This window comes from Manis pentadactyla, chromosome 1 (genome assembly GCF_030020395.1).
Source record: "Manis pentadactyla isolate mManPen7 chromosome 1, mManPen7.hap1, whole genome shotgun sequence".
In the NCBI taxonomy this organism is placed as follows: domain Eukaryota; kingdom Metazoa; phylum Chordata; class Mammalia; order Pholidota; family Manidae; genus Manis; species Manis pentadactyla.
The window spans coordinates 233,979,049-234,045,291 of NC_080019.1; the positions used below are offsets into that span (position 1 = coordinate 233,979,049).

Here is a 66,243-nt window from a genome sequence, read left to right on the forward strand (position 1 = left end):
GCCCTCCCTGCTAGCCCTCCCGCTTCCTCAGGCCGCTCGGCACAGGCAGCTGGGCCTGGGGGTGGACAGAGGGCACCGTGGGAGGGCGCCTGGGCTGGGGGGCAGGTCTGGAGGTGGGCAGCAGGTGCAGGATAATGGGGCCACCAGCGGAGGCCCAGGGAGCAGGTGCTGCCATGGAGGGGGTGAGGTTGTCATTGTACACTGTCCCTAGTGGGCCCAGAACAGGGAGGGGGTTCCTAGGAACCCCTGGACCACCCTAGCTCACGCGCAGAGGTTGTCCGGTGTCTGGGCTCAGGCTCACAGCCAAGGCCCTCCCCTGGGCCTCAGCAACACTTCATGTTGCCATGACAACCAGCACTTTCATCCCTGTCCTTTTGTCTGGTCATGGTCCAGCTTTTGTAATCAGTAGTAATTGGGGGGTCGGGAGATGGGGGGCCTTGCCTCAGGACGTACTCAGCTGGGGTAGAGCTGTGAACCTGAGGTGGGGGGTGGGGTGCTGGATGGCAGCCCCCTTTTACAGAAGAGGTGGCCAAAAAGGCCAGGATTTGCTTGCCACTGACCCCTGCAGCCTCCTGTCCAGGCTGCGACGACACCCTCAGAGCTAGCTCTACAGGCCTGGGACGTGGGCACCAGGCTCTCCTGTCCCCAGCCTGCACCTCTTCTTCCAGCTGTATGTGGAGCTGTTCACTCCTCTCCCCAGTGTACTGTGGCTCTGGGAGGCAAAGGAGCGTGGGTCAAACTAGTTTGCTGACTCCCCTGTACAACTGGGGAAACAGAGGCACATGGCAAAGCAGGGCCTGGGCCTGGATCATGGCCCAGCAAGGTCACTGGACAGCTTCGGCAACAAGGCTGCAGCACCAGCCATCTGCCTGTCCTTCCTGGGCTGGCTGCTAGGAGCCATGAGCCCCTGCCCAGGCTCACCACCCAGCTCCTGATGGGAGGCTGGATACCCAACAATGACCTGCACATATGGAGGGGCTCACCCTGCCAGAATTTGGAGTGAGCTTCTGTAGGGTCTGTTCCCTGCCCAGTATCTGGGCTCTGCAGGCACGTTAGGATCAGGACAGGGCCCCCCCACCCAGGGCAGCCCCGCTGACAGGACAAGATGCGGTGACATGCCCCAGGGATGCCTATAGGCAGACACCTCAGTCAGGGTGGGTCTGCATCCTCCGTTCTCAGCCACCACCAGTTCCCCTGAATGAGAGACTCGAGGAACTGGGGCTACAGAGAAGGGGCTGAGGCTCTGAGGAGACACAGCTGGACTGAATACCGAGCAGAGAACCAACTCAAACTAGCAGGGTAGGCCCCACATCTCAGCACAGCACAGCTGTCTGAGGAGACGGTTACTCCCTCTGCCCTGTAAACATCTTCCTCTGGGATTAGCTCTGCATTTGCAACAGATGTGGGGGGACACGCAGCAGGGCCTGCACCCTGAGGCCAACAGGTGGGGGCCGGGCCTGCGGCTGCACGCTGGGCCTCAGGAGAACAGCACCCACCCGACAGTGATCTGTGGCTGTTACTGAGGAATTAACATGTCATGAGGCTTACGCACATTGTGTCATTTAATCCTCACACCAGCCCTAGAAGGTACTGGGTATTATTATTGTTCCCCCTTACAGGTGGGTCACAGAAGCTCAGAGAGGTTAGGCTGTCTTGAGAAAGGGGATCAGCAGACCCCCTGATGGAAGGGAAGCGCAGGAGGCAGAGCTGAGGCCACTGCAGGTCACACACAGTGCAAGGCAGATTTGGGCTCAGGGTAAACCACTGTTTTTAATGGCCTGAGGCGAGGACCTGGACTTCCCAGGTAGCAGGGAGCTCCCTGTCATAGGAGGCACACAGGAGGAGGCTGGGTGTCATTCCTGCTTCAGAATGGAAAGGGAGTGGCTGTCCAGAACATGTAAGACCCAAAGGTATGAATCCCAGCCCCAGCCCCAGCCCAGCCCTGGAGGGTACAGAGAAGGCAGCACCTCCCAGTAGGAGTTGAAGAATGGAGGGTTGCCCTGCCAGAATTATCCCCATGGCCCCATCTCCAGGGGTGGCTTCTACTTTCTGAGATATGTTTCTTACAGAAAATTCCAGACCAGGGAAGGGTACATGTGGATAAAATGAGAGTTCCTGTGGCCAGGATTCTCACCTGGCCCTGGCTGACTAGCTCCCTGCACACCTGTGGGCAATACATGGCTGTTGACTCTATATAAAGAGCTCCACCCAGTGCTCTGGGCGCAACACGGTGGCAGGGCTGCAAGGCTGCAGGAGAGCAGAGCAGAGGACAGAGGCCCAGAGGACGGCTGTGCGGGACGACTGTGCAGAGAGGCCCAGAGGCAGAGACCGGCTTGCTGCATGCAGACTCGCTCTGAGTGAATGGGATTCTAGTGACTGACCTGCCACCTGGAAATAATGTTGGGTATAACCCTTTCACCCCAAGAACATCCCACTTTCATTTCTTTGGTCACACTGAATCCATAGTGAACTTGCCCAGGGCTGAAACCCATTGGCAAGACAGTACAACACAAGGCTAGGAGTGAGTACCCCAAATCTGACATCCTAGGCACTTGCTCCACTTAGTCCCAGGCCTGTGGGATGGCTCAGAGCCCACGGCCCCTCCCAAGGCCCCTCCCTGGGGGGCTGACAACTCTTCCTTCCCTGCATCTGACAGCCAACCTCTGCACCAAGCCCCACACTGCTTCTCCTAAACATTCTTCACAGCTATCCCCTCCTCTCTGGACCCTCTGTGGTGGACTGGCCACCTCCCCCAGCTGGCACTAATCAGCTCCTTTCCACCCAGCAGCCCCCTCGGTCCACTGATCTGGCCCTCAGACTCCTCATGTGCCATCTTGTGCTGCCCCCATCCAGAGGGAAGCCCTTCCCGTTCCCAGCACGTACCAGGTGCTGGCCTTCCTCACCTGGTCACAGTCACTGCAGCTCACGTGCCCTTCCCCTCTGCTAAGCACCCCTGTGCTCCTACAGCCATGACAAAACAGTGTGGCCAGGGTCACTGGCGTGTCTGCCTCTTCAGAGAGGCCACAAGTGCCACAGGGCAGGGTCCAACCTGTCTTGCCCAGCCTGTCCCCAGCCCCAGCCCTGCTGCCCGGTGCAGAGGAGATGGTCAGTGAGCCAAGTCCGTGAGTGAGTGAATGGGACCAAGATGGGAAGGGCTGTTCCGCAAAGCAAGCCTGTCAAGGTCAGCTGGGGGGGGAGCTGCGGCAGGACTTGGTTTGGGGGGGATACCTGGGGCAGGAGACTGATGGGCCAGCAGGCCCCCTGCAGGGGCCCCAGACCCGTGTGGCCTCACTCCTGCCCTGAACCAGAGAGGGAGCATCTCTGAGCCATATACCAACCAGAAAGGGACAGCAAGTGGGGCTTCCAGCCAGATGCAAAAGGTGGTACAGGTGGATTCCCAGAGATCTCACCCACTGCCTCTCTCCCTCCCAAGCTGTGGGGAAAGCTGGGGCACCTCTGGCCAGGATCCTCACCAGACCCTAAACTCCTTGATGATGTAACTGGCCTGCTGCTAGGCCACTGCTCCCACACCCCAGGCAATAAGCTGCTACTGACTGAGTCACTGTACAAAGAGCTCCGCCCAGTGCTCTGGGCAGAGGCAGAGACTAAGGAGGAGTACAGACCTGCGGACTGCTGGATGCAGATATGATTCTAGTGCTTGACCTACTGCCCAGAAGAGCAAGCTGAGTAACAAACCCTTTCACCCAAAGAACATCCATTGTCATTCCTCAGTCTCACTGAAACTGTTGTGAACGTGCCTGGGGCCGAAACCCATTGGCAAGACACACACATTCCCTTTCCACAAAGCCACTTTAGTCCTCTTCCCGGGCTCTGCCAGGGAGCGAGGGGACCCAAAGACCCAGCCACGGCTCACCATCCTCAGCTGGAAGGGAGGGTGCCACCCTCACCCCATACCTCTAACCAGTGTGAGAGTTGCAGGTTTCCCTGGGACTGGCTGACCCTGAACCTCCAGCCACCTCTCTGAGCGGCCGGCAGCGGCCTGCTCACTGCTTCGTTCCTGCCCAGCTCTGGGAAGCCTCCTGAACTCCCTGGAGGGCTACCAGGCCTCTGGGGAAGCCACTGCTTCTGCCCCCACTGTCAGCACTGCCTCCTCTGCTGCTGCGAAAATGCAGTTACAGCAAACAGCCGCAGCTGCACTCCTCACCATCCACACCTGCAACTCATTAACTTAATTAGGCCTTAATGAGCTACGTGGTCGGAAGGCCTTTTCTTACTTAATCATCCCCTACTGTGCTTGGCACTGGAGGAGCGCAGGACATGGAGGACGGCTTTGGCGGGGCAGCCAGCTCCTCCCCCTACAGAAGGGACATGCAGGAGTGATGCCTAAGTGCCAGAAGCAGGGCCTCAAAGGGTTGCGTCTGGGAGTGGGGGGCATGGGCCACACTGTGGGGTCGGCGTTCCTCCCAGCCCTGTCACTCTGACTGCCCTGGCTCAGGGGGGCTGAAGCCACACTGGGTTTGGCTGAGGGCATGACAGGCATGAGCAGGCTGGCTTTCACATTCCCAGATCTCAGATGGGGGGCGCCAGGTGCTCAGAGACTTACTCCCCCACTGCCTCCAATGGGGAGGCTGAAGCCCAGAGAAGTGAGGGGCTTGCCTGGGGGACACAAAGCTAACTTGTGATGGAGATGAGCCTCTGAAGGAGCACTTTATGCCATGATGGGGTCCTGTGAGAGTGAAGACAAGCCCTGCCCACCTGGGCCCGGTGAGGGTGGGCAGAGGGTCACCTGGACAGGTGGCACCCAGGATCTCCACAGCAACCCCTTCCAACCCCAGGTGGGCCTTGGCTCAGAACAGCCAGATCTGTCTGATCCACTTACTTCCGCTATGGGGCCAGGTGAGGTAGTCTGGGCTCACTGGGCAGATATGAAGCAGGCATCGAAAGCTGAGTCCTCGCTGGCTGGCTCTGCCTTGGCCCTTCTGGGGCCTCCAGACACTGGGCACATGTGATTCTCTGGGCTCCTGGGGCTGGAGGGCGACCTTAGCTCTTCTGTCCATGCTAACAATGGATCAACTCTCTCCCTGGAACTCCAGACCTAAATCTGACAACTGAGCCCCTGGTGCCTCCAGCCCTCAACTTCCCTCTCAGTAGCCAGCTCTTCCTATCATCCCCCTGTTCTGGAAGCGGCCACCCATTCACCCATGTGCCCGGAAACTGCAGAGCCGCCCCAGACAGCCCTGCTCACACCCCACAGCCAACCAGCAGGAGTCCTGTTGGTCCTGCTTCCCAGCAACATCCCCACCCCCTCCTAGCAAGCAACCCATTCATGGCCACTATCGTCTCCCTCTGGGCAGCCCTGCCCTGATCTTCAGGCCTCCACACAGGTGCCAGTGATTTAAAAAAAAATCACTCCCCAGCACTAAACCCTCCAGTGACTTCCCATCACACACAGAACAAAACCCATGGGCCTCAGCCAGCCTCTAAGTGCCTGCCTGCCTCTCAGGCCTCATCCACCTCCATTTTCATCTTCTCACCCCTGCCATGTGGGCTGCCTTTCAGTGCTGCCAAAGGCCTCAGGGCCTTTGCACTTGCTGCTCCTTCTGCCTGGAATGCTCTGCCCCCTGACCTCTGGATCCCTTAGATCTTGGCTCAAATGCCACTGCAGCCTTCCCTGGCCTCACAGCCTAGTCTCCAGACCCTAGCATTACCTCCATCAGGATCCACATCTGTGACACCATTCTCCTCCTGCCCCCACCCATGACTGGAGTAGAGGCTCTGAGAGGGTGGGGAGTTTCTCTATCTTGGTCCCCACAGAATCCCCAGCCTACATCATCGCATACCTTGCACAGAGCAGGGACTTGTTGAACGGATGTTGAGAGGATGTCTTGATGTGGATAAAACAAGAGTTCCTGTGGCCAGGATTCTCACCTGGCTGTGGCTGACTAGCTCACTGCACACCTGAGGGCACTACATGGCTGCTGACTCTATAAAAAGAGCTCCACTCAGTGCTCTGAGTGTGACACGGTGGCAGGGCTACAAGGCTGCAGGAGAGCAGAGCAGAGGCTGGAGTGGTGGCAGTGCCGAGGACAGAGGCCCAGAGGACGGCTGTGCAGGATGACTGTGCAGAGAGGCCCGGAGGATGGCTGTGCGGGATGACTGTGCAGAGAGGCCCGGAGGACGACTGTGTGGGACGACTGTGCAGACAGAGGGGCCCAGAGGCAGAGACTGGCTTGCTGCGTGCAGACTCGCTCTGAGTGAATGGGATTCTAGTGGCTGACCTGCCACCTGGGAATAAAGTTGGGTATAACCCTTTCACCCCGAGAACATCTTGCTGTCAATTTCTTTGGTCACACTGAATCCATAGTGAATTTGCCCGGGGCCGAAACCCATTGGCAAGACACTTGACCTTCACACAGAGTCCCCAGCCATTTCCTCAGGCTCCTAAAAGCTTAGCCAGACACCTCGCACCTGAGGATGGCAGCCCCACGTGTCCCTCCAGCCTCTGCTCACACTGTTTCCACCCACTGAAGCACGTCCTCTATGGACTGAAACCCTTGCCTTGCTCAGGCCCTACAGAAGGTGCTGCTTGTCCTGCCCAGTGCGGGACAGGGTCAAGACCTCTACATGCTTGAACTTGGAATGGACCTTGTTCTTAGCTCTCCCTGGCACTTCTCTCTGCCCTCCCTTTGCAGGACAATCCTTGGGCCTGGGTCTGTTTGAACTCTGAAGCCACGAGCCCATGGAGGTGGTAACCCTCACCTTTGCCTGCCCATCACTCCCCCTCCCTGTCTCAGTAGCTGGGCCCAAGGTGGTTGGCCCGTAGTAACAATTAGCCAGTAAGTTGGCTCCACCCTGACCACAGGCTCTAGACCTAGGGAAGGGCTTGGATGAGAGCAGGGCCCAGCCAGCTAGGTCTACTGCCTGTAAGAGGGGGCACCGCTGAGAGGAGAGGCCTGGGGTGGCCCCCAGCACCTGCCTCCCAGTTCAGAAGGGCAGGGCCCAGCCTGGGGCAGATGGAACTGCCAACCAGAACTAACTCCTCAGGGCCCTGACCCCAGGCAGGGCATAAGTGGGACCTAAATGGGAGGGACAGCCATGACAATAGAATCTTGAGGGAGGTAAGATGGATAGCAAGTTCCTTGGGTCCCACCTCCCAGGAGGCTCCAGATAGTCCCAGGATGTCTGAGACTATAAATTATAGACTCTCTCCAATCACCCAGGGAAACAGACTTGAGGGAGAGGATCAGCTCACATGCCCAGCCAGGCAGGGAGCAAGGTTGCTAAGGCCTGATTTTGGTTCTAACAGCACCTTTCAGAGGTCCTGGGGTCTCTGTTTCCCCATCTGCACGGTGGTGCCACTGATTTCATCATCCTTCCCTGCGCCCCCCTGCCCAGGAAAACTGAGGCTGAGAGGCCAGGGGTGGCCTCCGAACAGTCAGCCCTACCTCCTGGCCTGTGGGAGGCGAGGGTGGGGACGGGGATGTGGAAGGGGGCTGAGGGAGGAGAAGTATGGGGACCCCGCCCTACCCAGTGATTCTGCCCCTTCTAGGGAAAGGAGCCCATAGGCAGGTGCCTTCTAAAGCTGAAAGTCAGCCTGGGCTTGAGGTGTCTCAGGCCGCATCGGGCTGCCTCTTAGCATCAGCACTACCACGACTGGTTCTACTGCCTCCCTTGCCCCGAGCCTCAGTTTCCCCACTAGTCCGATGAGGATAATAGTAGTTATTCTAGTTCTTCCAATCTGTGGCCTCACAGGGCCACTGTGGGGGCCAACAGGCCAGGGGGCATGACACTTGTGAGCAGCAAAACCCTAAAGAGAGAAGAGAAGCTTGCTAATGGTGGCATTTCAGGCAGAGAACCTGGGGGCAGAGGGGCCTAGACTGCTGAGGCCCCCTGGTCTCAGCTGCCCAGCCAGGGCCCCTGCCCTGCCCATGTGCAGCTGGGCAGAGGCGCATGTGGCAACACCCTTCTGTGATGGCAGAGACCTGCTCAGGGACTCCATCAGCCTGGAAACTGCCTTTCTGCCCCTCTGGCTCGTGTCCTAGGCTGTATGTTGACTGCCTGCAGTCACCACACACACACAGAGGCTGCCACCCGCCTGCCTTCCCGCCTGCCTCCCTCCGGAGCAGAAGCAGCTGCTACAGCCTCCACGCTGGAGCCAAAACTGAACGAGCGTTTCCACAATGTCGCCTCCCGCTGATGGCTCCTAATTGCACGTTGAAGCCATGCGATGGAGCCCAAGTTACACTAATTATGTCATTACCCTAATTAAGTAAATACTGAGTGCTAACTGGCTGAGGTCTCTTCGGGGGATGGGCAGAGGGAGAGGAGGCCCGGGTCTCCTGGACTTCTAGGTAGATGGCTGGGAACTGGTGCAGGGCTGAGGGCATCCCCCTTAGTTCAGCGGGTGCTACTGCCACCCCGGAGGGGTTCAGGGAGGACCCTCGGCCACCACCCCGGACAGGCCTGCCCGTGCTCAAAGGCAGGAAGCGCCGGTGGTGAGCAGGTGGTCAGAGACCCAAGCTGGAGGCCTGCCTGTACCGACAGGCTGGTGGTCTCGAGCAAGCCATTTCCTCTCTCCAGGGGGCCTCCCTGTCCACCCCCACCTCAGCCAGGCCAGAGCCTGCAGACTCTCAGACACACTGGGCACAGGCAGGGGCACCAGAGGGACTCGACGTCCAGGCAGGACTAAGCAAGCCACTGTCACCTACCCACGGAGCATCAGTTATAGTCCAGCCGGGGGTAGCAGGAGGGAAGAATGCTGATAGCGAGCAAAGCCCTAGGCCCTGGGCACAGCACCGGTGTGACCCAGCGAAGGAGTAAACAGGGCTGGCATTCCCCAAAGCCAGGTGAAGTGGGACAATCTGAGGAAGTCTAGGGGGCTTCCGGAAGGAGGAGACCTTCACCTACAAGAGAGGAAATCTGGGCTTCAGAGCTCAGATCATCTTTCAAGGTTTGATTTTTAAATGTCCAACTCTTAGCCATAATCTCTGAGTGGAGGTTGGGAGGGATAAGGGAGCGGCCATCTGAAGGACAGTCTCCAGATGGGATTTCCGCATTTAGGGGTACCAGGGGACCCAGAAAGAATGCCAGCCCTGTGTCAGGGACCATTGCATAAGGCCCAGTGTGACCAGAACCGCCACCCTATGGTAAGCCCAACAGTATGGACCAGTTGTCAAGGGGGGCCCCCATCCCTGACCTAAACCTCATGGGCCTGTGGGGAGGGTCCCAAAGGCAAGACTCTGAGGTCTTGGCACAGGGGCTGGGGCCTCCAGCAGCCAGGTTTTCTCAAGCCGACTCAGTGTCAGGCAGCGTCCAGGGCCCACTGTGTGGGTCTTCCTGCTCCCCCAGCTGCACCCCACCTGCCACTCTGTAGGCATAAGCAGCAGCCCCATGGCCTGTGGACACCACCCTCTTTTTCTTAATGGGCAACAGCGCCTTACCTCCCCAGCTGGAGGAGAGGCAAACAGGAGAGAGACAAGAGAGGTGTGGGCCCAGCCTTGCACTAGCCCAACTCCCAAGGTGGCCTTGGCCTAAACTCTCTAGTCTCCAGGCCTAGGTTTCCCCAGAGGTGGCGTCCCTCCGTTCCTTGCCTGCCCCAGGCCTTCATTCAGTCTGTGTGGTCTGGGCCCCCCAGGCTGGCTCCAGGAGACGGGGACGAGAAACTGCCCTTTGAGCTGCAGTACCTTCAACTTACTCTCAGGAGACTGTATGGCCACCTGCACGTACAGAGCAAATACACAGAAAGGCTACGTGGATGTCTTAGACTACTCTCATTCCAACACCTTTCTTAGGTTTGGGATTATTTCTAAGTAAAAACTAAAGGGGATGAGGGAGGCAGGAAGGAAGGTGCTTTTCTTTTGCCAGGTTCTAGGCTACTAGAGGAGGCTGCAGGCTTGACATGGTCTTGCCTGGTGGGGGCAGGCAGGCTTCCATGAGGAGGTGAGAGAGACAGCAGGGCTAGGCAGAGCCTAAGGGTGACTTCTTACCTTCCCTACAGGGTAGGGCTCTGCCCCGTCCAGCAAGCCCACAACTCCCTCCTCTTCTGCTCTCCAGAGAGTTGGCACTCGGGAATCTCTCTGAGGCATCTCCAGGGGGACTAGGGCTCCCCTTGGCCTGGAGGCTAAGACCTCCTGCGCGCTCCTCTCAGCCTGGGGGGGTCTGGGCAGGAATGGGCTGGCCCTGGCAGGCCACCCCGCCTCCCCTGCCCTGCAGCCCCGGCTGACTCCCCCAAGGCCCTAGCCTGTCACGGCAGCAAAGTGCCTTACTATCCCATCCTTCATTGGGTCTGCATCAGGCAGCCCAGGGGCTGAAGGGTGTGGAAAGGGAGGCCCCCACTTGGGGGGCCGCACTCTGGATCCACCCCCTGCAGCCTCCCTCCAACCTCACCCCCTCCCTACCGCAGCTCACACGCCCTCCGTCCTCACTCCCCCCCTTCCCCACTGGGCCCACTGCCCCTCCTTCCCGGGGCCCCAGATGCTCTTCCCTGGAAGGGGACTTGTACCCAGTTCTCAGCACAGCTTTGGACCCCAGCAACCATCCCCTCCCCCAAGACACGGTGACACCAGCATCCTGATGTGTGATCCGAGCTCTCCCGGAAGGGGCCCCTGCCCACTCTCATAGCCCATCCCCTCTCCCCTTGACCTCAGGCTGCCACTTCAGAGGCAGGACCGCCCCAGATGGACCTGCCCTCCATTCAGGAGACTCCAGACTGCGGCACCCAGAGGTCAGCAGGGGCCGTCACTCTGTCTGCACACCTTTGTTCTTCTCCCGCCTTTGTCCCTGGCCTCTGGCCTCCCAGCCAGCCCACCAGCCCCTTGCCCTACTCCTCCCCTCCCCTCCCTTTCCCTTCGTAGCCTTTTGCCCATTCAAGTACTAGCGCCTGTCCGGGATGGGGTGGGGCCCCTGCAGCCCTGCCTTGAACGGCATCCCCTGCAGACACACCGCCCCCCGCACTTGCCCCGCGAGCGCCCCTCTAACACTCTCCCTTTCTCTCTCTGGCCCCTCACATCCTCCGCCCCTTCCCACCCCCTCTCCCCTCTCTTCTGGCCCTTCAGTGCCCGGGGAATCAGGCTTCACCCCTCGGCGTGCCCCCTCCCCTCCTCTCCTGTCCTCCCCCTTTCCCCTCCAGCCTCCACTCTTTCCCGCTCACTCACCCTCTCCCTCTCCCGCTGCCCCCCCTTTCTCCCCCACCTCTTTGTTTCAGCTGAGAACTGGCTCCTCGGGACAGTTCCCACACTGCAGTGCCTCTGGTGCGGAGACAGCGCCACTGAGGTGAGCGGGGAGCCCGGACGCCAGGCAGCGGCCAGAGCTTGGGGGGCGGGCAGGTGGGGAGGGCGGGCCGGTGGGCCGCCGCAGCTGCTCGGCCCAGGGCGGTGGGAGCAGCAGTCAGAGCGCCGGCTTCGGCTGCCCCAGCGGGCAGCAGGAACACAGGACAAAGCTGGCCAGGAGCTGGCGGGCTCTGTGTCTGCCTGGTGCCTGGCTTTTGCAGGGGACCCTGGGCTGAGGAGATCCTCAGGGGGACCTGCCTGGGTGGGCTGCGGCCAGATGCTGAACGGCCACCCAAAGGTGTGAGTGTGCCTAGTCCTCGAGTCCAGGGCTCTGAGCCCCTGGGTTGTGGCTGCGAGGCTGCTGGTGGCAGCAGGGACACTGTCCACAGGCTGCAACCCCTACAAGTGCCTGTCCCTCATGGGCTTTTGGCTGCCAGTCAGAGATGAGCCGGGCTGCTCTGCTGCCCAGGTGGGGGAGTGGGCAGAGGAGAGAGCTCTGCACCCTCCCACAGGCTGGCCGTTCTCATTCCAAGCTACTGACCACCAGACCCAGAGAGCCACGTGGGGGGAGGGGCACTTCTCTCTACCCGAGGGGTCTCTGACCAGCTCCCCACAGATAGGGTCCCCACAACCGCTTTACCTAGAGTTGCAAAAAGGGATTCAGGCCAGAGCCCAGATGTTCCTGCCATCAGCTTCCTGGGGTGAACTAGGGAGCTGGCTAGGGAGGCAGGCGGTGCTGGGGGCGCAGGACAGGTGGAGACAGAGCCCAGCCCTTGAGAGCCGCAGGTGTGACCATGGACATGACTCGGGGGCTACGAGGAGACCCTGCAGCTGGGCGAGCAGGTGGGAGGGGACGGCAGGGGCAGAAGCCAGTGCCTGGGGCCTGCCCCTGCTCAGCCAGAGCTGCCTGTGGAGGGGCAGGGCTGCATGGGGGCAGAGCGTGCTGCTCACACTTCCCCAGAGAGCCAAGCAGGAGGGGCAGGATGTGTGGGGAGCCCAGCAGACCTTCCCAAGGGGGTGCATCCTGGGGGGCCGGCCCTGGCTATCCAGCCCAGGCAGGGCCAAGTCCTGCAGCTCCCTGAACCTGCGAGGAACCCACAGCAGACAAGATCATAGTGGGTCATGATCCCACGAAGCAGAGCTGCTAAGGGCATCTGTTCCCCCCAGCACTGGCAGATGAGGCACCAGTCCCCTAAGGCGAACTCCCCCTCACCCTCTCCACTAGCCAGAGCCTCCTCATCTGAGCCGCCAACAGCCCCTCCCAGACGGAGCTACGTGGACAGAGTCAGTCAGAGCTGCAGGCCTTGCGTCTCAGGACAGAGGTGGCCCACCCCGTCCAGTGTAGCCTCTCCAGGCCCCAGGGCAGCCTGAGCCAGGGGAAGTGGGAGAGCAAAGCCTCAGGACTGGCCCCAGTGGTCATGTGGAAAGGGGCTGGCAGCCAGACTTCCCTGCCTCGGGGAAAAAGGCCACCTGTCCCTGCCTGGGCGTAGCCCACCACAGTTCTGTGGCCCCCCCTCATGCGGCAGCCTGCCTAGGCTGCCAGCTTCCCACCACTCAGGGAGTATCAGTGTCTGCCACACCCTCCCAGCCACTCTCCCCAGCACACCCACACCCTCGAGGGAGTCAGTCCCGGCCTGGGGTCAAGCCAGTCCCCCCCCCCACCCGCCGCTCTGCCTCAGTAGTCCCGGTCTCACCACGTCCCTCGTGTGTGACCCAGACCTGGAGGGATCGGGGTACCCTGCCCTTATCTCTCTGAGCTGTGGGGCTCTCTCCCAGCTCACCCTAGCTCCTGCTGACCCCCCACTGGCTCTGTCAGCTCCCAGGGCACTGTGCACCCCAGCAGCCATTAAAGACTCAGTGTCACCCCTGCTAGTGCCAGGCCAGTGCCAGAGGGCAACAGTCACTTGCTCAGCCTGTCAGTGAGCACTACAGCTCCACTGGCTCTGGCCCTGGCCCTGCCTGGAGGCGGGCGGCCTCCCTGAGCTTCTCCTTGAAAGAGGCCAGCCTGTCTGCCCTTTCTGTTCCTCCCTGAGCCCACAGCTTCCAGAGCTTTCCCACCCAGAGCTGTCTGCTGCTGAGAGTCCTTAGAGGAGGCAAGGATGTGGCCTCCGTGAGACAGAGGAGAAAACCAAGGCCTGGAGAAAGGAAGGGGCAAGGCAGGACCTGCACCAAGGAGCCGACTCCCACTGCGGGGCGCCTCCAGGTCAGGGCCCACAAGAGGGTGGGTGCCCGTGTTCACCAAAGCACCCACCAGCTGCCAGCCTCTGTCCCCCGAGAGGCATTCTGAGGGACAGAGAGGTTAGGTTGCTCCCGGGGTGTCTGAGCAGGGGCTTCCAGCCTTGAGCTAAAGCGCTGCCTGGGCTGGACGGAGGCTTCTGGGCTCAGGCTGCAGGGCACAGGCAGAGGGGAGCTGGTAGGGGCTCCTCCCCCGTGACCCCTCCTGCCTCTCCTTGCGTGCCCCACTCCTACTCCTGCAGTAAGGAAGGCTCAGCATCAAAGTGCTCAAATAGTCTCCCCGTATCACTCCTTGCCAAAAATCCTCACAAGGATTGCCACCATTGCCAATGGAAGGCCTGACCCCTTGGCCAGGGACATGAAGCTCTTTGCCAACTGGCCGGTGCCAGCCTTTGTGGCCTCTCTGCCCATTGCTTCCCCATATCCCCAACATGCTAACCACACCAAACTGTGTTCCCACTCTGGGGAGGAGCAGAGCACAGCTCAGAGGCCCACTCGGTGACTGGCTGCAGGTTGAACCGGACACGCCCACACATACACTACACAAACGTGTGGAGGTGGATGCACGCCTTTGGGTAGAAGCCCACCACCCAGCTGCATGCGGATTTCTGTCAAATCACACACACAACGGAGCTGTGAAATCTGAGCCAAGAAGGGACAGACAAATCTCTTTTATGGATCCCTAGAGGCCAAGTGTGGTCATGCCACCATCCCCAAGCCCTTGAGGGGCAGTGGGGAGGCAGGAGTGGATCCCCTTCCTGGGCTCTCTGGCCTCTGAGCCCCAGAGGGGAGGCAAAGGATGGTCAGACAGGTGCCAACCAGGTTCTCATCTGGCTCTGTGGCAGCCGCACTGTGCAGCCCCAGACAAACCACCTTCCCTGTTTCTCCAGCTATAGAACAAAGGGACTTGGATTCGGTGACACCACAGGGCTGTCTAGGCCTGCCCATCTGCTCTCAGTTCATGCCAGGTGCAGAGAACACAGGGCTTGTGAGGATGGCAGCAGTCAGGGCGCCAGGCACCCTACACAGCAAAAGCCTCCAGCTGGGCCAGAGGTTTCAGGGGATGGCTGTGAGGTCAGTGCAGGGGCAGTGAGACCCTGAGACTGGAGAGAGAAGCCAAGAGCTTCGGGATGGGCACAATTCTTACCACCTATAACTGACGTTTACGCAACAACGATAAGTCTCACTGAACACTCACCACACAAGGTTTATCACAGATTTTCACCTAGATTGTGGCCAAACACAGCCTTTCTCCTCTGTGGAGCACCAAATGAGCAAATCTAATAGGTTAGGACCAGTCCAGCCCCTGGCCTCCCAGCCCCCACAAACAGGCTTGGGGCAGGAGCCTGGTGGCACAGGGGGAGCTGCCAGTAAGACCCCACCAAGCCCACCCCCTTAGCAGGTGTGCCATGAGTGCAAGACAGCGCATCCCCTGGCTGAGGGTCTGTGTGCACACACAGATCAGCCCCCTCTCAGTATGCCAATGCCGACATTCATGTGATCCCGTGTCACTCACTGCACACCTGTGCACACTGGGGACGTGGAGCCAGATCCTCCTCACAGCCCCAGTGTGCCCAGTGACTGGTACTCCAGCTCCCAGGGACAAGGACCAAAGCAGGGCCAAGGCGACCAGAAGGTTGTCGGAAGGCACTGCCATACAGGGAAAAAGACAATGTCCCCTAAGACCATGACCCCTCGCTGGCAGGCATTCTCTGCCAGGAAGGAGGCAGTGCTAACTCTGCACTGGGCATGAGAGGGGCATGGACTCCCCTGTTCCCCAAACCTCCCTTGCCCCCAGAGCCTGGCCCCCCATGCTCTCCTCCCTCCCAAGCCCCAGCCTGCATGATGTGAGCCACATTCCCAGATCACAGACAGTCTGCAGGCTGGGCTGTCCACAGCCCATCTGGGGAAGGGGTGCTCTTCCCAGGGGTAGGGCATGCCAGCCCTGGCCCAGAGCCCCTCCCACCCTCAGAGAGGAAGGGACGGCTGGGTTAGGGGAGGCACCAGCAGGAGCAGCCCCACGCCTCGCTGTTCTCTATGGCTTTTTATTCCTATGTGATTCTACTGCTCACTCATATAGGGATTGGAGCCGTGGCGCACGGCGGGGGCAGCCAGCAGAGGGCTGGGACGCTGAGCAAGGGGGCCCAAGGAGAGCTAGGACGGCAGCTCCTCCCTCCCCAAGCACGGGCTGCTAGCCCAGCCAAGGAAGCCCCTGTTCTGCTGCCCTCGTCCTCACTGGCCTCTTCCCTGGCCGGCCCTACCAGGGGAGAGACAGACAGCTGCTGGACCCCATCATTTCTAAGACCCACCAAATGCCATCACTCAAGACCCCCACTGCAAGGCTGGTACTAGCAGCCAGACTGTGTCCCCAGAGAAGCAGCTGAAGGAACTGAGGGTGTTCAGCCTGGGAAAATGGGCCTGGTACATGGAAACAAGGTCCAGCACCCTGTGTGGCTGGGGTAGCCCGATAAAGAGGGCAGCTCCACCAAAGGTGGTGTGTGTGGCTGAGGGCTGTCCAAAGACAAGGGAGGGATGTCTTTGCAGGTAGTAAGCACGCACCCAGTGAGGCCACAGCAGAGGCCAGAGAGACCACAGCAGGTATGCCACAGGGGAGTCACAGCTGCCCGGGTGGCCAGTCCCTCCCAGGCCCCACAGACTAGTCCTTAGGCCCATCCTCCCTGGTCTCTGCTTGTCTGCATTGAGCACGTCAGGAGCATGAGGCTCACCCCTCCCAGGCTCCTGTTTAGGGGGAACAGTGCTGAGTGCCCTACAGAGAAGTGTGGGAACTCCCACAGGTCCTGGCACTGGGGCTGCAGCCCAACCCCACTCACCGTCCCAGTGGCTCCCCAGGCATCTCTGCTGTGAGGAAGATGCATCAAGAACCCACACCGTGATCCTTTTATTTTCAGTCCACAGAAAAGCAAGCTCAGGAGCTTGGCAGAGGGGCTCCTGAACTGGCCAAGGGGCTCAGCCTGATCCTCAGGGGTACCTGCTGCCATGGCAGAGGGTAAGGGGGGAGGAGAGCCCCCAGCTGCCAGTCTGATTGCGGGAATGGACATGGGACAGAAGGCCTGGGTAGGAGGTAGGAGGGCCAAGCAAGCAGCCAGCACCAAGGAGAGGAGGGGCCCTAAGGCCTGGTGAGGCCTGGGGACCAACCCTCGTCTACCCAGGACACTGCCCTGTGGCCTACCTCTGGACTCCTAAAACCTGTGCCATCACCGTGGCCGCAAGAACAGGAGGTGGATGTCCATTACATTGGTGCCAGTCAGCCCCGTGCACAGCAAGTGTGCCCCGCCACGGAAGCAGCGGAAGAAGGTATGTGAGTCATTGTGGGCCAAGAAGGTGGCTACATCCAGGCCCTCAGCAGTGGCCTGGCCAGCAAGGTCAGACATGACCCAGGCCCCAGCCGCCTCTGTGGGCCCATCCTGCCCATCGGTGCCACCACTCAGAAACAGCACATCAACAGGCCCCAGAGGCCGTCGTCCCAGCTCTGCTCCAACACGCAGGGCCAGTTCCTGGTTCCGGCCCCCCATGCCTGAGCCCTGCAACTGCACTGTGGGCTCGCCCCCTGCCAGCAGGCAGACAGGGCCCTCCGCCCCCACCACGGCTTCCAGGGCCTCCCTCAGCTGCAGGTCTGGGAGCTGGAGCTCAGCCATCAGCTCATGGAATTGTTCATCCTCCTCCTCCACAGAGGCCCCTGCCCCAGGCAGGGTGAGGTGGGCCCCAGCCACTTGGGCCAGCAGCCCATAGAGCTGGGCCACACTTCTTACGTCACCCTGCATGGCTGCACTCAGCACCACGGCCCGGTACCCCAGCGCCTCAGCCTGCCGCTGGGCCTCGGCCAGTGCCAGTGCATTGGAACCAATGACCACGTTGAGGACGTGACCACAGGTGTGTGGCCCATGGGGGTCTGAGTCGGCCCGAGCCAGCACGGTCTTCACAGAACGTGGCAAGGCGGCACGCAGGCCATAGCGATTGAGGATGTGCAGGCAGTCTTGCACGCTGTGGATGCTGGCCACAGTGGGGCCACTGGCAATTACCTCCACTGGGTCCCCCACCACATCTGACAGAATCAGGCTCACCACCTGGGGAAGGGTCACAGAAGCACGGCTCAGTCCCACCTGTTCCCCACCCCAGAGCCCATGAGGACAAACTGCTCCCCGCTCACTGCATATCCACAGGCCCTCACGTGGCCCAGTGCACTTCCCCACCCATTTCTAACCTCTCTCAAGTGGGTCTGCACAACACCTGGCCATGTGGACCACTCCTCAGCCCTCTCTGCAGCCCCTCTCTGCCAACCCTGTGGACTGCCACAGCAGGCCCTTCCAATCTGTATGTTGTTCTGGGGTTTCATCTCCCTAGCACACATGGGCCTGGCTCTTCCAGCCCAGGGCTGCCTGGGGAAAAAGTAACCCACACACCTGGGCTGGGTAGGCAGCCTGAGCCAGGCCCCCTCCCTTGAGCTGCGACAGAGCCTTCCGGATGGTGTTCAGCTCCTGGATGGTGGCTCCACGGGCTGCCAGCAGCTTGGTGAGTGTCTGCTTCTCCTCCAGGGTGACAGGTGGAATGGGGGCAGGCAGCAGAGCAGAGCCACCACCTGCAGAGACAGCAGAAACTCCGGGCAGAGGGGATGGACAGCAAAGGGACTTCCCTGGCCAGGGAAGCAGACGGAAGGGCCCCCATAGGAAGGACGGCTGGAGGAGGTGGTGAGGGTGCCCCCCCTGCGGACATGGGGTAAAGGAGCAGCCACCACAGCCTGGCACCTGAAGCTGTGCCCTGCCCTGGAGTAGTCCTGGTCCCAGCAGGCATGGGAAAAACTGCTCCAAGAGAGCCTGGAATAAGGGGCAAACCAGGAGGAGGGTGCAGAGAGCCACACACGGGGCTCTGTGGGTGACACTAGTGCAGACAGCAATAGCAGTGACTCTTTCCTTGCAAAGCCCTGAGTTACAAGGTCAATGAAGGGGAGGATCCCACGGCTCAGGGGAGGCCAACAACCTGCTCAGTGTCCCCCAAGAGCCAACTGTCCAGGCTCCTTACTGCCTCCCTTGTTCTGTGACCCTGGGGCTCAGATGAACAGTATCTTGTAGACGTGATATTTGGTACCCCCAAACCGCCCTGAGCCATTATCACACCCACACCTGAGATGAGCACAAGCAGCAGGTCATCAGCTGTGAGACCTTCAGCCAGCTGCCGGATGGCCAGTGCAGCCCGCAGAGCATCACGGTCTGGCAGGTTGTCCTCCGCACCCTCAAATACCTGGACACGACTGTGTGGCTTCAGCAGCATCTCCCTGAGGAAAGAGAGAACAGAGAGCATGAGGTGGGTGGGCTCCTCTCCTCCCACCTGACGTCCCAGCTGTGCAGGGGAAGGGGGCATGGACAAGGGTGCCCACTGAAGCCCATCACAAACAAGTCAGATCCAGACTGAGCCTGGGCCCAAGTTCCCCTCCAGACGGACAGTGGGGAACAGCCCCCCAAGGCTCCTTACTGCTTGCCGGCATGCTCCATGGCAGCGCTGATGCCCCTGGGAACGCTGACCACACCCTGCACGAGATGCTGGCCCAGAAGCTCCTCAGCTGCAGCTGCCATCCCCAGCACAGCCTTGCCGAAGCCCACCAGGTAGAGGTTCTGCCTCAGCTGAAAGCTCCGGCCTCGCACCTTCAGCTGTCTGCCGCCAGGGTCCAAAGACAGTGTCCGGTGCAGCATGGGACCCGGCAGTACGGCACCCACAGCGCTCTCAAACAGCTGCCGTGCCTGCTCAGCCAGGGCCATGCCACTGGCCAGCCGGGCCATTGGGCTCCCCAAGAGGAGTGGGCGCAAGGGCGCTCGGGCCAAGCGGGCCAGGACTTGCAGGCCTGCAGCCATACCCCACTGCTCTCAACACCACCTGGCACCCATGGCTGCCTAGAAACAAAGCACTAGTGAGGCTGTTTCAAGGCCACAGGCAGGAGGCCCCCGCACAGGCAGCCCACCGAGGGCTCAGGGCTGGTGGACCCCACAGCTGCTGCTGCAAGAATGGGTCAACCACCAGCCCAAGGAGACCTCGTGAGGTCCACAGCTGCCTGCTCTCACTTCAATCCTTGGAGCCCAGGCCTGCAACCCAGCCATGTCCTCCTCGTCCACAGGCCACATGCTGGCCGTCTGGACACTGCCCCATGTCCAAAGGTTCTGTTAGCTGAGCCCTCCTCCTAGGTCACCCCCTTTGACTGAGAGTTAATCATCCACAGAGCAATTCCCGTTAGTGGACTGGCACCCACCCCTTCCTCACCCCCTGCACTTGCGAGCCCTCACCATAGCACCCTTCCTGGCTCTCCTTCCTGCCTCTTTGCCACTTCTGTTGCCAGAATTCTGACGATTGTCCCACCAACTGACCCTGAGCCCAGTGACCTCTGTCTGCTCTACTTCATTAGCTCATAGGTCTGAGCTGGGGAGCCTGGGCAGGTTAGGTCTGTGTCAGGGGGCTGTAGGCTCACCAGAGCACGACTGGCAAGCCCAGAGCACATCCTCTGGGCACACAGCCTGAGGAATCCCAGTTCAGCAAGAGGCTCAGGTTTAAATCAGGGTGGTGACAAGTGTGGCTCATGGTGGACTCTTAGAGAAATTCCTAGACACCACATGGGGCCATGTACCATGGGGCCTAATCTGCAGGATAGAAAAAGCTGCCCTTCTACCTACATGTCCAGGCCCACTCCTGCCAAGAACATGCCTTTTGGCTCTGACATAACAAGTACTAGGTCATGCTACCCACAAAGGTGAAAACCAAGTGGCTGTGGCAGGCAAAGGCCAGGCTCCCACAGCTGAAGCCGAATAGTCACTTTCCCCACTGGGCAGGGTAAAGGCTAAAGAAGTCTTCAGGTGAAGGTCAAGAGGCTGTGGAGAAGTTTGGGGATAATAAAACCCCAAAGAGCTCATCTCTAAAAGGGCAACTAATAAATGTCCACCATAAATGCTGCCAGCTGACTGCTGTGGACAGAGCAGGGGAAGGAGGCTGGGGTTCAGGCCCCAGGTCTACCACAAGGACAGCTGCTTGTCATGTGCTTGATGTGCAAAACGGCGAGTAGGATGAGATGAAGACTAATGCTCTCCCCTTGACATCTTGGGGCTCTATGAAACTGTCCCCTGTTAACATAGAAAACTTGGACGCCAAACACCACTTTATCCCATACTCAAACAACCTGGCAACATGTAGCTCTCAGCCACTTAGCCTGCATGGTTCTCAGCTTTCCCATAAGAGACCAACCCTGCCTGACCCCAGCTGTGGGGGCGCTGCCATAAGAACTCCGAAAAGGGGCCCAGCTTATGCCAGGGGACCCCTGGAGCTGGCCCATTAGAAATGGAGCTAAAAGCGGCTTAGCATCTAGCAACTGCTGATATCGACAGCCCCGGTGAATTCTGTACCTGTTTCCCAGATGGACAACAGGCCTGGAGGCTCCCAGCCTGGCTACTGGATACCAGAGCCCAAGGCAGCAGGGCGCTCAAGGCTAAGGCTGCCAGACAAAACACAGGACACGCAGTAAATCTGAGCTGCAGGTAAACGAGGAATTTTTTAAATGTTAAGTATATTCCCTATGATATTAGGGATATATTCTCACTAAAAAATTTGTTGCGTAGCTGAAGCTCACTTTTAACTAGACGTCCTGTATGTTTATTTGCTAAACTAAGCACCTCTCCTCAGGTCACCGTGTCTCAGGTCGCCTGGCGCTCCCGCACGGCCCGCAAGGACCCCGAAGACCGCCTGACTCCTCTCCGCCGCCGCCAGGTGGGGCTGGAGCTATTGCCGACCTCCCCCAGCCCGCCCGCGCCCCGGAAGTGACGTCCGCCTCAGGCCTACGCGAGGGACATGGCTGATGAGAAACGTCCGCTAGTGACCCGAGAAACAAAGACCCGCCGCCGACTGGGCCTGCAGTTCCCCGGCCCAACATTGCTTCCCCCAGCCCTCACAGCTCGAACTTACTGCCTCACAGCCACCGGGCCGCGGCTTCCTGAGCTGGGGACCGGAAACACCCGCGGAGGAGGGGCGGTGGGGACCAGGCGGTCCCGGAAGTGTGGGGGCGGACCCGGAAGGTGTGGGACACCGGGTGCGAGCTGAGGAGGGCTGGGGTCGCGAGGGCTGCGGGGTCTGCCTGACTTCCAGGACACCTGGGTGGAATCCTTTTCAGGCCCCAATTTCTTCGTCTCTCCTACGCGGTAGTAATCCGTCTCCCCCTACCCCCGCTTTATCCTGTAGGATCCAATCCGCTGGGCTCCTGGTAGGTGTCAACACTGGACTGAACTCAAAACCCACCCCTTTTGGAGCCAGTTTAAGTCATCTCCACCCCTCCCCTCTGCTGTAACCCCACAGCTCGGTGTTCCGTACACTTCCTGGGCAGCCAACTAACGGGTCGGACTGGGCAAGAGTTCGATTCCATGATCCTCAAGACAGGCTGCGTATAAACACGAGTGACCCTGGGCCTTCTTCACTGCCCCTGTTCCCCTTGAACCCACCCTGACCCTGGTTTGATAAAACCTTCCCACATGCGAAGACAAGTCCTGACCAGACTCAAAAGACAGAAGAGTGCAGTTTTTACTAGTTCTTCCTTGGGGAGGTAGGGGAGGGAGGGAATTATATGATAAATCACACAGCGAACCTCCCCCAAATAGTGAAAGATGTTTCTTCCCACATGCTCCCTTTAGCAACTGCCACATCTTTTCCACAGTTCTCCAAACTATGCTCTGCTCTTGTCATGAATTCCTCTTCCCCCTTCCTAGCTGTCTCTTTGGAGTTTTATTTCTCTATGATAGGAGACCTTTTATTTCCTATCAACCTCTCCCAGATGCTCCCCCACCCTATCATCGAAACAAGGCACCTTCAGGAAGATCTGCCCTCATTAGATATGGGGAGATTGTAAATACTTAAATTCTGCTTTTTCTTGCTTTTATAGTAAGCTGTCTTCACCCACCCATGCATTTAATCATGCCTTAAACAGACATTTCCCTAGTGCCTTCCACGTGGGCTCTGCTCTAGGGGCTGGAGTGAGTAAGGTAGTACTGCTGGTTGAGAACCTTACTCTGCTTTTGCAATGCCATGTCTACACTGCTGGAGGGAGTGTAAATCTGAGCGCCTCTGTCACTATCATACACCATGTACTGTGCCAATGCTGTCCTGCCAGCCTGTATGCAGGAGAATAATTATACTCATGGTTGAAATCCCCCATCCCACCCCACAGCTACTCCCAACAGCAAGGTATAGATGCCCATAGGACTGTGAGCTTCTAGAAGGTGGTGACTTTGTCTAACTCATAATTGTCATTTCTAAATACTGCCTTGCATAGGATGAGGCATAAATAGAAGCCAGGATTTCTTTTCTCTTTCTGATAAAGAGAACAGCGAGCAGGCAAGTGCTGCAGAGCCTGCGTGCGAAGGCTTTCACAAAAGGAACAGCTTTGTGAAGTAGTGGGATTTAGGTCCAAGAACACAGGACTGTTTATACTCATCAGGGTGTTTACACATACCTGATGTAGGTATGAATATGTCTACAGTCTTTTTAAGTGCACTTTGGCCATGAAGACCAATGTCAAAAATGTGACAGGCAATTTTAGTCCAAGGAAACAATTGTATATATGGGACAAAGAAGGTGTAGAGGAGCAAAAAACTTTTTCCTGTATTCTTAGGTTCAGTGGCTAAAGCCCTACAAATTAAGCTAACAAAAGACAGATTAACAGGAGAAAAAAAGGTATATTTCATATGCAATTGTGGGAGAGGGCCTCAGAAATGAAGTGAAAACCCCAAGGAAGCCATTAGGCCTGAGAGCTTATATAACATTTTTAACAAAGAGTGATACATTTTGGAAATGTGTCAAGACAAAAAGGGTTTGAACTTCCAGGGGCAGTAAATTGTGGGAGAGTAACTATATGGAAGAAACTAACGGAAGACAGGGATTGCCTAGTAAGATTTGTGTGTACAGATACATCTCAGGATTGGCTCCCTGTCTACTGGTGTGGGGAGAGCACCTTTCTCATGGGAAATTTATATCCTGTTTTAGGTAGGAAGGAGGAAGGCAGGGAGCTGTTCCTCAGAAACCTGCAGCTCAGAATAATCCTTATGCCAAAGAGGCATATTTTGGGGTGCCATATTGTGATCCCTTGCAACATGAAGAGATACTCAGCCCAGAGATTTCATTGAGTATAAAGCAATCTAAATTAGCATTGAGAAGAGAATTTATACAAATAAGTTACAACAGTCCTAAACATTTAAAATAATTTTGATATTAAGGCTACATACTTCATTTTTTAAGATGCTATTTTATGACCAAAAACGCGACTGAAAAGGCCATTTAAGGAAAATATAAGCCTTCCTCATTATTCAAGCAAGCTGAAGGAAAGAAGGCAATGGATTGGGGTACTTATCCCCTTTGCGGGAGGGTTTACTGAATTTATTCATTCAGGTTAACCTGTAATTTAAATGTTCCCTTTTAGAGCAGATGTGGAGGCATTCCTGGGTGATGGTGGGTGGTCAGTGAGCAGGGGGAGGTGACAGGAGGGGCATCCATCACAACCAACAGTGCTGAATCTCAGGAATTCATCACGATAGTTACCTGGTCCCTGTGTTAGGTAGAAAGATAGACATGAGCAGCCAGGGAAGGGGAAGGGTTCAAGGAAAAACAGCCCCAACTCTGCCAGGTACGGGGTTCCAGGTGAAGACAAAGGCTTTGCCCAGAGATGACTTCCCTGCCTGTTGGGACCAGGCCAAACCCTTGCCAACCAGATCCCAACGTGGGCGCAATTGAACAGAACTAACGGCCCGACCCAAACCTCATCACGGGGAAAGGCCATGCACACTGAGAGGGGCCGCGGTACAGATGGACGTGTCAGTCAAATGGCCCCCCTTGTCAGTCACAGAGGCGCCTCCTAGCCAGAACGTACTACCAAGGCCTCCTGCCTAATGGAAGGGGGCCTCTGTCTACAGTGACCCTGGCCTCCTCCTCCTGTGGAGTATGTTCAGTTAAACCTTTCTCTCTGTCTTGCTAATGTGTCTCTGAGTTTCAATTATTTGAGGTGGGGGGGTGAAGGGCACAAGGACCCAGGAGAACAAACTCCACCTGTAACTGAAATCTTATCCCCCCACACACACACAGACTGAAGGGGGTCATCAGTAATAAACAGTGTGAATTTGGGAGAGTGGTGTTCAATCTTGGGCTTTTTGACCTGGAACCTCACTGTCAATGAATCCTGACTGCCGAGAAAGCTGATCACAGATTAGGTGCGGCCATCTGAGGTTTCAGATGCCTGCGGACATTTGAGGTGAGTCCACGTTGTTCCCATAGCAGAGCCAGGAAGTCCCTAAAGCACTTGCTCCTCTCTCAACATCCACCTGTCTTCCTCCAGCCTCAGACTGTAGCGGTGGCTACCAGTGCTGTTTGCCAAAGTCCCGCTCTCCTCTCCCAGCACTTCTGGCCCTGGCAGTTCAGTGGGGTCATTGGCTTGTGACGGCCAATGAGCTGTGAGTGGCAGTGGTCTGTTTCCTTCCTGACTTTAATCTCCCACGTGGGGCCTTTCTGAGCGCTTCTTCACGGGCCTGGCAACTGGCAACATTCAACATGGTGGTTTCTCTGAGGTACTTGGATGGGGAACACCACCCTGCCAACCCACCAAAGACGTGTACTAAAGGAGGAAAGTAAACCTGTGATGTTTAAAGCCACTAAGATGAGGGGGTTTGCTGTGTTCCTGCACCGTAATCTGACCTATCCTGGTTGGTATATTCACTTTATCCTGTTGGAACTTAGTTTCAGAAATCAAGACCTGCATCTTAGAAGCTCAATCTACTCTTGATCAGATCACTGGGGCGATGCTGGTTCTCACTGGCATTCATCTTGCCAGATGCACCAACATGCTTCAGGTCACCCACTGTCCATCCCAGGACACTTCCCATGAGGCATAAATAAACAACACTGGTGAGGTTAAGGCCATTTTACTGTGTATTCACGAACTCAAGAGAGTCCTGTGCACTAATCAATACCACGAAGTGGGGATGTTAGGCAGGAGAATAGATATGAGTGGGGTGGAAAGAGAATAAGGCCAGGAAAGCCCAGAGTTAATCAGTTAAAGCTCAAAAAGCCAGGAGCAACTTGGTCTGTAATGTCTGAATATTCCCCAGATAAAGGAGGGTACCTCAGCATAGCCCAAGTCTTTATCGTGTTAATCACACAGGCCCAGCTTATTTAATTTTACCTATACGCTGTTTTTTTCTTCCTCGGCCCTAATCAAATAGTTTGCAAGGGAGGCAACTAGTTTTAACATGCAGGCCCAGCCGTGAACAACATAGTAAAAGGTAGGAAGGATCCTATCTTAAAGATAACATTGCATTTTAAAACCCAAGTAGTTGAAAAGTAAGTTTCTTAACTTACTCTTTAGCAAACAGACAATAACTCAGCCCACCTTGGGGGCTGGGCAGGCAGGCTGTCTGATCTGCTCCCAGACCAAGACACTGGTATCCCAGGGAAAAATCAGAGCAGGAAGTTCCTTGTGTTAAGTTAATTCTAAGTATTCAAAGACCACTTAACAGGTCTGCACCCCAAACCCTTAGTCACATTCCTGAAGAATCCTTAAAAGGGGGAACCACCAACCTTTCGGAGCGCTCCTCTCTCTGAGGTCAACCACACTTTCAAAGTGTGTAACCTTTTAATCTGAAACTTTCCTCTCCAACCATTCAGGGCACCTCTCCTTGCCGAGGTGGCCTGTACTTTTTCTCTCTTTAAAAACTTTAAATACAACTTTTACTCTGCTTCACTACTGTGTCTCTGCCCTTCAGTTCTTTGTTATGGTGGGACAAGGACAGAGGAAAGTACACAACGCTCCCCAAACAGGAACAGACGTGGAAAGCAGCTTCCACAGAGAGAATTTATCTGTAACAGTCTCGGGTTTCTGTGACAGGGCAGACTTTCATTCCATTGGTTCATGTGGCTTCTGCAATCCCGCTCCTTTATTTATTGCATTTTAATTGTGACTGGACAGAGATCCATGAGAGCAGGAATCCAGGGCCAGCAGGTAACGTAAGACTGATTTAGAACCAGAAATAAAAATAGTTAACATGAATGTATCCAGTATTTTCTCCAATAAGGTGAACTCAGCTTGGTTACTTATACCTGAAAAGTATTGTGAATTATTACTACGCATCCATAAGAGAACCTGTAAAAAGTTCTGCACCTTAAAATCCACCGTGAAAATAAAGCAGTAATACTTTCCATTTATGCAAAGAACTTTCTATTTATGAGAGAACTGGGGGAAGTCAGCCATCAGGTGCAAACTAGAGACAGCTGTCCTCTTGGGGAGGTGCTCCGGGGCTCTGGGGCCTCCCCAGTTGTCCTTGACACCCTGGCCTTGGGGATCAAGCCCTCTTGCTCAGCATTCACCACCTAAAGCCTCACCTGTGGGGTGGAAGAGCTCCCCTGGAGGACGTCGGGGGTCAGCTCAGCGGGAAGCACTCAGGACCCTCGTTTTCACGCTCTCTGGTAGGCATTTCTCAGGGGGCAGGCCCTACTGCCAAGTTGGTGCTGTGAAGGGTTGCTCAGTGGGAGGGAGAGGGCCAGGAGTGTGGAGGCAGGGTTAGAGTGGCTCTGTCTTAAGTAAAGGTTGTAAAAGCCCCGTAAGTTATTTTTCTTGGAAGGTGGGGTGAGGTAGAATTCAAACTACTCAAGCAGGAAGCAGCTCAGCCCGGAGAGCTGGAGGGGCTGTTAAAGCACAGCAGGGCGGATTGTCAGGAAGGGTTTTGAAGCCTTTTCAACAGTTCCTGAGTTTTAGAGTGGGAGGCGCTGGGGCTCTAGGCAGTTGAGGCTTATCTGCAAAGATCCTGTTCTTACCTTGCAGAATAAGAAGGCATTGTTTACCAACAATGGACTTTATTAAATGTGAATGATTAACTACCTTTTGCACTGGAAACAGAGCTGAGCTTTCCAGTCCAGAAGCAGAGCATTGAGACTTTAGTGCTTACTGGCCGGGTAGCCTCGGAAAGTTATTAATCTGTTAGGCAGAAAGACAGACATGAGTGGGGTGGAAAGAGAATAAAGCCAGTAAAGTCCACTAAAAGGGACTCAGAGTCAACCAGATAAAACCAGAGAGCCAGAAAGGACTCACAGAGTTAATTAGTTAAGTAGCTGAAGTTTGAAAGGCCAGGAGTGACTTGGAATGTCCAGATATTCCCCAGATGAAAAACAATTCCCCAGATAAAGAAAATTATCAGAGCGTAGGCCATGTCTTCACTGTACCAATTAGATCAGGCCTCCAAGGCCAAAGATCGTCAGTCAAGGACTTCTCTGTCCTACCCCATGAGGCAGAACAGGGAAATGGGACAAGGGTCATGCCATTGTAAAATCTACTCAGCCTGCAAAAAAGACCCAGTTTATTCTTTAACTTAATCTATATGCCATTCTTCCTTTTCTTTCAGCCCCCTTAATCAGTGAAGTAACTGTAACCAGGACAGGAGATAAAACTCAGAGGTGTAAATAAACCTGTGTGGATAAAGAGTGCTGAGATCTGGACCAACACAGTCACCTAAATAACCCTATCCTTAAGACAAAATTTCAAAGGAATTCTAAATCACCTGTATACTTCATTCCTATGGACCTACCCAAAAAGCCCTATAAACCCCAAACCTTAAACCTTTAAGCACGCCTCCTAAGGTTGCTCACACTCCCCTTCTTCAAGTGTGCACTTTTTGCCTTAAATAAAGACTTCTTACTGCTCAATTTATTATATTTTGTCTCTGCGCTCTTCCAGTGGTAAGCATCTTTGTTACTTTGCTATTTCATTCTATTCTCCAGACTTAAGCACAAGTCTTGACTCTGTTTCTGTTCTTCTCCAGACAAGTAAGGAGGGGCCTCTGAGAGCTCTGATTTGAGCTCGCAAGTTCCCATCACCTGGACGGGACAGGACTGGAGCTGCTCCATCATGCTCTTTAGCAGCCTGACCAAAATTCTCCTTTCATTGCCTTTGGGACATTCTCAGAACATAATCTCACTCCATCCAGTGCTCTGTGGCTCCCCCAAATCCTGGGGTAATAGGGCCTTAGTTCCTAATCTGAATTTCTTCCCAACAAACCCTCTCAAAACCTCAGTCTCCACCACTTAAAGGGAGTTGCGAGTGTTAAATAAACAATGTATGGAGAGGCTCCACGTCATGGCTGTACTATTACTGGGCTGGGTCAAACAGCATCGTGGGTGTGTGACCTGTGGGGTCACAGGGACCAAGGTGGGAAGGGCCCCCCACTTAGTTGAACACACTGCTGTTGCTGTCTTGCAATTCTTAACAATTCTCTGAGGTGGGTTCCATATTTTTATTTTGTACTGTGCCCTGTGAATTATGTAGTCAGTTCTGCTACCAGGGGAAGATGCCTGCCTTTCAACTAGTCTTAGGATGCCTCTGAGGAATTCTTGTAAATGGCCACCGGTTTGGAGCACCAGCATTACCCAAAGGGGGAGGCAGAGATGGCACTGTGGTCCCCCGCAGGACTGAGGCTGTAACGAGGTGTCTGAGCCCACTTGCTTTGACGGGCCTGCCCCAGCCACCCGGTGCGGGAGAGCTCTTTAAACAAGAGACCTGAAACCCTAGGCCCGGCTCACTCAGGTGCAGGCCACATCGGAGCCTTCCACAGGCTGATCCCTTGGGAAAAAGCACAGCCTGGAATTCAGGAGTTGCGTGAACTCTGTGAAATCAGCCCCGGGTTCCTTGCAAGGAAAAAAAAAAAGGTCTCATCTTTTAAAATGCCTTTAAGCACGTATTAATCATGAGAAGGAAAAAAAAAAAATAGAAAATGTTTAAATGAATAAAACCATTGCTGAGGTTGCCTTGAACTCTACAGAAGAGGCTTGTAATTTCCATTTGATATAAATTACTTCTGCTCATGGCTATCACAGAACATTTGTTTCCTTTTGATGGTAAGTGAAATGAAGCATTCATTTAGCAAATCAAGCATTTTTTCAGGTAAGCAGTAGTTATATGTGAACTGCCTATGACACTGAAACATGCTATACACAGGCTGTAACGGTGCCCAACATTCCGCTTTTCCTCTTTGGCAGTTAAGCGCTCACATGTGCTCTCCCTCTCTCTCTCCCTCACACACACACACACACCACCTTCCCAAGAAGAGTCACCTGACTTTAGCTATTGTGAGGGTTTGTGTAAAACGTTGAGGGGGAGCAGAATACAGCACCCCAAAACGTGCCACTTTGGCATGTGGATCATTCTGAGTTGAAGGCAGTGAAGACCCAGCAGCCTCAGGAAAAGCAGGTTACATTTCCCTGAACTCCCTAAAAGTACTGAGATAGCAGGCCTGAGCCAGGAAGAGAGCTACAACCAGAGATAACTTTGTACATCAGAAAGACTTATCTGCATTTGTTTACCAAAGCTGTTTTCAAACATTTGCTCTTCTCAGCTTCCTGCAAATTGCCTCCCTTCTCCTTAGCTCAGGATGGTATATATGCCTCAATTGCCTGACTGCCTCTTGAGTGTCTGTGGAGTTCTTGTGCACATGTACGTAGTTAAATTTGTCTGTCTCCCATTAATCTGTCATGTCAATTTTATTATTAGACCATCCAAGGAACCTAGAAGGGATAAAGGAAAACTACTTCCTCCCAAAGTTAATCAAGATTCAGGGAAGCCCCATGGGCACTCTAACTCAGAAATTTATGTCAAAGAATTGGAATAAGGAGCCCTCAATTTTGGAAAGAAGATAAATTATTACTTTGGATTGGCTCCACTTTAAAATGTGTATCATGAAAAAGTAAAAAAATTAATAAATGGGCCAATCTCACCCTACCTTGGTTATCATGGCACAACTTAGAAGTGCATCAAATCATCACTGTACACCTTAAACTTATACAATGTTGTATGTCAATTACGTCTCAATAAAGCTGGGAAGACAATTAAACAAAAAAACCCTACTCAAATAGCTTAAATAATAAGGAAAAATTATTTCACCTAAGTGGTCTCAAGGTAGGATGGCTGTAGGGTTGGTGTGTGGATCCCAAGAACCCTGTGCTATGTCACACAGGCTGGGAGGCTTAAAACAACAGAACTGTATTATCTCAGTTCTGGAGGCCAGTTGTCCAAAATCAAGTTGTCAGCAGAGCTATGCTCCCTCTGAAACCTGTAGGAGAGATTCCAGTCTCTACCTCTGATGCCACATGGCTGTCTTCTTTCTGTGCCTTTCTCCTCTTCCTGTAAGGACAGCAGTCATTTGGGATTTAGGGCCACCATACTCCAGTACGACCTAATCTAACTAATTACATCTGCGACAATCCTATTCCAAACAAGGTCACATTCTGGGGTACTGGGGGTTAGGATATCAAATATCTTTTTTGGAGGACACAATTCAACCCCTAACAGACCCTTTCCATCTTTCTGCTCTGCCATTCTCAACCTGCTGGCTTGCCTTCAGGCTGTTCTCCTCACGGTCAGTCCCAGTTACAGTGACCCCAGGCATCACAACCAATATAAATGTCCACCAGATGAAGTGGGATCAAAAGACATAACTTTTAGAAGCAAGATTCCTCCTGCAGTGGACTTCCTTTCATTTGTCATTAGCCATGTCATCACATATGCAGGCCCACATTCACTGGGAAGAGGAACAAGACCACTCATCATGACTGGCTTGCACTAGGGGTTCTCAATTTGAATTTGCATCAGGTAACTGGGGGGCTTGTTAAAACAGTGCTGGGCTCTGCTCCTGGTGCATCCCATTCAGTAGGTCTGGTGTGAAGTCTGAGAACTTGAATTTTTGACAAGTTCTCAGGTGAGGCTGATGCTACTGGTCCTGAGACCACACTTGGAGAACCAGTGGTTTACACTAATCAGGATTCCTCCCAGAGGACTGGACTCCACTCTTGGGAAATGCATTGCCACTTCGGAGGGAGGATGCCCGAACAGAACCGGGGCTGTATCAGAAAGGAACAAGAGGAGGAAACTTGGGTGGGCACCCAGTAATGCCAGCCACAGAGTGGCCAGAGAACAGCTAGGAAGAGGTAGGAACGTGTCCAGACAGGGGAGAAGAAAGTCAGAATGAAATGATGTCAAGGGAGTCGTGGAGAAGAGATTCAAGAGGAGAGTGGCCAACACTCTTGATGTCACAGGGTCAGAAGGGCTGAAAAGTGTCCACTGGAATGGATGACTAGATCTTTACTGATCTTAGCAAGAGCAGTTTTATTTTGAAGACAACACATGGGACCAGTTATACAAAATGCAGTCGATTACATATCATTATCTGCCAAATACTAGAGCAAATTCCTAGAGTTGGGACTGGCTTTTCTGGAATCCAGGTAATTAGGTGAGTGATAAGAGGAGGCAATAGGGCTTGGATTTACTGCCCAACAGTGAAGTAAGTGTACTGTAGAGACATAACTTAGTATTCTGAGCTCAAGTTCAAACACAGCCACATCCTAAGTCCTAGGTTACAGATAAGAGGTCATGATTGTGGGAGAAATGTTTACACAGTCATCTATTTGGCAGTCCATGCATGTCTCCACGCGTTCAGATATATCTAGTTACACATCAGCCTCCTGCCTGCTCCTATCTATGCACATCCATTGTCCAGCTTCTCATATATACGTAGTTACCTATAGACAATCCAGTTCTGCCACTTGCTACTGCAATACCTCTCTTGGCCTCCATTTTCAGGGCAGTGAAATAGAGATAATAATGGAAACTCAGAGTTGTGTGGATTAAGTGAGATAATGTGTATAAATAAAAATAAGTATGTGTGTAAGGTAATTGTTAGTACGGCTACACATTTTATTTTCTTCACACAGCATTGCCAGCTGGCATTTGACTCCCAAGTGTTGGAGTACAATTTTTAAAGTCTATGTATTCTGTATGGTTCCAACTACATGACTTTCTGAAAAAGGCAAAACTATGGAGATAGTAAAAAGGTTGGTGGGTGCCAGTGTTACCAGCTGTTACCGGTTCTTCTTGGACCAAGTAGGGAGTTTCATAAACAAAGCCAAAATACACTTGGAAAGGGGTCCAAGTGGGCAACTCCAGAGGGTCCTAGAGCCCTGCTTGGTCACAAATTTGGCATTTTTATAGGCCTGTAAGTTCCTGCTCTCCAGCTGTCCTACCCCAGACTCTCCAAGACTCCACTCTGAGCCGGACAACAGGTGAACCAACGCAGGCACTGTTGTCTATATTCAGGCAGGTACTGCAAGTGCTGCTCATTTTGAGGTTATGCACACACCCGTTTTGGTTAGTTTGCCCATACCAGTGGAAGGTCTGACAGCAGTCAAACTCTGCCACTTTACCTTCATCTGAGCATGTCAGGCTACACCTGGGTGCTCGGGCAGGCTGCTCCAGCCAAGAGTAAGTTCTGCTAGGGTTGAGGTATTCTGACCACACACAGGCTGGAGATGGAGGGTGGCGTTTTCCATGTCCCCCATCTGCTCCTGGCTCGCATCTGTCTGCCAACCCTAACACCAGGAGCTGGGAGCGGGACAGGGATGAATCAGTGGAGCACAGAGGATTTCAGGGCAGTGAGATTACTCTGTATGATACTATAATGGTGGATGCATGTCATTCTACCTTTGTCCAAACCCAGAGAATGTGTAATACAGAGTGAACCCTGATGTAAACTGTGGACTCTGGATGATAGGATCTGTCAGTGTGGGTTCACCTACTACAACAAATGCTCCCCTCTGGTGGGGATGTTGACTATGGGGGAGGCTGTGTGTGTGGGGGCGCAGGGAATATATGGGAAGTCTCTGTACCTTCCATTCAATTTTGCTGTGACCCTACAACTGCTCTAAAAGAATTAAGTCTTTAGAAAAAGAGAGAGAAAAAAATGGGGGGTAAATGAACCAATCAAATATATAACTCTAAATACTTTGGCCAAATTCATTTATTCAATTAAAAATACAATATTAAGCCAGACCCTCCCTGAACAGGCTCTGGATATAATGGGAAACAAAATTACTTTACAAACACATGGAATAGTATGTAACCATTCAAAATGATTGTTTTGTACTTCTGTACTTATTGACCTGGAAGATGTTCCCATTATTATATGGAAAGACTAGGTTATAAATCATATTATGAACCCATTAAAAAAATACATTTCAGGGGGGAAAAGTCTGAAAAATTCTACATTAAAATGGTAAAATTTCTATTATGCATAGTTCATCATAATAAAAACAAATTTAAAAGCTGCTTCTGTATGCTTTTATTTATTTATTTTTATTTACATTTTATTTTATTTTATTTTATTTTTTGAGAGGGCATCTCTCATATTTATTGATCAAATGGTTGTTAACAACAATAAAATTCTGTATAGGGGACTCAATGCTCAATGCACAATCATTAATCCTCCCCAAGCCTAATTCTCGTCAGTCTCCAATCTTCTGAAGCATAACGAACAAGTTCTTACATGATGAACAAATTCTTACATAGTGAATAAGTTCTTACATGGTGAACAGTACAAGGGCAGTCATCACAGAAACTTTCGGTTTTGATAACGCATTATGAACTATAAACCATCAGGTCAAACATGAATATTCATTTGATTTTTATACTTGATTTATATGTCAATCCCACATTTCTCCCTTATTATTATTATTATTATTATTATTTTTAAATAAAATGCTGAAGTGGTAGGTAGATGCAAGATAAAGGTAGAAAACATAGTTTAGTGTTGTAAGAGAGCAAATGTACATGATCAGGTTGTGTGCCTGTAGACTAAGTGTTAATCCAAGCTAGACAAGGGCAACAACACATCCACGTATGCAGAAGATTTCTCTCAGAACATGAGGGGGGAGGTTCTAAGCCTCACCTCTGTTGATCCCCAATTTCTCACCTGATGGCCCCCCTGTGACTGTGCCTGTCTTAGGCTGTTCCTCCCTTGAGGAATCTTACCCGTCTCTGGCTAACCAGTCATCTTCCGGGGCCATACAGGGAAATGTGAAGTTGGTAAGTGAGAGGGAAGCCTTATTGTTTGAAAAGGTTAGCTTTTTACTTCTTTGCATATTTATGCCCTGTGGCTTCTATGCCCAGCATTGGTCTTGAGGTATCTTTACCACTTGGAAGAATTATGATACTCGGTAATTTCGATATGAGGCATGAATTCTACTTAAGGGTTGTAATTAGGAAGGAAGAAGAAAAGCTATAGAAGTAGCAGACGGAAGAAAACATGGGAAGATTGATTATTTCTTTGACATATTTTCTTGTAGAGTAACATAAGCATGTATAGGTTTTAACAAACTACTAATTAAATTGCGTACACACATTAACATAATAGGAATACGGCTACATAACCAAAGCAGACCTACAATTACCAGCCATATCCAGTGAAACCGAAAAAAACAGTTAGGCACCCTAGGCATTTGTGAAAACTTATCAATGATATGATATATATTGTCTAACTGAATTTGAATAGTTTGAGAAAAATCAGACAAATTAAAACAACACATTCCTGGGAACTGTTCACATTCCATGTGTTCTTTTAACAGTAGATAGTCTATAGTCGCAAGATTTTGGAGCGCTGCAACTTGCACTTCTCCTAATTCTTGGTTGAGTTTCGACAGTATAGATCCAGTCAAATTTGTTGTTTTACTGTATGCACAGGCCAGCTTAGATATCGCCTTCTTCATTCCAATGGCAAGTCCAGGAGCTGGTGGGATGAATGCAGCTACAACTGCAACAGCGCCAGGATCTTTGTTGAAGTTTTTTGATGATCATCTTCTGGAATGACTCTTCCAGAGAATGTTGATGTTGGAAGTTCTTCTTCATATCGTATCTTAATTCTTTTTCTGGGTAGCCAAATTAGGCTTTCATCCTCTGTATAAACACAAACAAACCCTTTGCCCACACTTTGATATGCCCTTTATACCATTTTGAAGAACTTATTGGAGATCACCACACAGGAACTGCTTTTTTTTTTTTAAGAGAAAGGAATATTATCAGAAAAATGTATTTCCATAGCTGATCATCTGACACCCTTTAAATGATCAAAATTAAGGATATTTAAAGCATGCATTAATCGTTGATGTATGTTTTTTAAATAACTGTATTTTTTAGTTTTTCTCAATGATATGTATCTACTTATGTAAAAACTAAACAGTGGAATGATTTAAAAGAAAAAAGAAAAAACTTAAGTCTGCTGTTTTTTAAGGCCATCTGATTCACTTTTGACTTTAGCTTTCCCCTGTCCACCCTGCAGAGGAGCCAGCCTTTCTGGGTCACTTTGTACAGTCCACTGTTGGACTGCAAGCAGAGTCCCACTCTGCCAGGGCAGGGAGCCAGGCTAGGAGTGCGAAACAAGCTGAGCCATTTCAGGATGCTTTTGAAATAAGAAAAAGTGAATTTTTCTATTCCAAAAATAATTCAGGAAGTCATTGGAAGGAAGCTTCAGTCTTAACTGTGAGATCTGGGAAAAATACAGGAAGTGCAAAACTTAAAAAGATACCCTGCAAAGGTATCTTCTGGATGACATCCGTCAGTAGGTTATGGCTGTTTATGTGGATATTTTTGTAGGTTAAGAGGGGCCAAAAAATAGTATCTTCCTTGGTGTGTTCAATTCCCTCCCAAAGTCCCAGGAATGGGCCCAGGTCTGTCCTGGTTGCCACCTACCCATTCAAAGCTGACTCTACAGCAGCCTGTCTAGCCTGTGAATTGCAAGGAAGTGAGGGCTCTGAGACACGGGCGGCTTTTAATACATTGCTTTGCAGTTTGGAAAGTTGCCATCCATTAGGGTTTCAGTCAAAAAGGCTTTTTCCAAATCCTAGAACAAACTGTAGCCAGAAGCTCTGCTCTTTGTCAGGAGGCAACTGCAGCCCAGACTTAGCCAGGCTCCTGCCCTCTCCCCAGAGAACAACTTCCCTTTATATGCAGGGATCTTGGCTCTTTTACTCAGGGGGATGGGACACAGTCCCTGTTTTTCCCAGAAAGACCCAACTGTCTCAGGGTTTCTGGTTGTTGTTTGTTTCACTATTTTCCAGGTTTTATCTGGATGGCCGGATAGGACATCTTCCTAATATCAGTGGTTGAAATGTTTCTCTGTCTTTCCTCTGGATTTTTCTTCCTTTTCAGCAGATGCAGTTTAGTGAAACAAAATAAAGAGGCCTCTCTCTCCACTATTAGGAGACCTCAGGCAATTAACCTTCTGAGGAGCTGAGCATGAGTTAGTGATCTATGAATGGAGTTTAACCCCTTGCACAGAAAGTTTAAAGCCAGGGTGTCTGGTACCTGTTTTGTGATCAGATTGCTTTCCTTTGGTAGGGATCAACTTTCGTTCCTTCCTTTTAAGGCAAAGAATCTCTAATAAGAACCATTAAACCATTCCATTGACTACCAAGCGGAACGCAACTGTTCTGTGTCTTGCATGTGGTGGTGGGTGCACCTCTGAATATGTTGTCAAAATTCATAACACCATCCATTGAGAAGGTCGATTGTACATAAATTATACCTCGATTAAGAAAACACCGACAATTTGGTTTAGTGACATGGAAAAATGTGCAGGATACAATACTGAAGTTGGAAAAAAAAATGGTTGCATCTATAAAGTTTACGTAGATGCATGAATAAGGAGGACATCGAGAATTTAAAACTACTTTGTTAAATGAGGAGTTAATTTTCCCTTTCAAAAATTTCCTTGTAATTAATGCTCTGAATTTTGGAGCTGTAAATACGTTTTAAAACTTAAAGATGAGTTTTTATTAAAATGTGTGGAGCTGCATTTGCGGAGTATAACAACGAAGCAAAACTGAAGGAACAAAACAGCAGCAGACCCACAGACTCCGAGAAGGGACTAGCGGTTACCAAGGTGGAGGGGTGGGGGAGGCCGGGAGAAGGGGCTTGAGGGGCATCGTGATTGGCACACATGGTGTAGCACAGAGAAGAAGGCAAGTAGTCACTCTGTGGCATCTCACTACTGATGGGCAGAGACTCCAATAGGGTGTGGGGGGACTTGGTAATACGGGTGAATGTGTAACCACGTTGTTTTTCATGTGAAACCTTCATGAAAGTATACGTCAATGAGACTTACAAAAATGTGTGAAGCTGTACGTTTAAAATTAGTTCACTTCTTGCACTTTGTTACACATCAGGTAAAAAGTTCTTAAAGGAGGCTTAAAGGAACGTTCTGGGTGGGCTCTTAAGAGTGTATATCCAAAGGAAAACTCACCCACTTAAAACGTGTGCAGCCTACCGCATATCATACCTCAATTCATAAATGCAGTGAAACTCTTGGCGTTGTGGTGCACGAGGGGTCAAAGCCCGCCGGTCACCGGTTCCCGCACTCAGCCCAGAACCGGCCCTCAGGGCGCGGCCCAGCCCTGCAGCACCTCCTTCCGCGTGCCCGGCGGTCGGCGCCCCTGCAGGGGGCGCCCGAGTCCCACGGAGGGTCGCGCTTCCGCACAGAGCCCGCGGCTCCCGGGCCCCCACGGTCCTCGCGCCTACCGGAGCGGGTGGCACGCGTCCCCGCCCTCCGGCCGCGTCCTGCAGACGAAAGGCCGCCGCAGAGCACCCCGCCGCCGGCGATGACGTCACCGCCCCGCCCCCTTCCCGGCGTGCGCCGCGCCGAGGCTCTCGCCTTCGGTTTCTCCCCGTCGCCCCAAGATGGCGGACACAATGAGCCGGCGCCGCGCCGGTGGGTCCTGAGGCGCCGTGTGGAGGAGCGGTCGGCGCGGCCCACAGTCGGGGCAGAAGAGCGCTGCTCGAGCGGGAGCAGGAAGAGGAGGAGGCGGCCCGCCCGTCGGCCGCCTGCCCGCTCGCCGCCCGCCCCGCCCGGGCCAGCCCCTCAGCAGCCCGCCCGCCGCCTCCCGGCCCCGCCCCGGCCCCGGCCCCGCGCCGCCGCCAGCCGCCGCCATGAAGCTAACCGACAGCGTGCTGCGGAGCTTCCGCGTCGCCAAGGTGTTCCGCGAGAACTCAGACAAGATCAACTGCTTCGACTTCAGCCCCAACGGCGAGACGGTCATCTCGAGCAGCGACGACGACTCCATCGTGCTGTACGACTGCCAGGAGGGCAAGTGAGTGCGGCGGGCCCTGGCCGGCGCCCTCCCCGCCCCCGCGCGGCCCGCCGCCCGCCCCCCGCCGCGACCCCGGCCCGGCCTGTTCTCTGGCTCCTGCCGGGGCCGCTTCCGGCCCGAAGGCCCCTTTTATATTAATAGTGTCAGTAACCGCAGGAATGTTCCGTCCCGTGGCGTGCCTTCGGTCGCCTCGGCGCGTCTGCCTCTCCTGCCAGACCCCGCCTTGACCTTGACCTCTAAGCGCCCGGTCGGCGCACCCCCGGCCCTGTCGGCGCCGCCGGAGGTGCGAGTCGGCTCCGGCTCGAGCCACCGCGCGGGCCCGCAAGGGCTGCCCCCTGCCCCGCTCCACGGCGCCCGCCCGCGCGCCGCCCCCTTCTGGGTGACCTCGATGCAGCCCTGGCCCGCCGCCCGTCGCCTGCCCCGCGGCTTCCCGCGGCCTTTCTGCCGGAAGGCCGCGTGGGTTGCAGCTCTCAGCTGTCAGGGCTTGTTTGTTGTGCCGCTGCGGGCCCGCTGTCCTGTCCTTTCTGTTCCAAACCATTCTCTTATTCCCTCAGATCTGATGCCCACGATTAGTTAACTTCTTAACTACACCTGAAACTTTTCGTTTTTGCCAAGCACAGACGAACTTGGCTGTCCCATCCCGACCTGAATGTGAACCTCCCGTTCGAACAAAGGAAGGCGTCGTATGGCAATTTCATGTTTGCTCTTCTGCCTTTTTTAAAAATTACACTTTATTGTCCACTTATAAATTCCACGTCTGATTATGCGAATTCTGTGTTGCCAGGTCCTCTGGAGACCCACCACACCTGCATCTCTGCAAAATCTCATAAACTCAGCATTTTTGCCTTTTTCTCTTGGGGACCTTGTCAGCATCACTTCACCCCTGTAGACGTGTTTTCTCCAAGTACTTGCTACATTTTGAGCTCCTTTGGAGCAGGGACTGGTTTAGGCTAAATTTGATTTCCCCTCAGCCGCCTTCCCCAAGCAGGCTTGCCAGTTTGGTTTAATTAGGTGGCTACTGGTTTTGTCAGACTTCATTTTGTTACCTAGATCCAGGGCTTATTTTTGGAATCCTTGGTTTTTTTCTAACTTCCGCAGCTGTTCCTTTTTCTACCCCCCCCCCCCCCAGTTTATGTCTTATGCGAAATTTTTTTGGAACTTGTCTCTTCATTTGTGAATTTGGTTATCTGAAGTAATGCTGTTTTGGTCTGAGCTATAATATTCTCCCCAATTTTTTCCCTCTGGGCTAGGAAGTTTTGTGTGATTGGGTCTGGATCTGCCTGCAGTATGTGGAAGAGTGACCTACAGTGGTGGTCCTGGGGGAAGAGAGAGAATAGTTAGCTGGATGATGCTGAGTTATTTGAGTCAGCGTTATTCATTTAGTAGGTGGATTTCTGTCCAGGTCTGGTCCCTTGAATCAGCTTGGGAGGAAAAGTAATGTATATAGCGGGGTGAGGATCAGGGTTGTGGGGTCCTAGAGCCAAAAAATTTGCAGTGACCTGAAGTTTTGTCTTGTTAAAAGTAAAATGTTAATCTTACATATAATGCAATTTATTCACTTGAGTAGCCTCTTTACATAATTACAAACTACAGAAAAGTTACAGATGTTTCAAAGAACTCCCATGTGATCCAGTAATTGGTTATATTTTGCCCCATTTGCTTTATTCCTATGTAAGTATTTATATGTGTGCTGTTTTTTTATCTGAACAGTTAGAGAATAAATTGGAGATAGCAAGCCGGTTTTTCCCTGAACACTTCAACATGGATTTCCTGAGCACAAGGGCATGTCCATATAACCAGAGTTACCCAAATTAGGAAATTTAATATTGATACAATAGTATATAGGGCATGGTCTTTTAAACTTTTTCTCATCAATTAATTGTGATCTTGTTTCATTGTGATCTGTGGTGAGAAAGTGGCCTGGTAGTTAGGAGACCTAGGTAGGTCTAGTCTGGCCTCAGGTATGTGACATTGGTCAGAGGATATCTTTGGCCTCAAGGAGTTCATGATCCTGAGTGGTAATGTGAAGAAAAAGTTTGCCACTAGTGTAGGTCAAACCAACATTGGGAAAAAAAGTAATGTTTCCTTGGAAGGCATGGTATCTTTATTAGATGGTACTAATGTTAGCATTTGGGAGTTTGAAATGGCTAAAACAAGAATCTTTTTTTTTTTTTTTTGGTATCATTAACAATTACATGAGCAACATTATGGTTACTAGATTTCCCCCATAATCAAGTCCCCCCCACATAAAACAATATTCTTTATGCTTAATATTTTCCAGTTTACTGTTTAAACTTTTCATTTATAAAGGAGTTCATCCACTGAGTGATTTTGCATCTTGAAAGAATATAAAGGATATTACCTGTGGTAGGTGATTTGAATTGCTCAGAGAAGCTGTTAATGTTATTTATTCATACCTGGTCACCAAAATCATAGCTTGTATAAAGCAGCTTACCAAAATATTTGTGAAAAAATGTCATCTGTAAAGATCCTCTGCAATGGATGTGATATGCTAGAATCTTGCTTTCAAACTAGGAAACAAGGTAAAAGATTCGTTATTAAGAACAGTGTTACTGATAACTTGGAGAAAGATAGTATAAAAATGGGACTGAAAATTTTCCTTACATCACACCCTTTACCACAGACTTTTCAGGCTTTGTCTTCACTATTGTACAGACAGACTGAAATACTGGGATTAGTATGTTTCTCTTTCCATTTGCAGAAGTAAAGTCAGCAGCTATCTTTTGATAGCAAGCACACATGTATGCTCACTCAGTCATTCACTGGTTACCACATAGTAACCGTAGCAGAACCCGGGATGGTGAACTCAACAAGGTAGCCTTTGAGATATTTTTAGCTTATCTTTTCAGTAAAGGTAAGAATGTGGAAAATTCAGTGTGTACAGAGTGTGAAATCTTGTTTGGAAATAGGTTTTATATAGGGAAACCCTTGACCTCATTGATAGTAACAAAAATTGAAAGTGCAAATGATTGGCTTCTTAAAGTTGCCTGAGTAATTTGATCGTTCAGCATCTAGGTTCCAAGAGGATTCTGCATTGAAAGGGTGAAATTCTTTCTTTTTGATAAACTGGACCTCTTGGTAATTGGTACAGTGTTTATGAAATCCTCCTACATTTAAATGTAGAACATTATGAAGTTTTCATTTTGCTGAGATCAGTTTCAGCTTGATTTTCAAGATTCTACAGAGGAAGACATCTAAGGAACTTCAACAAATGGATTGTTAACCTCTAGCTTGGAAATATGTGATTTTACGTGAAAGTAAAAAGAAAACCATAAGTAATTTTGCTAGGGAGTTAGGCTTGCCTTCTTAAGGCCAAGTGCTTGGACCTTTAGGGTAGGGAGGATGGATAGCTGCTGCGACAGCAGGTTACATTAGGAAAGGCAATACATTTTGCATGTGTTTTCAGTTTCGACAAATCATTTCATCTCGAAGAGCTTCTTTCTAAGTGAGTGGCTTAAGAAAAGTTCTGGCCTCATTGGTTTGACATATTTCCATGTCCCTCTTTGTTATAAGCTGTGACTTGTGTTTTCTGTGCCTTTCTTCCCAAATAAATGTAATTTTCTGAAAGGTTACTTTGGAACATTATAAGAAAGACTAAATTTAACCCTCAGATTACTTTCACTTCCTAGCCTTGGCATTTGGTGTTGAGAGGGGAAAGGTGGTTTGCACTTGATTGATTGCATTTGTTTTCTACCTTTTGGAAGAAACTCTGTTTATTCCCAATGTTAGAGCTTAAAAAGATTCTTCACTCTTGCCGCATCATTCAAGTGCTTCTCTTGATATTAATGTCTCAGGTTTTGGTGATAGAGGATTTTGATGGTTTTCTTTTTCTGTCCCATTTCCTCCTCAGACCAAAGAGAACCCTGTACAGTAAGAAATACGGCGTGGACCTCATCAGATACACTCACGCAGCAAACACAGTTGTTTACAGCTCTAACAAAATAGACGGTAAGCAAGCCTTCTTTTTAGAAAGTCATGGTCATGGTTTCTTGTGTTAAATAGTTGGGATCTTTGTGATTACTTTGCTTTGGTTCTAGTTACTTGAATGTAAATGTTTTCCTATGATGTTAGCAATGCTAACATTGTTATGAATGGCAGGATGCTGGAAGCGAGTCCCTAGTACTTTTGAAGGATGTGAAGCTGAGTGAAAGGTGTCCAGTTTGGAAAGGAGAATGGGGATAGGAAGTAACAAATCATATTTATGGTCAGTACTTCTTGGAACTTGAAAGAATGCTTCTAGAACAAATGAAAGAACTCCTGACACACAGCAAATTGTAAACAACAGATGCTTGAGCCGTGGTAGTTTAGGGGGCCTTAGAGGAATTTTTGGTGTATGCCCTACTTTTTATTGTCTGTGTGGTGGTATAGGACAGTGAAGTGACTTTAGTTATGTTTGATTCCAGGGGCTTTTTTATCTTAATTTTTTTCCTTTCTCCCTTTTGCTTTTGAATAAAACAAATTGTCTATGAAGAGTAAGGAGTTACTTTCAGAAATTAAACTTGTGAATTTCTTTCTCTAATAAATGGTCTCTGTTTTTATCGGCGTTTCCCCTGAAATACGGCATTTGCAATTGACAGATTGTCTTGGTAATTGATCTATGATGCTTACTTTCATATTAGGACTTTTTTTTTTAAACTTATCTCACTGATTTATTGATTGTTTTTACTTTTTGCAGTAAGATTTTTGAAATGCTCAACAGAGATTGCTTAAACTGCTATTTTGAATATGCGTATCTCAGCAGATGGGCAGATTTTTTTTGTTTGTTTTTTAATGAGACTTTTCTGCCAGTACTTGATTTTTAGTAAGTATATCATTTTTACTTTTCATGCGTTTGTTTCAGAAGTGGTTTTCTAAGTAAGCAGTACAATTGATGCTTTTGGACAAGAAGATACAACATTAGGATCCTAAGGAAACGTATCTGTGTGATTTTCTGAATGACTGGTTTATTTCTTCTGTTGGGGTATTTTGTGTTTCTCTGGGTGAATAAATGAGGATTCTCCAAATATGGTGCAAGATGAGGCAACTGTATGGCCCTTGCAGCTTTGCTGCCAGGTCCCTGCTGGGAGGATGTTGCTGCCCTGTTTCGAGTGCATCCTGAAGAGCTCCTCCAACGCTCCATTTCCTTTTGCCTGATTCCAGGCTGAGGTAGTAGTTTGTACAGTTTGAGGGTCTATGATACCACCCGGTACAGGAGATAACTGTACAGGCCACTGCCTTGCCAGGAACAGCGCGCCAGCTGCTGAGTGGGGCAGAGAGGATGCCAACACCTGCTGTCTCTGGGAAACCAGGTAATGGGGAGGAAGTCTCTTCCTGCGTAGGGCAGGTGAGTAGTTCCTAGCAATGGAACCACCAGGAAGACTGCAGCTGTCCCTGAGAACTTTGAAGATGAAGACGTGTTCAGGGAAAACCATGTAGATGTCAGTTTGGGGACACACAGAGTGCCCTTTCTCCTTTCCCAGCTTATTATGTTCCCTCTGAGGAGAAAGTGCCCCTGTGAACCACAGGGCTGGCGTGGTGCTTCCAGCCTCTTCATTTGTGTTATGTTTGCCTCCAGAATGTTCTTTCTTTGATTTCTTTTCTGTATTTTGCCACCATTTTGTATTACCTCTTTCTCAATAATTGTTCCTTATTCCTTGTCTCTTTAGGGGCATTGTACTTTCCAGTTCTATTCTTTGTAGCACTTCGTTCCCTTCCCATTTTTGTTTGTGTACCTTTTCAGATAGAATCATTTGGTTTTTAAGAATATGGTCTTGTTCTCCCCATGCACACATCTCAGTGATTAGGCTTCTCTTTGATATTATCAAAATCTAACTGCCATAACTTGTTAGTATAGTTCATGAGTTTGATTTTTAAACATCTTGTGATCTTTTTAACCCAAATTTCCTCACTTCTTCTTTTGGTCACTTTATTACTATTTTTAACTCACTTCTCTATGCACAAGGGACTGTTGGATAGATGGTTAATTAGAAGAGAAGTTGCAGGACATTACTTCTCTTCCATTTTGCTTAGTTATAATGTAAATTGTATATTCAGGTAATACATGGGGTCAGGCTTGGGTAAGTATGTCCAGGAGAACCCTGGACAAAAATATTATGCCAGAGTGCAGCCTGATCCTCAGCTTAGCATGGCTGCTTCATTCTCTGGGCTGGTTTCCTCAGCAGCCAGATGTTTTCCTCTAAGGCCTGCTGTTCTGTGGGCACTCAAACCATTGTCATTTGGCAGGGAGCTGAGGTGACACTGGGGTATATTTACAGAACAAGTCACATTGTAAATATGCAGAAGCCAAAGACTGGTAATAACAATGGTTTCAAATATTGCTCTGTATGCTGTCAACTTAAGAATTCTGCTTTTGAAGTATGTGAAATCTGTAGTGCCCACCCTTCAGCTGTGGGGAGGAATTATTCACCATTATCATTATTTAGTCACACCTTGCTTGGGTTATGGAAAACAATTCTTTGACTTTGTCGTTTCAAGATGAAAATGTAAAGTAAATTCCTTTAAAAATAGTAGGATAACATCATGCCGTATTTGTCTTTTTACAGATACTATTCGTTACCTGTCCTTACATGACAACAAATACATCAGATACTTTCCTGGACACAGCAAGAGGTAAGAGCCAAGTGTTAGAGAAGGAGATGGTCTTTTTATCCCTGGAGGTTATCCAGATTGAAGAGTGGAGAGATGTTAATTCGTGAACTGAAGCTGCCCCTTGCTGCTGTTGGCATTCCTCTTCGTCTTCTCTTGTTAACTCCACCTAAACAGTCAACTTGCGATTAACTGAGGTTGTGGAGACATGGGTAGGACTTTATATAGATAAACTGAAATCTCAGCTAAAACATAATTAGGAAAATGTGGATTAAAGATGAGGAAACCTCTTAGGGCCGTAAGTATCAGATGTCCCTTAATGAAAGGACCATTTAGGGGTATGAAGCCTTCCAGTACAGGTGGTCCCCACTTCAGCAGGCTCTTGCACTCCAGAAGCATCTTCCATGTGAAGATCTTAATGAGGGTGCAAAAAAATTAATAAAATTATTCTTTGTTACTTTTCCATTTGATAATGCAGGTTGGTTGCTTTTCTGTCTCTTACCTCGGTGCCCCTTGTATTTTTTTCTCCAAGGTTTCAAGTCCTGACTGCATGTTAACTGCATTTCTCCTTGATGACATTTTAATCACTGGCGGGTATTTCCTGCTGCTTTCATTTGCAAATGTACTCTAGCCCAGTGTGGCTTGGCGTGTCACTGAGGTCTGAGTGGAGGCGGAGGCGGGTTGAGAGCCCCCTGATTTGGGCCGCAGTTCTCATTGAGTCAGGGCGTTTCTGTGTTGCCGAAGATGAGAGGTGGCAGCTCTTGGTTACTGTGCAGTCGCAGACAGAGAATGGCTTGTGACACGTAGATGTTTTACTTATTTATAGTCAAATTCGTGTTCACAAACATACTGTCTGTAATTAAGAGTTGACTGCAGTTCAGAATTCTTTCTAATCTTCCCAGTCATCCAACCTCTTGATCTCCTAATTCTTAGTAGATGATTTTGTCCCTCCTTCTTAAGAAAACCAGAGCAATCCAAAGTGAGTTCTTTTCAGCTTCTATCCCTCCCAACCTAAATTCTTTGAACCCTTTCCCTGAAAAAAAAAAATAGCTCTCTTCCTTGATGAACCAAGCCCCCTCTTTTTGCTTGCTTCCATTTCCCTCACTGGGCATTTCCTATACCTGCAAACTTAACTAACTTGGTTTTCCATATCTTAAACGTCTTTCTTGGCCCATTACCCACTCCTTTGCACAGTCAGACATAATCTGCATGCTACCATCTCCACTTCCTCACATTCATTCACTGTTAAATCACTTTTGATCGAGTCCCAGAATCATTGATGGGGCTTTTTCCAAGCTGTTTTATTTCACTTTCCCTGCTGCCTCTATAGTTAAAATCCATTGCTGTAGCTTTTTTGGAGGGGGCAGGACTCGGGCAGTTGGGGGCATGATGTTCAGCCTCTTGGTAGATTTTTTTTTCTTTGGCAGCTGACTTTCCCCTTCTTGGCTCTGTTCTTGCTTGGTCTTTTTCCCTTAGACTCTAACATAAACAAGGTTCTACCCTAGTTGGCTTTTTTCTTTTCTTGGCTTTTTTCTCAAATACTTCCATCACCAATTTCATCCACCTCTACTCAAATGGCTTCCAAAATCATATTTTTAGCCCCATGTGTCATGATTTCCAGGCTCAACTTTCACCTACAGGTTTTATACACATCTGCACAGATGTGTGTCCTCCATGCTCCCACATGACAGGCCTGACACCCTGGGCATCAATGTTAGTTTATTTGGGCCAGCTCCTCTCTGTCCGCCTCATGTTTCTTCATCTCCCTCCCATCTAGTTCTCCTGACTCAGATAAACTCATAGTTACCTGTTCACTCACCCCCTTGTTCCCATCCAGTGAGTTGTTAAATCCTATTGATTCCATACAGGTCTAAGTGCCTGTGGTCTGTCCTAGCTCCTGCCCCGTCAGGTGGGGGCCAGCTCCTCACTCATCGCTACCGTGCCTCACACGCTGTATTTACAGTTCTGACCACTTCACAGCCCCCTGAGGAAGCCTCAGTGGTTCCTCCCATCTGTCTGACCCCTGGGAGTCAGGCTCACCTCCTCTGGCGCTCTCCCATGTCTAGCATCATCTCCTACACTGCAGTTGAGGTGAACTCTGTGCTGCTTCCTGGACACTTGCCTCATGCCTTTCTATCTCGCCCCTTCCAGGAAAGCATCTCCCATTTGCAACCCTGACCACCGCAGTGCCGCTGCTTTCCGGAAGCCTTCTCTGACTCTCTCTTGGAATTGTCTAGACTAGACAGTTAAGCTTCCTTAGAGTTGAGGTCTTGCTTCTGCTGGTATTTCTTGTACTTTTCAGCATAGAGCATTGTGCCCAGATAGACTTCCTCTACCAGCTTTTGACCTGAATACCATGGCATAAAATCACAGGTCTGTATATGTTCTGCTCAGTCTTTTTGATTACCACCTCAACACTCCCAGGAAATGTGAGAATTACTTAAATTTGTAAGCTGAGGAGCTAGTGCAATTGATAGTTGAGTTATATTGGAAGAAATTTTTATTTTAGGCAAAAACTTCATTTTAAAGAAAATACATATTTTCCTATTCATGGCATAAATTTCTTCTAGTGGAACCAAAACCCCCAGAGCCCTTTTCGTTGTCATCTAAAGTTTAAACTTCCTCTATTTCTAGATAAAAAATTCCAGTCACAGATGAGCTGCGCAATTCGATTACCTTTTTTGACTTCAGACTTTTTTTCTTTGTCAAAATGAAACAGTACACCATCACCATTTCCTTTATAATCCTCATCTGTGACACCAGCTCGTGTATCTGTGAAGTGTTCTGCAGCCTGGCCAGAGTGTGGATCCTCTTCCATAACATCCAGAAGGAAGAACCATCTGAATGTCTGTTTTCACAAGGGCTTTCTCCATAGGTGGCACTTATGATGATAGGTCCTGAACGGGTCACAGCCTATAGTCCTCAAGGAGCCCCTGGCTGGGACTGTGGCTTGCTCTGGAGGCAGGTAAAGCGCAGCTGCATGCCATCCTTTTCTGTAGGCCAGGCCCAAGCGCTAAGGGCATGGCTGTGTCTCTTCAGAGCCGGGTGTGGTGGAGGGAGAACTGGAGCAGAGGGTGAAAGAGAGCTCAGGATGAGACCCTGGAAGAAATGTTTTTCAAAGAGTAACTCTATGGGGTAGCTGTAAAAGGGGACCCATATCAGAAATAGAGTTTCTGCACAGGGCTCCAGTTCTCTAAGTGTGTCCAAACCAGCAGTATCACTGTCACCCAGGAGCTTGTCACAAATGCAGGTTCTTAGACCCCACCTGAGACTGATTGGATTAGAAGTTCTGGAAATGGGTCTGTGTTAAGGTCAGTCTGTGTTGCAACCTACCCACCAGGTGATGCTCATGCCCCTCATGTTTGAGGAGATCTGGATGGTCCACAAACCTGTCGTTATAGAATCGTGGTTTTGTTACTATTTTAATTGAAATTTAGTGCGGTATCATCAATTCACCTTTTAAAATATACCATTCGGTGGTGAGTATGTTCACAGAGTTGGGCAGCCATCACTAACCTACCTGATTTCAGAACACTTTAATCCCCCCAGATGGAACCCTGTGCCATGAGCAGTTGTTTCCCCTTCTCTGTCCTCCCAGTCCCTGGCAACCACAAATCAACTTTTGTCTCATAGCCTTTCCTTTCCTGGATGTTCTGTATACACACGTACCTTGGGGTTTGCAGGTTCAGATCCACTGCAATATGGTGAATATTGCAATAGAGCAAGTCAGATGAGTTTTTTGGTTCCCCAGTGCATGTAAAAGTTATGTCTGTATTATACTGTAGTCTACAAAGTGTGCAATAGCATTATATCTAAAACAATAATGCACATACCTTAATGTATCTGTTGCTAAAAATTGATGACCACTGTGAGCTCTTAGTAAGTCATAATGACCGATCAGAGATCACTGGAATAAATATAGCAGTAATGGGAAAGTTAGAAATTTTGTGAGAATGACCAAAATGTGACACAGAAACACAAAGTGGGCCAGTGCACTCTTGGGGGTGAAGTAGTGCCCATAGGCTTGCTTGATACAGGGTTGCCACAATCTTCCATTTGTGAAAAACACCCAATAGCTGCAAAGTGCAGTACAATAAGGCACGAGGGAGCAGGGCATGCCTGGAAGTGAAGCCAGACGATGTGGCCTTTTGTGTCCGACTTCTTTCACTTACCATGTTCCAAGGATCATACATGTAACATGATTCAGTACTTCATTCTTTTTATTGCCAAGTAATATTCCGTTGTATGAATATACCACATTTTGTGTGTATATTCATTAGTTGATAGCTATTTGGGTAGTTTCTATTTTTTGACTATTATGAGTAATGCTGCTGTGAACATATGCGTACGTCTTTGTAAGGACCTATGTTTTCATTTTTCTTAGGTATATACCTAGGAGTATAATTTCTGCATCATAGAGTAACTAATTTTTGAGGAGCTGTAAAACTTTTCCAAAACAACCACACCATTTTACACTCCCGCCAACAATGTATGAGGGTTCTAGTTTCTCCACATCCTCACCAACATTTGTTACCACTCTTTTTGATAATGGCTGTGCCAGTGGGTGTGAGGGAGTATCTCCTGGCTTGATTTTCATCGGACTCTTACATTTTCATGTGTTAGCTTTAAGTTGCTTTTTTCATTATACTAGCTGCCTTTAAGTATTCCAGGTTTTTCATGTATCTCTGTTTCTTACAATGGCAGTTTTGGGACAAGAGGTATATGTAGGTAGACAGGTAAACTGGTTTAGAGTTCACATCCAATTTTTGCAAATATTTTGCTTCAACTCCTATTTATCTTGATGCCTTATAGGGTAGTGGCCTTGTCCATGTCGCCTGTGGATGACACTTTTATTTCTGGATCTCTTGATAAGACCATTCGACTCTGGGATCTCCGGTCTCCTAACTGCCAGGTAATGGGACTTCTCAGCTACACTGGGAGTGTCTTCTCTGGTGGGCAGTAGGCACTGTCATCAACTCTCCCTCTTGAGGAAGGGGGAAAGCAGTGGGTTCCCCTCTGGGATCCCAGTCTTTTTAAGCTATGGAGAAAATGTGTTCTTGGTAGGTAGCTGGTAATTAAGCAAATACTCTAATTCAGTGCATATGGCATTATGCTGTGCACATATTGCTTAGAACAGTTTTCCTGAGGCATTGAGCTATATGGCTTTGGCCTCGGGGTTTATTTTCATATGAAGTCAGTGTGTATAGAACTGTACAGTTAGTACAGTGAAATCAGTTGTGTGAAGATCTATGCTCAGAAAGCCTCACTGTAGTTAGGTTCGTTTGCTTTTTCCATACTGTAGGTGGGCTGGTAGCTTTTTGTATCCCTTGACTTTCATCTACTTGAGAAGAGTAAATTATATAGCAGTAGGCTCCTGGGTTCATTAATTTTTTTTTCTTATTTCCTTTTTCTTAGGGCCTCATGCATCTACAGGGCAAGCCAGTTTGTTCTTTTGACCCAGAAGGGTTAATTTTTGCTGCAGGTGTCAATTCTGAAATGGTCAAACTTTATGACCTTCGCTCTTTTGATAAGGTAAAATCTTTGACTCTTCGCACTAGTTGTTATGGACATTTGGAAGGGTGAAGCGAATGTTTCAGAGCCTCTTCTACAGTAGAGGAGGTGTGTGGTAGACACTGGAGAGTGTCAGAGCAGCAGTTCATGTCCTACTTCTGCAGTCAGAAGGAATCTCCAGGGAGAGGATGAGGGCTGGTTTCGGCAGAAGGAACTATTGATGGGCCATGGGCCTGGGGCTGCTGTTTTTATCTTCCACAGGGGCCATTTGCAACCTTTAAGATGCAGTATGATCGGACTTGTGAGTGGACAGGACTTAAGTTCAGCAATGATGGCAAACTCATCCTCATCTCCACCAACGGCAGCTTTATCCGTCTCATTGACGCATTCAAGGGAGTGGTGATGCACACATTTGGGGTGAGCTGACAGCCTTTGAGCTTGGCTGTTCCCATCCTGGACCTCCCTGGGCTGAGAACTGTGTTAGCTGGTTGGTGGAGACCATCAGTTATCCTAGACTCACTGACCGAGGCAGGGATTTGGCATTTCTTCCTGTGCATGTTTCTCTTGGATTCTCAGGCATTCACTTCTCACCCAGTGACCCAAGTTTGATGTTTCGATATAAAATGCTTCCTGACCATAAACATTTTCTTGCCACCTTGAACATGGGGTTGGGATAGGGGGTCAATTGTAAAGGGTGGCGGCTGAGTTTGGAACTTTGTGGCCCTACAGGAGGAGGAGAGCATTTTGCGGAAAGAAAGGTGATGTGTGCGCTAGGTCAGTGTTTATAGGCAATTATTTTTTGTTAATGGTGCTGTAACAAGAGAATGTTCTGCTTTCTTAGGGTTATGCCAATAGCAAAGCTGTCACACTGGAGGCCTCATTTACTCCAGACTCCCAGTTTATTATGATTGGTAAGCTGCTTTTATCCCCCTTAGGGGTTACTTTTCTGGTACCGTGTGTTTGTTTTGTTTTAGTAATTAAGAAATTATTTATCTTCCTTTTGGTAGATGTTCTCAGATTTCTGTGTAGCACATTATGCCCAAGTCTTTAAACTCTCCTGACTTCTCAGTTCTTCCCTGGGAACTGGAATTAATGTTGGTTTTCCCTGGACCTGCATTAGCATCAAACTGTACACGCACCATCTTACTAGCAATACTAACTTTCGGTATAACCCTGTGTTCTGTAGTCTTAGTGGCTAGATACTGGTATGGTAATGGTATTCAGCCTCCTTTTTAATGAGAAAACTGAAGTTAGGGAGGAAGTGATTTGCCCAGGAACAAATAACTAGGATCAAGGTCAGTTCCCAGAGTTCTTTCTTCACGGTGTCTCCTCCCTCTCAACTTCTGCTGAGGGCCGGGTCCTGAAACTCAGCCTCTCTGCAGATGTTAATCCACATCTCTTTCCTACTTGTCTTTGTGTTGTGTTTTGAGCTATTGTATCTTCCTTGTCACTGTCTTTAGGTTCAGAGGATGGCAAGATCCATGTCTGGAATGGAGAAAGCGGCATAAAAGTGGCTGTGCTGGATGGCAAACACACAGGCCCCATTACCTGTTTGCAGTTCAACCCCAAGTTCATGACCTTTGCCAGTGCGTGTTCCAACATGGTATGTGAACAGTGGAGATGTCCTCCACCTAGGGGCCTTTTCCAGTGGGGTGGTGGGTACCTAAAAGAGCCCAGCAAGGTATGTTTCTAAATAGGTACATTACCAACACCCCAAGTTCGTGTTTCTCAGCTGCTGCTTCCCTTCACCTCCTAGTATCTGATGTCCGGTTCAGACTGGTCTTCAATTGTACTCTTCTTTCCATGATCCAGGATCCCCTCTGAGCTCCCAGGAGCTCTTTGGCCAGGCTTGCTCTGGCTGCTGGTTTTATACCCAGGGTATCTGGGGCTATGCTTCAGAGCTCTTTGGCTTTTTATACTCTGAACCACCCTTTTGTGGCTGAACCTTTCCATTTTCCATCCCTCTCGGCTTATGCTGAATTCCTCAAAAATTCGAGTGGGTCATAGCTCACCACTTAGAATGTGCTCCAGGCCCCATCCCTCCCTAGGAAACACTAGCAGAACAAAGCGTCCATGAGTCTTGGTCTCCAGTTTCCTCTTGGTATCTCTAAACCTACCTGAGTGTTTGGGGACAAGGCGTTTTGCTAGACCACCTAGAACACGTTGTTGTTGCCCCCCTTTTTACCAAGAAAATGGTGTCAGAAAAAAATGTAGCAAACCAATCCAACCCAATCCTTTTCATTTTCTGCAGCTCAGGAAGGAAAGGGCTGGTCTGAGGTCCCCTGGGGAGCGAGCAGTGAGGCCAGGTGGCTCAGGCACCTTCCTCCGCGACTGTGCTTGTTCTTATCCCTGGGCGGCCGTGGTGGGCGGGATGCAACCAGCGGCAGGGGGAGTGTCCCCAGAGATTGCCCTTCCACTGGATAAGTGGGTGGGCCACCAACCCACGACCCCTGCCCTGCCGGGGCAGGGTCTGTCTGTGCTGCAGGGTGGGGGAAGAAGTGAGGAGAGGCGTGGTGTTTTGAAGCTGACTCCTGCTCTCCTTGCAGGCCTTCTGGTTGCCCACCATTGATGACTGACCCTGATGCTGCTCGGCTATTTCTGTGCAGTGAGGGCGGCCAGCAGGAAAAAACTCAGAGAGGACTGAGATCATACTGGGATTGGATCGTTTTACTGGTCTGGAGACCATCCTTCCACACAGCCTTCCCATGGATGTACTGTATATCTGCTCAAAAGGAAAAAACCGCTTTGCCGAGCTGCTTTCACAGGACTCTCGGTGCAGCAGATACCATCGGGGCTGATCCTCCAGCTGTCGCTGCCCTGACCTCCACCAGAGGAGTGGCCAGACTCACAATTAGGGAATAGAGGGGCCCTCAAGACGCCTCCAGTCTGGAATGTTTGCTGCTGAGTTGCTGGAGTTTATTCTGCACACCCCCTTCTCCCGCCCTGTGATGCATGGGAAGCCTGTGCTCTGGTTTCGAGATGCTAGGGCAGCTCAGTGCCCCTCACCCTTACCCTGCATGTCTTGTGACTGGGTCTCCCTGGGTCATTGTGGCATTATTCCACAACCATCATGTTAATTAGGTGCCAAACATTTACAGAAGTAAGTCTTCATATATCTTGGGGTCAGAAAGGGACAGAGACAGAAGGACCGTGCTTGCCAGGAAGCCTTGCAGGTTAGTTGGGTGAGGGTGGGTGATCTGGGCATGCTTCAGGCGCCGGGCGTTAGGTGGGAAAAGGCCCAAGAGCCTGCAAGGGAGGGAGGGGTAGCGGGTGAGCCCCTAGGGCTGGGAGGTTGAGCAGCAGTCTGGTGTGGGCTCCATCAAGACAAACCCGTGGTCCTTCTGGGTGCCTACCGAGCTTGGTTGTGTACAAAAGCAAGGTGGGAGTTTATTTTTGTATATGAGATACATCACGCTTACCTGTGGACCTGTATTGTGGAGTGAGTCTGAGTTGTTTACACTGATATGCCTTCCCTGCCCACCACAAATTGTGTACATAGTCTCCAGATGATTCCCCGGCTCCCAATCAAGAGCTGATTCTAGGCCTGTGTTATATGTTATATTCAGCCTTTTTATATATGACCTGGGTTTCTGTTGTATTTTAGCACAGTGTGTACACCTTCATTTAAATATATTGTGTGTGCATACATCTACACATATAAGTATGTATGCATATGTATATATATACATCTGTCATTTCCCAGAGCTCAGCCCAAGGAGGTGGAGCCCTGTGGCCCAGGAGGAAGGGTGCTTCCTTGCGAATAGTGTTCGCCGCAAGTGTTAGTGAGTCTTCCTATTCCTTGTTTTCCTTTGGGAAACTGAATGAAGCAAAGCTTCCAGTGTTTGCTCTTCCTATGGCAGCTAAGTGAGGGTCTCGGGAGGACTTCCTTGTGCTCTTCAGGCCGTACTTTGGGGCCCTTTCTGCAGTATTAGCTCCCTTTTGCCTGGTTGATGCTCTGTCTACGCCTGTACGTGTGACAGTCACTTTTGCATGCCTTTGTGTCTGGCTTCCAGCATTTGGGGGACAAGGTGCTGGAACCAGAACATTTTCAGTTTGTCAAAGGCTTCTTTGCCAATTACGGATCACTCCTGTTAACCTAATACATCTATGCTTTCTTGCTGCTTTTCCTTACCTTCTCTTGGGAGAGGGAGGGGTCCTGATCAACATTGAGATGAGCTGCGGCTGGCTCATGGCTTTTTCTTCCCCTGCATGGCCTCAAGTGGTGTGTTAACTTCACTTATTTCCCAAATATTTAAACAGGTAACATTCCCTGCAGATCCAGAAAAAGGCCCAACAAGGTTATGACTTGCCCATGAGTACTTAGCAGCTAGAGGTAAAAGCAAGCCATTACTGTCTCTGTTCACAGTAGGAATTGCCAGCAGTTACTTTGGTTTTGTTATGTTTTATTAGCAGTTATTTTTTGACTTGTTGCCCGAACTTAAAGGGCAAGGGGCTGACCTGTTTCCCAGAAGGAGACCTGGATCTGCAGTTTCTGCCATGCTGCCCACTGTGTAGCTCTGCCTTCCCAGCAGAGGGACTTCAGAAACCAAGATTGGAACTTTTATAACTGTCAACTTCTGGCTTTCCAGGGTAGAAAACCCACGGTAGGAATACCTGTTTAGAGTGCTAGGAACGGTGAGCTTAACTCACATCTGCAACCAGAGCGTAGCAGCCTTGCCTGTCAGCAAGGAAAATGATTTTGATTTGTATTTTCCTGTGGCCAAAGTGAGGCACCATCCTTTGAAAATACACAGTGTGGCCTTTGTTTATAGGGACCTGTGGCTGCACAGCTGGCTCCTGGGTCAGGAAGCAAAGGGAAAAATGTAGCTGGAAGTGAGGTGGTGAGGTGGTGGGGATGGGGCAGAATGAAGGGCGAAGGGGCTGTACAGGTTCTCTGGGAGCCAGAGGCGCTCAGGCCCTTCTCAGTGGAGAGGGCCAAAGCCACCGATTTGTGACAGTGATGTTGCAGTGATTTTTTTTTTTTCCAAAGAAAAAATCTTCCCTGTTGCAATCATAACTAATGCTTATTAAGGAAAATTTGGGAGCTTAAAATTTAATGTTTGCCACCCAAATGCTACCACTGTTGATCTTTTGGTGTTAAATGTTCCTCTAGACATTTCTGTGCATAGATTTTTGGTGTTTATGTAGTTATTCTACTGTATATACAATTTTATGTCCCTTTTGTACTTAACATAAACATTTTTTCCATGTTGTCTGTCTGAAACAGAATTTTATGGCTGCAGCCTCTTCCGTGGGGTTTCTGTAGCACTGTTGGCTTGGCGCCTGGAGGCTGGGAGGGATGGCTGTCTCCAGCTAGCGGTCCTGGTTCCTACTGGCACTCACTGTGATGCTGCGTGGATGGATCTTTGGGCTCCCTGGGCCTGCCCTGGTGCCTGAAGCCTGTGGGCTGGTGGGAGGAACTGCTAGACCTAGCCCTCAGTGCACAGCAGCCTGGGTCTCCGCAGCCCCAGGCTCTAATGGGCAGCCGTACAGGCAGAAATGTGACTGGCCCAAGCCAACCCTGATTTTAAACACTACATCTGGCATGTAGCTCAGGCTGCCTTTCTTCCCTGACTTACCTCGAGCCCTTGATCCGATTGGCAGCCTCTATAGCTGGAGTAAGGTTTCATCCTGTCAGGCCCTGGCTTCTGGGGACAAGCATAGGGGTCTTTTGGAGACTGCAGCACCAGTTCTGGCAGGCCTGGCCAGTTGCTTGGTGACTCGCACTGCCTGGCTGGTAAGGTGGCAACTCCTAGAGCATGCGTTCTGCTCAGCATCCTCAGCGGCGGGACCTGCCTCCTACCTCTTGCCTGGCCCTCCCTGAACCAGAGGACACAGCCTTGGGTCTGCTCCTTTATCCTGGGTTCTGGGAGTTTGGCAGAGGGCTTGGAGAGGCAGCAGAGGGAATATCCCAGCTTGTGAGTGGCAGGCCACGCCTAGGCCCTCCTGACAAAACTGCTTGAGGAGGAAGACAGCCATTGTGGCCTGGGGGGGGAGGACTGCTGCATTTGGCTCCAGGATCAGTGGGGCTGTCCCTGCAGCAATCAGTCCTGTGGGTTTAGCTTGCTTGCCATTGAGAGACATGCTGCAGCCACTCCCTGGGCTTCAGCTTGTGTGAGGAGAAAGTGCAGGCAGTGGTAGGAACCAATGCAATCTGGCTGTGGGGGACAAGCTATCTGGCTCAGCCCCCACAGTTGAGGTGGGTGAGAGGTGGGCACAGGACGCTGTCCATGCTTTGCTGGTGGCACGGGACTGCTGAGGAAGAGCAAGTACAGTTCCTGTAGGCTGGCAGAGGACACCCTGCACTTGCCAGCCACCTTACCAGAGGAGTTGAAAGGCTACCTGGGGTTTCTGGGGCTAACCAGTTGGTCAGGACCCAGCTGTGAACAGAAGTAGGCCCAGAACTACTGGGCTGTGACTATGACTGTGAAAAAGAAAGTTTTTGGTTTTTCCTTCCACTTCCCTGAAGGATGGACAGGAAATGGAATCTAAATGACTTACGGGCAGGAAGGGGGTTTGAGCCGCCCCACTGAATTAAATACAGGCATTTTACCCTCATTTCTGGGGTCTCTCCTCCCTGCTTATAGTCCAGGGCTATGATTTACCTGATAAGAATTCATCTCAACTGTAAACTAAAATAGGCATGGGTCTGGGGAGGCTGAGGTCATGAAGGTAGCTGCCTCATAGTTCAACACCTATTTGCCAAACACCTGGGCCGAGGCATGGAGAGGTGAGGAAGTCAGCTGCTCATCAAGCCCTGGAGCCCCAGCGGGGCCCCAGTGGGCTGTCTCTGGCTAAGTCTAGCTCTACAGAAATCTGCACCCAAAACATAGGTTAGAGGCACCCCTCCTGCAACATCAAGCCTGGACCTTGCAGACGGTGGGGGAGACCTCCTTCGCATTCCCTGGCCTGCACCTCTCACCGGGCTCACCCCAAGCTGGGAACGGGGGAGGCCAGAGGACACTGCCCCGACTAGAGGCAAACCTGCAAGGTGGAGCCAAGAGTGCTTGGAAGGGAACGAAAAGCAAAAGGTGGTGTATGGCGCAGGCCGTATAGCAGTTTGCAGGTCGTGAGGGCTCTTCTGCACACAAACCTTTAATGACAGGAAGATGATGAGGACAATCAAAGGCACTGTCGGGCATCAGCACAGGGCAGGGCGGGGGCCCAAGAGGAGCAGGGATCTGGAGGGCATGCCCCCCTCAGCTAGCGCTGGGCTCCTCGCGCCTGGGTTCTCCACGTTCCGCCCTGGAGCTGTGCCTTGCCCGCACAGGGAGCAGGCAGGACCTGAGCTGGTCTCCCCAGAGGCTGTTGCAGGATGGCTTGGCAGCTCCAAGGCTGCCCACAGCTTCCTACAAAGTGCCATGTGTGGGCTTCGGGGGATGCTGAGTAGGTGCCCTGACAGATTGGCCGCCTGCACCCAAACAGGCTGGCTGCCCCTCCTGGCATCCTTGCCCAGTGCCCTCAGTCCGCTGTCCCCATCTGGGAATGGGCAGCTAAGGATCCTATCTGAGGAGCTTCGCGTGGCTTTCCTAATTGGACGGTATCTGCCAGAGGGATGTTATCTTTGACACTAGCATTCCTTCCCTGCCTACCTCTCCATGCTCCTTCAACTCTAATAGCCTGGTAATAACTGCTCCCATGGAAAGGGACTGGGGTGCAGGTGAGGGTCCCAGGCTGTGTCTGGGGGCAGAGCAGGAAGGCCTGCTGCTAACCAGTGGAGGGATGCCCAGACTGCTCCCGGCCCTGGAGTGGTCCTGAGACGCAGTGTCTGAATCTTCAGCGGCTACTTCTCCTGTGGCTCTGTCCGCACAAGGGAATCACGAACACAGAGATGTCGTCATAGGACACCTGCCCTTCCTCTGTTGGACCGTCGTCCTTCCCCTGTGTGCTGTGGATCAGCATTTTGGCCAGTTCTGAGAACCTGTGGGGACCATCCTGCAGATGCACTTCTGGGCCAGAGCAAAGAGGCAAGGCCATACCTTGAAAAACTTGCTACACAGGGCTGAACACTTGGGGACCCAAGCAACACAGTCCGGTTGGGGCCAGGCAAGCTGCAAGCCAGAGAGGACCCACAGCCACCCTCTGGAAGCTCAAGACAGCCCCACCCCGGCTGCCCGCCCGTCATCAGTGCTGTCCCCGCAGCTGTAACTACTTGGTGTTTCTGCTAGCCCCAACCCAGGCCCAAGCCGGGCCCTGGCAGCCCCAGTACCTGTGTGGGTCCTCTCGGTTACCAGGGAGGAAGCTCTGTACCAGCCGTGCCACCTGCTCATTGGACAGGACGTCCCAGAGCCCATCAGTTGCCATAACAACCACATCCTCCTCCTGCAGCTCCAGCTGGTCCATATCCAGCACAGTCACCTGCAAGTTAAGCCGGAGGATCCCTCAGCGCCCCTTGGCCTCCGCCAGCCTCACCGTCTGCCTTTCTGGGGAGATGGAAGCTGCTGTGGGCTCTTGCCCCCTCACCTGAGGGACAGAGAGCAGGAAGGGCTTGAGCTGAATGTTTGTGTCCAGGACTCTGAGCTGATGGTCTCCCAGGCCCCTGGAGACAGCCAGTGTTCCCAGTAATCGAGCCTGGGGAGAAGGAAGTGTGAGGTGACAGCAGATGCACAGGAAGGCACACAGGTGGACCGTGGCCCTTGGGTGCCCCGGGCTGAGGAAGAAATATCCTAAAGCCTTGGAGCAGACCCTGCGACCCCAGCCACAGCCCCCAGCGAGGGACAGCAGAATTCCCAGCTCTGCAGGGGGCAGTTTAAGAGGGATTCTTGGAGGGGGCCATTCACTGACCTGTCTACCCTGTCCATGGATCAGTGGGTACTTGAGATCCGACTTCTCCACACACTTGTAGCTCCTACCAGGAGCAGACCCGGCATCAGCCACCTCATCTCTCCACAACACAGGGCCTACCCTGCCCAGGTGGAAGGGGGCTGCCCCAGGGCTCCCCTACTGTGTCCTCCAACCCCACCTCACTCACCAGCCACTCATGTGGTGATCCCTGAATAAAACCTTCTGCCCCAAGTCATCCCCCTTCAGTCGCCGAGGGAACTCCAGTCGAGTGAACTCACCAGCCAGAAGCTCGGGGTAGACAAAGGCCTGGGGGTAGGGAGGCCATGCTCAGATCAGGCTCCCCCTGGTGACCTCTGGCCTCCCCCTGCCAAGGGCACCTACCAGCTGCTGGATCCTCTGCCGCTCCGTCTCGGGGGTGAACTCAGAACTCAGGGGCTGGACCTCATCCCTCCGTACCAAGATGGCCCTACAAAAGGGCAGGAGGAGAGAGAGAGGTCTGTGGGGCAGCCTCCACCCTCACCCAGGGCCTCCCTCCTGCTGCCTCCTCTTCCAGCCCCCAGGAGCCAGTTCTGCCCATGCCAATTCCTTGCCCAAAGCCCTCCACGACTGCTTATGGCCGGCAGGATAACAACGCTGGGCCTGGCACCTGCTGTCCACCCCCTGCTCTCCACATGGCAGGTGCACAACTCAGCCAGTCAATCCTCCATTGCCGTCCCTCTACTCCAGCCCCCTTTCACTGTCCCCACTGTCCATCCCCCTCCAGGGCTCACTCACCTGCTATCCCCGGCGTTGGCCACATACAGCTTTCCCTGCAAGGACACAGCCACCAGGGCTGTGCAGCCACCCACCTGGCCTGAGGCCTCCAGCTCCCGCCCGATCACCTCATCCTGGGGCAAACCGAGACTGTTTTAGCTGCTGCTTGTACTGCCACCATACCACTCTGTCCCCGATCCCCACCCGTCACTTCACTTCCCCACCAGCAAGCCTGCCAGTCCTGGCCCAAAGTCTAGCTATGACTCCAGGATCCCTGTGGTCAGGAGAGCTGGGTGGCCTCTTGGGAGGGAGGGAAGTCCTACTGAAAACTGAGGAAGGGAAACCAGTCTTGCACAAAGGATGACCGGGGTGTGCAACAAGATGATGCAGGTAAAATCTAGAACACAGGAGGCGCTGGATAAAGGGGAGGAGTTAGGGTGACCATGATGGTCAGTACCAAACAAATCAGTCATGTCCTCCCAATCCAAAGATCCAGGGTGACCACTACCATGTGCAAGGATGCCCCACCCCACAGGGTCCCTCAGGTCCCTGGGCCAAACCATTCCCCTTCCCCAGCCAAAGGCCACACTCACACATTCCTGGAAGGCGCTCTCCAGAGCCCCGATTACCAAGTCTTCTGCCCTAATGCCCTTTTCTTCCACAAACTGGGGGTCACTGGGGCAGACACAGTGGCCGCTGAGGTGCATGGGGGGCTGCATGGCCACCATGCCCTCCACTACAGCCTCCAACTGCCGGCGCAGGCAGGAATGCAAGGTGTTGGCAGCCAGGATAGCTGCAGCTGGACCACCGTGCCCATCAAACAGTGCCCAGTAATGGCCTGTGAGGAACTGCACAGGAAGGGCCTGGTGTCAGGTTCAGCCTGGCTTCCTCAGCCGTCCCCCAGCCAGCCAGGCAGGCAGCACTAAGGGCAGGAACCCCAGCGTGCAGTCCTGGCCCCAGTCCCAGCCCCGGCCTGCAAGGGGACTCAGGCCAGTGGTGCTCACCTCCTCTGGGCACAAGTTCAGCCATTCCTGATTCTCTTCAGTCCCGAGCTCACATCTCCCGATGCACAGCTGTCCACAGGCTGCCTGATCCTCATTGAACTCAGATTTCTCTGCATTGATGATCCTGAGGTTGGGAGGTGATCAGTGACTCTAGGGACCCACCCATGTCCCTATGGGCAGAGACGCAGCTGATGCACAAGGGGAGGAGCCCTCCTTCTGGAACTACCCCCACGCTGTCCTTGACACACACCTGCACAAACGCGGTGCTACGTTTCCTAACTGTCCAGTGACCTTAGGGCCGAGGCCAGGCCCGGCCCCTCTGGAGCCTACCTGTGGGCTGGGCCACCTGGGGAGATCCGGAGCTCCCTCGCCTATCTGCCGCCCTAGCTCAGCCAGAATCTCCGTCCCATACAGCGTAGGCCACAACCCAGGGGGAGACTGGGGTAGGAGTGGGGAGGTATCTCCGAAGTCCACGACTCAGAATCTCCCCAGTGTCCCCTGCCCCATCTTGGGAGCAGCAGGGGTTCAGGTCGTTCCAGGCAACCCTCTTGGGGGAGGCTGGAGTCCCAAAGAAAAGGCTGAGGTGGGACGGGGGACATTGTCAGGAGTCCGCTGGCAGGACAGTGGGAGCCTTCCACAAGTTGGGGTCGGGGCCCCCCCCACTCGGCTCAGCCTGGGTTAAGGCAGCCCAGGGCCCCAGGCGGGCTCGGCAGAGGTCCGGGCCGGGGCTCCGGGGCGGGGGTCGCCTGGGGAGGGCACTCACTCGGCGTAGCCTGCGTTCCAGGGCAGCGCGCGGCCCCGGGCTGGGCTGCGCACGGGCCGAGCATTCGGGCGGCGCGAGGCGTCGGCGGCGCCGGGGCCCGAGCCCGAGCCGCGCAGGAAGCGGGGCCGCCGGTAGGGCACGGGGCTGGCGCGCGGTCGGGGCGTCCGAGACGCGGGGAGCGGGTCCCCGGGCAAGAAGCGGCGCCGGAACCAGCCGGCGGACATGGCTGGGCGGCGCGGGGCCGGCGCGGGGCCCGGGCGGGAAAGGAAGCGGGCCGGGGGCGGGGCGGGGGCAGGAAACGGGCCGCGGGCTGGGGGCGGGGCCGAGGCCGGAAGCGAGCGGGGGGCGGGGCGGCGACGCCCCCAAACCCCACCTTCCCGCCCCGAGCGTGGGGGTAGTCTGGGGGTAGTCTGGGTGCCGTCCGGCTTGACAGGCTTCATAACAACCCTAACCAAACGCCGTTTCACCCCCACTTTTCAGGCAAGATAATTGAGGCCTAGAGAAGCCAAGACGCTGGCCCCGTAACACGCAGGAACCCGAGGAGGCTGAATGTTCATCCACGGAGGTGGAGCGCGAGGCTTGCAGCGGGGAAGATCTGTCCTCCTGGCCCCCGCACCCAACGAGGCCACAGGGGTCGCTCAGAGCACACCCCGGGCCTCCAGGCTGGGTCAGGGACCTGGGCCTCCTGCTCCTGGCCCAACCTTACGCAAGGACAAGACGGGGACAGGATGTCCTTGGAGGTGTCAGACTGACACACTGAATAAGAATCTCAGAGCACGGTGTTCCCTCGGGTGGCCTCCGTTCCTCACCCACACGGCCTGGCACCCCTCCTCCCTAGATGGGGCTTGGAGGCCACCCGGGCTTCCTCATCCCCAGATATGGCTGCCTGCCTTTGGGGCCAGTCTCCCAAACGGCTGCCACTCCGTAAAGTTGTTCTCTCTGGACAAACAGCAGGATCCTCACCAGGGTGAGTTACTGATGGACAGGAGGAACCCCTGGTCCCCAAAGGGCTCTAGCAGGTCAGAGTTCAGACCTGATGCTGAGGGTGGTGAAGGGCTGCCATCTGTGCTGGAGGCCAGAGGGTGCAGTCTCTCAGCCCCTGCCTGGCTCCATCAGGGGAGTGGAGGGAAGGGGGGTGTCAGCAGCAATGTGCCCCCTCACATCTTCACGTTAACAGGGTGCTTTGTCACCCTTCTGTCACTTCAGCCCAGTGCCCCTGGGTGCTCCTGTGATTTCCATCTCATCTCCTAACAAGGACTCTGAAGCCACAGAGGGGAAGTGCCGATGCCCAGGGTTGTGCTGTTTCCATTATGATGATGCAGCTGACAAAACCCCCCCGCCACACACAGCGCATTTCTCTTCCCCTTTCCTCCTCCAGGAAGACAGGCTTGGCAACTCCAAGTCCCTGAGGCTCCTGGTCCAGTGCCCCCTGGAAGGGGTCTACAGGAGAGGTCCCTCCCTCTGCCTTGCTCCAAAGCCCAGTGCATGTTCACTAGGCCATACTAATTTGGGTGGCCAGCCCTGTCCCACTGGGAGTTCCCTCTGCCCAAGGGGGAATGTTCTTGGGGTGTCCAGCACCCCTCCCCAGATGACTCAGCTCCAGAGCAGCCTGGAAGCTGATTTCTGGTGTGAGCCAGTCCCTGTGCTGGGTGCACCTCACTAATGGGGTGGGCTCCCCTATGGTGATAGTGGAAGTCCTGGTGGACAGAGCTGGGTGGCTGGAAGGGGTGGGGACAGAGTCAGAGAAAACTTCCCAAAGGACACCTGAGCTTTGAACTGTCACTGTGACAGAAATGGACCAGGTACCCAGGGTGAGGCAGACCCAATTCAGTCTGTGGGGTCACCTCCTCAGACACGCAGCCAAAGGCTCAGAGGCTTTTAATGTCTAAAAGTAGAGGAAACAATGTAAACACAGTCTGTTTTCCCAACCCACTGCTTGAACGTCCCTGGATGGGTTGGAGGTCCTATCTTCTAAGGTGTATTCAGAGCAATTCCTGGAAGCCAGACATCACAGGTGGTCTGTTGCCAGGTTAGCTGTTTTGTTTTCAGAGCCACATAGAGCCTTATCCTCCCACCCTCCCGTTCCAAGGTGGCCTGAGGGTTCCTTCAGTGTCACCCAGGCTCCCAGCTCCCAAGGCTCCTGGGAACCTCTGCTCTCACATGGATCCCAAGGCTGACTCTCTTACTCCCTTATTTTGTTGAAGCACACACTCGAACAACTTTCTAAGAAAGGATGGCTAGAAAGTGAGTCCCTAGATCCTTGTAAGTCTGAAAGGGTTTGTATTCGCCTTTGCTTTTGATTGACATTTTGGCTAAGGATTCTAACCGCTCTGTTCATTGTCTTCTGACTTGCTGCTGCTGAAATCCAGGGCCCAGCCCCTTCCCAGGTCTTGGGATTGGCTCCTGGAAGCCCTTTTTTCTGTCTCCAGAAGCTCCCAGGCTCTGTCTGTGGTGTCTGAACCTGTGAGCTCCTCGGGGTGGCCCTGTCTTCATTCCTGGGCTGAGCCCTCTCTGGGGACCACGCAACTCCTCTGTCCACAGTGACACCCTTCTCCCACTGCTAGAATGAACCCAAGTTTGCCCCTCCTCACCAGCTCAGCCAGCTTGTGAGGTGGGCGAACAGCAAGCTTAGAAAAAAGAAAAAGATTCTTATGCTACATTTTTTTTTCACTCCCAATGAAAATAGCTTTTATTGAGTTCTGTATCTGTTCTTAACAAGATTTATTTAGATTTTTAAAATTGAATACTTTTGCACAACTCAAAATTCAAAAGGTATAAAGTGTATCTAGCAACAAGTCTCCCCTACAACCATCCCTGGCCGCCCAGGTCCCTCTGTGGAGACAACCAGTACTACCAATTTCTTGTGGATCCTTCCAGAGATGTCAGGGGTATTTTGTGGCAATTCAGGTGCACATGCTCATGCACACATGCACACACACACACACACACACACACACACACGAAATAATAAGTGTTGACAAGGATGTAGAGAAAAAGGAACCTTCATGCACTGTGGTGGGAATGTAAATTGGTGCAGCCACTATGGAGAACAGTATGGAGGTTCCTCAAAAAATTAAAAATAGAAATACCATATGATCCAGCACTTCCATTTGTGGGTATTTATCTGAAGAAACCATCATCAATATCTCAAAAACATATTCACACTTCCATGTCCATTGCAGCATTATTTACAATAGCGAAGACATGATGGGAACATCTTAAAGTGTCCAGTTTTTTGATGGATAAAGAAAATGTGGTGTATACATGTAGTGGCATATTATTCAGCCACTAAAAAAAAAAGGAAATTCTGTCATTTGTGACAACATGGAAGGACCTTGAGGCCATTATGCTAAATGCAATAAGTCAGAGAAAAACAAATACTGTATTATCTCACTTATTTGTGGAATCTTAAACAAACAAACAATAACTAGATACAGAGAACAGATTGGTGAATGCCAGAGTTGGGGTGGGGAGTGGCAAAATGGGCGAAGAGGGTCAAAAGGTACAAACTTCCAGTTATAATAAGTCCTGAGGATGTAATGTTTAGTGTGGCAACTATAGTTCATATTACTGTACTGCCTATTTGAAAGTTGCTAAGAGAGATCTTAAAAGTTCTCGTCACCAGGAAAAGGAGATTCTAACAATGTGTAGTTGTTAACTAAACTTACTGTGGTCATAGTTTCACAATATTTAAGTATGTCATTATGTTGTACACCAAAACTAATACAATGTTACAAATAAATTATATCTCAAATTAAATTAATTTCAAGAACTTGATCTCTATATAAAAATCTTTCTTCCCTCCTTTTCTTTAAAGTCAAAGTTTGATTGCATACTTTAACACTGTATCCTGCCACCTGAAATTTTTATAGAAGACGTCTACCTTTTTGTATTAGTCCTTGAAGAGCTGCCTTTATTCTTTGTTAGGTTTGCAGAGCAGTTTCGGCAAATGTGTACACTTTATGTAACTAGGCCCCCAGAGATGGACATTTAGATTGTTTTCAGTTTTTTGCTTTATAATTTTTTGTGTGGGCATATTGGTAGGATCAGTTCCTAGTAATAGAATTGTTGGGACAAAGTCATCTGTTGTTCATAGTAGCACTACTCACACTAGCCAGAAGGAAGAAATGACATGAATACCTGTCACCTGGATGAATAGAGTGCAGTGGCACAAAGCCATAAAAAGGAATGAAGTACTGATACATGCTCTACAATGTGGATGAACCTCCAAAACTTTATGCTAAATGGAAGAAGCCAGACACAATAGGTCACTTATTTCATGCTTCCATTCATATGAAATATTCAGAATAGGTAAATCCACAGAAACAGAAAACTGACTGATGGTTGCCAGGGGCTGGAGGTAGGGGGGAATGGCAAGTAACTG

General features: G+C 51.4%; 3 protein-coding genes, 3 long non-coding RNA genes and 1 pseudogene across 11 annotated transcripts; 4 read left to right on the forward strand and 3 right to left on the reverse strand.

Annotated features, from left to right (window-relative positions):
- Window positions 1–15,893: 15,893 nt before the first annotated feature.
- On the reverse strand, window positions 15,894–21,912 carry GLYCTK (glycerate kinase). Of its 4 annotated transcripts, XM_036877972.2 has the most exons (7): window positions 21,802–21,912; window positions 21,417–21,585; window positions 20,861–20,949; window positions 18,951–19,366; window positions 18,602–18,753; window positions 17,885–18,060; window positions 15,894–17,548 (listed from the first exon to the last, which is right to left on the reverse strand). In XM_036877972.2, the coding sequence occupies exons 4-7, from the start codon at window positions 19,325–19,327 to the stop codon at window positions 16,679–16,681; spliced, it is 1,575 nt and encodes a 524-aa protein (XP_036733867.2). In that variant the 5' UTR covers window positions 19,328–19,366; window positions 20,861–20,949; window positions 21,417–21,585; window positions 21,802–21,912; the 3' UTR covers window positions 15,894–16,678. The 4 variants fall into 4 exon arrangements, with proteins under 4 accessions (XP_036733867.2, XP_036733869.2, XP_036733868.2 ...); XM_036877974.2 differs by lacking the exon at window positions 20,861–20,949; XM_036877973.2 differs by lacking the exons at window positions 21,417–21,585; window positions 21,802–21,912 and adding an exon at window positions 21,128–21,235.
- On the forward strand, window positions 21,577–22,000 carry LOC118908477 (uncharacterized). The gene is made up of 2 exons (XR_005023202.2): window positions 21,577–21,711; window positions 21,804–22,000. It is a non-coding gene; the product is annotated as an uncharacterized LOC118908477 (long non-coding RNA).
- Window positions 22,001–38,037: 16,037 nt separating this feature from the next.
- On the forward strand, window positions 38,038–55,767 carry WDR82 (WD repeat domain 82). Its single transcript, XM_036878410.2, has 9 exons — window positions 38,038–38,438; window positions 42,310–42,407; window positions 45,002–45,068; window positions 49,857–49,956; window positions 50,460–50,576; window positions 50,817–50,972; window positions 51,397–51,466; window positions 52,016–52,158; window positions 53,102–55,767. The coding sequence occupies exons 1-9, from the start codon at window positions 38,278–38,280 to the stop codon at window positions 53,129–53,131; spliced, it is 942 nt and encodes a 313-aa protein (XP_036734305.1). The 5' UTR covers window positions 38,038–38,277; the 3' UTR covers window positions 53,132–55,767.
- On the forward strand, window positions 38,446–39,562 carry LOC130679099 (uncharacterized). Its single transcript, XR_008992073.1, has 2 exons — window positions 38,446–39,121; window positions 39,223–39,562. It is a non-coding gene; the product is annotated as an uncharacterized LOC130679099 (long non-coding RNA).
- Window positions 47,589–48,026, reverse strand: LOC130683337 (deoxyuridine 5'-triphosphate nucleotidohydrolase, mitochondrial-like; annotated as a pseudogene).
- Window positions 55,768–57,632: 1,865 nt separating the features above from the next.
- On the reverse strand, window positions 57,633–62,140 carry PPM1M (protein phosphatase, Mg2+/Mn2+ dependent 1M). Of its 3 annotated transcripts, none has more exons than XM_036878407.2 (10): window positions 61,860–62,140; window positions 61,097–61,220; window positions 60,686–60,940; window positions 60,114–60,226; window positions 59,721–59,805; window positions 59,527–59,645; window positions 59,340–59,403; window positions 59,019–59,126; window positions 58,765–58,913; window positions 57,633–58,504 (listed from the first exon to the last, which is right to left on the reverse strand). In XM_036878407.2, exons 1-10 carry the CDS (start codon window positions 62,081–62,083, stop codon window positions 58,393–58,395), a joined length of 1,353 nt encoding a protein of 450 aa, XP_036734302.1. In that variant the 5' UTR covers window positions 62,084–62,140; the 3' UTR covers window positions 57,633–58,392. The 3 variants fall into 3 exon arrangements, with proteins under 3 accessions (XP_036734302.1, XP_036734300.1, XP_036734303.1); XM_036878405.2 differs by having other exon boundaries at window positions 57,633–58,476; window positions 61,860–62,137; XM_036878408.2 differs by lacking the exon at window positions 59,019–59,126 and having other exon boundaries at window positions 57,633–58,476; window positions 61,860–62,139.
- A 163-nt stretch (window positions 62,141–62,303) lies between these two features.
- Window positions 62,304–65,618, forward strand: LOC118908640 (uncharacterized). The gene is made up of 2 exons (XR_008992071.1): window positions 62,304–62,826; window positions 63,066–65,618. It is a non-coding gene; the product is annotated as an uncharacterized LOC118908640 (long non-coding RNA).
- The last annotated feature ends 625 nt before the right edge of the window (window positions 65,619–66,243 follow it).

What these genes read in the sequence shown, in the direction of transcription:
- GLYCTK (XM_036877974.2), bottom strand. Translation starts at nt 19,327, where the DNA reads ATGGCTGCAGGCCTGCAAGTCCTGGCCCGCTTGGCCCGAGCGCCCTTG. An exon ending in ATGGAGCATGCCGGCAAGCA is followed by an intron (nt 18,754 to 18,950) that starts GTAAGGAGCCTT and finishes CTCTTTCCTCAG; the next exon opens with GGAGATGCTGCTGAAGCCAC. An exon ending in GCTGCTTGTGCTCATCTCAG is followed by an intron (nt 18,061 to 18,601) that starts GTGTGGGTGTGA and finishes CTGTCTCTGCAG; the next exon opens with GTGGTGGCTCTGCTCTGCTG.
- WDR82 (XM_036878410.2), top strand. Translation starts at nt 38,278, where the DNA reads ATGAAGCTAACCGACAGCGTGCTGCGGAGCTTCCGCGTCGCCAAGGTG. An exon ending in ACCTTCGCTCTTTTGATAAG is followed by an intron (nt 50,577 to 50,816) that starts GTAAAATCTTTG and finishes TATCTTCCACAG; the next exon opens with GGGCCATTTGCAACCTTTAA. An exon ending in CTCCCAGTTTATTATGATTG is followed by an intron (nt 51,467 to 52,015) that starts GTAAGCTGCTTT and finishes CACTGTCTTTAG; the next exon opens with GTTCAGAGGATGGCAAGATC.
- PPM1M (XM_036878405.2), bottom strand. Translation starts at nt 62,083, where the DNA reads ATGTCCGCCGGCTGGTTCCGGCGCCGCTTCTTGCCCGGGGACCCGCTC. An exon ending in GATCACCACATGAGTGGCTG is followed by an intron (nt 59,404 to 59,526) that starts GTGAGTGAGGTG and finishes TGCTCCTGGTAG; the next exon opens with GAGCTACAAGTGTGTGGAGA. An exon ending in TCCTGCTCTCTGTCCCTCAG is followed by an intron (nt 58,914 to 59,018) that starts GTGAGGGGGCAA and finishes CTTAACTTGCAG; the next exon opens with GTGACTGTGCTGGATATGGA.